This window comes from Silurus meridionalis, chromosome 18 (genome assembly GCF_014805685.1).
Source record: "Silurus meridionalis isolate SWU-2019-XX chromosome 18, ASM1480568v1, whole genome shotgun sequence".
In the NCBI taxonomy this organism is placed as follows: Eukaryota; Metazoa; Chordata; class Actinopteri; order Siluriformes; family Siluridae; genus Silurus; species Silurus meridionalis.
Window position 1 is genome coordinate 18,702,754 of NC_060901.1, and position 68,796 is coordinate 18,771,549.

At 41.2% G+C, this 68,796-nt stretch overlaps 9 protein-coding genes and 1 long non-coding RNA gene across 16 annotated transcripts in view; 6 read left to right on the forward strand and 4 right to left on the reverse strand.

Moving 5' to 3' along the window:
- Positions 1-297: 297 nt before the first annotated feature.
- On the forward strand, positions 298-2,874 carry pou3f2a (POU class 3 homeobox 2a). The gene has a single exon (XM_046873528.1). It carries the CDS (start codon positions 399-401, stop codon positions 1,524-1,526), a length of 1,128 nt encoding a protein of 375 aa, XP_046729484.1. The 5' UTR covers positions 298-398; the 3' UTR covers positions 1,527-2,874.
- A 2,823-nt stretch (positions 2,875-5,697) lies between these two features.
- faxca (failed axon connections homolog, metaxin like GST domain containing a) lies at positions 5,698-15,733 on the reverse strand. The gene is made up of 6 exons (XM_046874200.1): positions 14,963-15,733; positions 12,652-12,787; positions 12,323-12,519; positions 10,970-11,187; positions 10,229-10,345; positions 5,698-9,423 (listed from the first exon to the last, which is right to left on the reverse strand). The coding sequence occupies exons 1-6, from the start codon at positions 15,229-15,231 to the stop codon at positions 9,128-9,130; spliced, it is 1,233 nt and encodes a 410-aa protein (XP_046730156.1). The 5' UTR covers positions 15,232-15,733; the 3' UTR covers positions 5,698-9,127.
- LOC124401764 lies at positions 14,270-23,618 on the forward strand. Of its 2 annotated transcripts, none has more exons than XR_006928608.1 (5): positions 14,270-14,580; positions 21,162-21,978; positions 22,506-22,661; positions 22,746-22,838; positions 23,012-23,618. It is a non-coding gene; the product is annotated as an uncharacterized LOC124401764 (long non-coding RNA). The 2 variants fall into 2 exon arrangements; XR_006928607.1 differs by lacking the exon at positions 14,270-14,580 and adding an exon at positions 15,902-17,807.
- Positions 23,619-24,899: 1,281 nt separating this feature from the next.
- Positions 24,900-33,055, reverse strand: ccnc (cyclin C). 2 transcript variants are annotated; one of them, XM_046874367.1, is made up of 12 exons: positions 32,898-33,055; positions 31,473-31,579; positions 30,765-30,849; positions 30,560-30,629; positions 29,984-30,035; positions 29,837-29,892; positions 29,190-29,225; positions 29,006-29,097; positions 27,848-27,915; positions 27,322-27,401; positions 25,758-25,876; positions 24,900-25,666 (listed from the first exon to the last, which is right to left on the reverse strand). In XM_046874367.1, the coding sequence occupies exons 1-12, from the start codon at positions 32,927-32,929 to the stop codon at positions 25,615-25,617; spliced, it is 849 nt and encodes a 282-aa protein (XP_046730323.1). In that variant the 5' UTR covers positions 32,930-33,055; the 3' UTR covers positions 24,900-25,614. The 2 variants fall into 2 exon arrangements, with proteins under 2 accessions (XP_046730323.1, XP_046730322.1); XM_046874366.1 differs by having other exon boundaries at positions 24,900-25,617; positions 32,898-33,054.
- A 3,108-nt stretch (positions 33,056-36,163) lies between these two features.
- ngs (notochord granular surface) lies at positions 36,164-41,740 on the forward strand. Of its 3 annotated transcripts, none has more exons than XM_046873874.1 (11): positions 36,164-36,541; positions 38,124-38,283; positions 38,370-38,519; positions 38,598-38,717; positions 38,932-39,027; positions 39,700-39,834; positions 39,929-40,039; positions 40,139-40,249; positions 40,317-40,441; positions 41,067-41,297; positions 41,380-41,740. In XM_046873874.1, exons 1-11 carry the CDS (start codon positions 36,348-36,350, stop codon positions 41,468-41,470), a joined length of 1,524 nt encoding a protein of 507 aa, XP_046729830.1. In that variant the 5' UTR covers positions 36,164-36,347; the 3' UTR covers positions 41,471-41,740. The 3 variants fall into 3 exon arrangements, with proteins under 3 accessions (XP_046729830.1, XP_046729831.1, XP_046729832.1); XM_046873875.1 differs by having other exon boundaries at positions 41,385-41,740; XM_046873876.1 differs by lacking the exon at positions 36,164-36,541 and adding an exon at positions 37,809-37,922.
- A 451-nt stretch (positions 41,741-42,191) lies between these two features.
- pgm3 (phosphoglucomutase 3) lies at positions 42,192-48,296 on the reverse strand. Of its 2 annotated transcripts, none has more exons than XM_046872470.1 (13): positions 48,149-48,296; positions 47,002-47,210; positions 46,562-46,746; positions 46,342-46,409; positions 46,029-46,162; positions 45,514-45,709; positions 44,831-44,988; positions 44,319-44,402; positions 44,128-44,226; positions 43,922-44,041; positions 43,671-43,793; positions 42,590-42,763; positions 42,192-42,461 (listed from the first exon to the last, which is right to left on the reverse strand). In XM_046872470.1, exons 1-13 carry the CDS (start codon positions 48,225-48,227, stop codon positions 42,372-42,374), a joined length of 1,719 nt encoding a protein of 572 aa, XP_046728426.1. In that variant the 5' UTR covers positions 48,228-48,296; the 3' UTR covers positions 42,192-42,371. The 2 variants fall into 2 exon arrangements, with proteins under 2 accessions (XP_046728426.1, XP_046728429.1); XM_046872473.1 differs by having other exon boundaries at positions 48,153-48,288.
- Positions 48,297-50,284: 1,988 nt separating this feature from the next.
- Positions 50,285-56,944, forward strand: si:ch73-352p4.8 (cystine/glutamate transporter). Its single transcript, XM_046872937.1, has 12 exons — positions 50,285-50,600; positions 50,944-51,070; positions 51,209-51,324; positions 52,225-52,350; positions 52,434-52,533; positions 53,057-53,101; positions 53,180-53,303; positions 53,692-53,795; positions 53,940-54,036; positions 54,828-54,977; positions 55,384-55,561; positions 55,908-56,944. Exons 1-12 carry the CDS (start codon positions 50,363-50,365, stop codon positions 55,970-55,972), a joined length of 1,470 nt encoding a protein of 489 aa, XP_046728893.1. The 5' UTR covers positions 50,285-50,362; the 3' UTR covers positions 55,973-56,944.
- foxm1 (forkhead box M1) lies at positions 56,915-62,844 on the reverse strand. The gene is given in 10 exon segments (XM_046872936.1): positions 56,915-58,294; positions 58,367-58,551; positions 59,123-59,174; positions 60,851-60,907; positions 61,011-61,139; positions 61,218-61,409; positions 61,486-61,637; positions 61,722-61,967; positions 61,970-62,107; positions 62,714-62,844. Coding segments are annotated over 9 exon segments (1,797 nt in total). The 5' UTR covers positions 62,085-62,107; positions 62,714-62,844; the 3' UTR covers positions 56,915-57,625.
- Positions 62,845-63,106: 262 nt separating this feature from the next.
- On the forward strand, positions 63,107-65,079 carry rhno1 (RAD9-HUS1-RAD1 interacting nuclear orphan 1). Its single transcript, XM_046872941.1, has 2 exons — positions 63,107-63,288; positions 64,048-65,079. The coding sequence occupies exons 1-2, from the start codon at positions 63,112-63,114 to the stop codon at positions 64,696-64,698; spliced, it is 828 nt and encodes a 275-aa protein (XP_046728897.1). The 5' UTR covers positions 63,107-63,111; the 3' UTR covers positions 64,699-65,079.
- Positions 65,080-65,772: 693 nt separating this feature from the next.
- pex26 (peroxisomal biogenesis factor 26) overlaps positions 65,773-68,796 on the forward strand; it is a 3,467-nt gene continuing 443 nt past the window's right edge. Inside the window, exons 1-4 of one of the 2 annotated variants that reach the window (XM_046872939.1) lie at positions 65,776-66,104; positions 66,813-66,959; positions 67,439-67,755; positions 68,572-68,718. In XM_046872939.1, coding sequence (XP_046728895.1) covers positions 65,911-66,104; positions 66,813-66,959; positions 67,439-67,755; positions 68,572-68,718 — 805 coding nt within the window. In that variant the 5' untranslated portion in view covers positions 65,776-65,910. Of the gene's footprint in view, positions 66,105-66,812; positions 66,960-67,438; positions 67,756-68,571; positions 68,719-68,796 lie in introns of both variants that reach the window. The other variant, XM_046872940.1, reaches the window with a different exon arrangement.

The window sequence follows — 68,796 nt, forward strand, 5'->3', positions numbered from 1 at the left end:
GTGTGTGTGTGTGTGTGTGTGTGTGTGTGTGTGTGTGTGTGTGTGTGTGAGTGTGTGTGTCGGCGCGCGGAGTTTTCTGTACTCCAGGAGCGCATGCACGCAGAGCGGTTCTTCGCCTCTCCCGTGACCAATGAACGCGTCGCTGTCAGGGGCAACCGCGTCTGTCAATTCTTCCTGTCCAATCACGAGCGGAGCGGTGCAGAAACGCACGGCGCGCGCCTTCGCTCGGCGCTGGGGAGCCGCCTGTGGCACAAAAAAAGTAAGTGTGAAACGCGTCGACGCATGCAAAAGCCCCCCTCATCTCTCCCTCTGTGCCTCTCTTACTCTCTTTACTCTCTTACTTCCTTCCTCCCTCTTTCTCTATCTCTCTTTTTTCTTTCGGTGCCCTGCTGGAGGCGATGGCGACCGCGGCGTCCAACCACTACCGCCTCCTGACGTCGAGCGCGTCCGAGGCGGGAAGCATGCAGCAGGCACCAGCGTACAGGGACGCACCGAGCCTGCTGCACAGCGACTACACCACGCTCCAGAGCGCCGCCAATCCGCTCGGCCACGCGCACCAGTGGCTCGCGGCGCTCTCGCACGGCGACGGCTCGCCGTGGTCTGAGCAGGACATTAAGCCCGCGCTGCACGGCGACGCCGACGAGCTCCAGCACTCACCGAGCCTGCAGCCGCAACCGCAGCAGCCGCCGCAACAACAACAACAGCAGCAGCAGCAACAGCAGCAACAACAGTCGCGAGCGACTCATTTGGTGCACGAGGGCGCGCATCACCAGGATCACCACTGGAGGTCGAGCACGACAGCGCACATGGCCAGTATGACGAGCTCCAACGGCCCGAGCATGATCTATTCGCAGCCGGGCTACGAGCAGGGCATGCACCACCACTCCGGTTCCCTAAGCGAGGCGCACGAGGACGAGCCGAGCCCGCGCATCAGCGAGCACGGCCAGGCGCCGAGCCTCCGCCCGGGCCAGCACGAGCACTCGGACGACGACGTGCCCACCTCCGACGACCTGGAGCAATTCGCCAAACAGTTTAAGCAGCGGCGCATTAAGCTCGGCTTCACGCAGGCCGACGTGGGCTTGGCTCTCGGCACGCTCTACGGCAACGTCTTCTCGCAGACGACGATTTGTCGTTTCGAGGCTCTGCAGCTCAGCTTCAAGAACATGTGCAAGCTCAAACCGCTGCTGAACAAGTGGCTCGAGGAGGCCGACTCGACTTCGGGAAGTCCCACGAGCTTGGACAAAATCGCCGCGCAGGGCAGGAAGCGGAAAAAGCGCACCTCAATCGAGGTTGGCGTCAAGGGCGCACTGGAGAGTCATTTCCTCAAGTGTCCGAAACCCGGCGCGGCGGAGATTAACGCCCTGGCGGACAGTCTGCAGCTGGACAAGGAGGTCGTGCGGGTTTGGTTCTGCAACAGGCGGCAGAAGGAGAAGCGCATGACGCCCCAGTGTGCGCCGTTAGCCGACAACAAGGACGCGTACGGGGACACGCCGCCGCACCACGGCGACCGGACACCGGGTCCGTGATTGTGACCGCAGGGGGGTGAAAAAAAGGGGAGAATTTTTGAATTGTCCGTGATTTTGTTTCTTTCCACCACCCGCACAGGCTCTGTCCTTTTTTTGTCTGCGCTACAACGGTGGACCGAAGCCGCAACACAGCCTACGTGACACCGCATAGGTGTTGCGTGTTTTCGCCCTGAAACAATGCGGACAAGGGCGGGCGACGGGACGCGTGTGGCGCATAAAGACGATCGCGCGCTTCACGGAAAATAAACCCAGAAAGGGGCAAAAAAAATAATAATGCTTTATTGTAAGGGGAAAAAAAAGGGGTCTGGAGCCCAAGGATCTGTGGAGACACGTCGCATCTGGTTGGAGCAAAATAGCAGGAGAAAGGGCGTTCTACACGCCATCTTCCCGTCAGGGCTACACACACACACACACACACACACGACGTGTCATCACGCACCGATGCGGTGTCTGCTGCCGTTTATTATTATTATTATTATTATTATTATTATTATTATTATTATTATTATTAATATGTTCGATGTAAAACAGTCTACCTCTTTTGTGTAGTGTAGCCTAACGCTGGTGTTTGGTTCTTGATCATAACAAAAGGCTGATAAGTGCTTGTCTCTCACACACACACACACACACACACACACACACACACACACACACACACACACACACACTGCAAAGCAGTCCAGCTTCATGCAGGTCACGAATTCGCACTGCTGGTGTGAGCAAACAAAAATCCTTGTCAGTGTGAGGGATGATTACACACACACACACACACACACACACACACACACACACACGCACACGCGCGCGCAGACCAGAATCAAGTCTACACAAGGCTCTGTGCATTTCATCCAAATTTGGGATAACATCACTAACACATTCTCTGTCATATGGGAATGTTATGTTTGTTATGGGGTTACAAATGCTAATAATAATAATAATAATAATAATAATAATAATAATAATAATAATAATATGCAGATCTTCGTATTTCAAACTAATGTTGTTTAAACTGTGATCTCAAAAGCAAGAAAGGTCTATAGGTGTAATCATGTGAAGTTTTATTATTGTTATTATTTTTTTGTGAAGGCAATGAAGGCAACTGGAACACTGTGAACACAGGCCAGGGGACAGGAAGTCTCTACTGATCAAAACTAGACCAAAATATAACAAAAATAATTTATTGACAAATAAATTAAGGAATACATAAGAATCAATATATTGATTTCCCATCTATAGATCATATGATAATAATAATAATAATGATTATAATGATTAATTATAATCATTATTATCATTTTTATTATTATCATTATTATTATTATTATTATTATTATTATTATAATTATTATTATTAATATTATTATTATTACAATAATAATACACTGACCACGTCTTACTGTGATGGACTACAAATGATGTATGAGCTTCGTCACTCTAATGTATATTTATACTTGTGATTTTTGTATTTATCTCTTGTTTAATTTTTGATTTTTTAATTTTTTTTTTATGCAACCAAATTGTTTCTTTTGACCTTTAAACTGTTAAAAAAAAAAGAAAATATCCGACACCAGCCCTGAGCTCAGTGGAAATGCATCCTGATCACAAAAGAAACCCCAATGAGCTGAATCCATGGAGAATAAGGCTTTTATAGGGGTTATTATTATTATTATTATTATTATTATTATTATGATTATTATTAGTATTAGTATTATTGTTATCATTATTATTATAGGGATTGTTTGTTCTCGTCCGCTTTTTCTTTTTCTTTTTCTTGGCGCAGCCAAAGCACAAGTGATCATGTACCATGTAGCTGTAGATCCTGTGAGACGAGCAATGATTCTGGATTTAATTTTATTTTATTATGTTTTTGTTTTTTTTGGTTGTTTTTTTTTTTACGTTTGAATTTTTGTGAAAATACTTGACTGACAACTTGCACAATTTTTAATATCTTCTTTTGTCATTAAAGGATAAAAAGTTGCTTTTACACAACCTGCTGCTCCTATTATTATTATTATTTTATTATTATTATTATTATTATTATTATTATTATTATTATTATTATTATTATTATTATTATTATTATTTGCCCCATATGCAGATGTGTTTATCAGCGTGGCTTTTAAAATGTTGAAAACTACAGACAGGCTCCTTTTAAATATTTATTTTCTTTCTTTCTTTCTTTCCTTCTTTCTTTCTTTCTTTCTTTCTTTCTTTCTTTCTTTCTTTCTTTCTTTCTTTCTTTCTTTCTTTCTGTCTTTATTTATTTATTTATTTATTTATTTATTTATTTATTTATTATCAGTTTGTTTATTATTATTATTATTATTATTATTATTATTATTATTATTATTATTATAATTATTATAAGATTATTATAAAAATCATTTTTGGTTTGTTTGTTTTATTTCTGCAGATGGCTCATCATCATGACGTACAAATTTTTATTTTATTTTTTTCATTCGTGTTTTGCATCACAACACGAGAGCCACGTGTAAACAACTCTGTTTTCCTCCAGGACTGAATCTGATTTACAGGAGCCCGAGCAGGTCTCTCTCTCTCTCTCTCTCTCTCTCTCTCTCTCTCTCTCTCTCTCTCTCCGATTTCATTTTTGTCACCAAAAGTTCACCAATTGTTGTTGTATTGATTTTATAATAATGTCTCTGTTGTATGTTTTATACACGTCATTTTGATTTATTTGTTATATCCAGACTGACAGTCATATTATAATCTATCCAAATTTTACAGTAAATTTTTAAACATAAAAATGTAAAAATGCGTTAATTAAAAAAATGTTCACACCAAAACAGCCACACACACACACACACACACACACACACACACACACACACACACACACACTGACTTATTTTAAAACTTGAACCAAAAATGTTCTGAGACAGGAATTCATTCAAACAAAAAAACCTTATAATTAATTAATCAGTAGGTTTATTTGTCGATAACAGCCATATCAGGCTTATGTCGTGCCGGACATGTCACGTGACCGCATACTGGTCGTAAGAAAAGCAGAAGGGAGCCTGGTTCATACCACTAAATAAAATGAATAAAAAAGAAATTAAAAAGAAATACAAATAAATACAATACAATAAAAGAAATTAAACAAAATTAAATAAATACAATAGAACGAATAAAATAAAATACATTTTATTGAATAAAATATCGAAAAAAAAATCGTAATTCCATATAATCACCTCTTAATTTGTAGATCTCAAACAAACAAACAAACAACAAAAAAATGAAAAAGATCCAAAAGCTGTTGTGTATCTGTATAATCTGTAATTAATAATGTAATTTTTGTATTTTTATTATTAAAACTGAAATACAAAATATAAAAACGATATTATTATATTATAGTGAAATGGTCAAACACACACTCAAAAAAAAAAAACCCCAGAAAAAAATTCATGGATGTTTTTTGAGCTGTTATTTGTTTATTTGTTGGTCCTGAATAATCAATCAAACATCTAGCAGGAGAAACCGAGGCTGAATAAATCACGTTACACTGGCGCCACCTCGTGGACAAAACACAAAGTACACGCAATCATGTTAAATTTCATATACCCAATGTGGCCAAAAGTATTAGGACACCTGACTTGTTTTTATATATTATATAAAATGTATGCGGTTCTTCTTCAAACTCCTCCCTCAGACATGGAGGCACAGAATTTTAAAGGTTGTCTTTGGGATGAGTGAACATTTCCCTTTAATTGAAGTAGGAGACCCAAACCTGGGATGGAATCGAAGATCTTGAGCCATAGTGAGGTCGTATTTTTCATGCTGACTCATCACCTCACCCTAAATTATTACCTGACTTCCCTTAAAATCTAGTGGAACATCTTCATAGAAGAACAGAGTTTATTAAAGCAGCAAAATAAGACGAAATGTGGAAGGAGATGTTTCAAACGGCACATCCCAGTTTTATAGTCGGGTGTCCCAATACTTTTGACCATATGTATAATATATCAGTAAAAATGGCTTGAATGACATACAAGAAGCTCTGGGTTTATTTTTGTGTACTTGACATGAAGAACAGGATCAAAGCTTGTGCGTGTGTGTGTGTGTGTGTGTGTGTGTGTGTGTGTGTGTGTGTGTGTGTGTGTGTGTGTGTGTGTGTGTGTGTGTGTGTGTAAAGAACTGCTACGGCACAGCAGCATGAAATTAGCACAGCTAGATTTTATTGTTTCTTTGAGTACTGGTTTTCACACAGTCATTCATCTCGAGGTTACTATACACTCATAGAGGAACCAAAATCATCTTATTGTACACCGTTTCTTCGTCGTATACACAATCCCATAATAATCCCATAATAATCCCATAATAATCCCACAATAATCCCATAATAATCCTGTAATAATCCCATACCTAATACATATGTACACTGGATCACTGGAAGTCTAGACAAGCATCAAACAAAAAAACATTGCATTTCTGAAATCTAGAGAACACACACACACACACACACACACACACACACACACACACACATCTGGGGATGTGATTACTTTTGCTTGCTTTCCATATTAAAAAATAGAGGTGTTGAAAAGGACCAAAAAATTTTTGTCTAAAGTATTCGGAGATGCATTCGACTTTTTCCATATTTCGTATCTGTTTCTTCTCCAAACTGTTTCCACAAAATTTGGCAACTTTTTCCTAGAAGAACTAACAGACCCAAAGATCTTCCAAACTTTGCACAAGTTCCATGAAGATACGCTTCGTATTGGAAGATCTTGAGTGACCCACTGTAGAGCTCTAAATCCATATTGAACAGTTTGGGGGAAATTTCTTCTGCACCCCAAGACCTCCTCGGCTCAACCTAAATCACTTAAGTTACACCCTTTTACCCGAATGAGCTACAGTGCTTCTCAAAATCTATCTAGTAAAACATCTTGGCGGAAGAGTGGAGTGTATTATAAGGGCACATGGAGTATAAATGTGGAATGGGATGTTCATGAGAATCATATGCTCAAGTGTCCACAAACTTTTGAGCCTGATGAACTTTTTTTTCCCACTATGGAAGAACCTTCTGTGTGATGGAAAGGTTCATACAACCGTGCACGTTGACAAAGAACCGTGTAAGAACTTTCGTTTTCAAGAGTCAGGAATTGCACATCTCGTTCAGATACAAAATATGAGGAGGTGAGGAGGCCTGGGCTTCTCGAGATTTTCCACTCTAACCCACCCATGTGAAGCATCACAGAGTTGTCATTATCATGCTGGAACAGGTTTGGTGTTTTCAGGTCATGCTGGCAAATCCAGAGACGTCCTACAAGATCGTGTGCCTCCAACGTCGTGGAGAAGAAACACAAATAGAAGGTGTCCGAATACTTTTGACCACACTGTGTGTTCTGATCGATTAAAAATTATTTCTCGAGCACACAGTGCAGTGCAGTGCAGTGCAGTGCACACACACACACACACACACACACACACACACACACACACACACACACACACACACACTACAATATTTGGCCTATATCGAGGATTATATCAGTCCTCGAAACCCTCGCGTGTGAACCGCCCTCCGCCATGTACCATGTGTACACCTCGTTTCAAATCGATTAAAAAATTAACAAATAAACAAACAAACAAACATTTGAATAAACAATATATAAATCAATAAAAAAATATACAGGAGAAATTAATGACATCGGGTTGCGATCAGGCACTGAATTAAAGATGGACGGGTATATTTTGAAGGCTGTGTGCTGAAGCGCACACACACACACACACACACACACACACACACACACACACACACACACACAATTGCACAGACCTGTTATTCAAAACCCAAAGACTTGTAAGTGCTATAATTCTGTGCGGTGTGTGTGTGTGTGTGTGTGTGTGTGTGTGTCCATCTGGTGCATGAATGAGTCATAGTCGTGCATGATCGCACATACTTTCAAGTAAGTCGTCCCATGGGGGGGCTTACACACGCACACACACGCGCACACGCGCACACACACACAAACACACACAAGTTTAACAATTAGAATCAGTTCATGGTGAATATGGAGAAATAACATTGTATTTTTGTCTGGGGTTTAGTCTCTGTTTATAGTTCAGTTTAAACTTGAGATTATTACTTTTTTCCAGGATCTACACTAGTCTCCGGAGTTTAGACTTGTCTCCGGCATTTAATCCAGTCTCTGGGGTGTAGTCTAGTCTGTGCGTATAGTGCAGTCTCAGGGTTTGAACAATGATTCAGGGTTTAGTCCAGTCTTTGGGTTTAACCAATCCTCTAGGTTTAGTCCAGTCTCTGGGGTTTAGACTAGTCTTCAAGGTTTAGACTAATCTTTGGGTTTTAGTTTAAAATCCAGGTTTAGCCTAGTCACTTAATCTAATCTTCTGGTTTAATTTGGTCTTTACATTTAACTTTGTTCTGGGTTTTGTCTAATCTCAGTGCTTTAATCCAATCTCTGATTTTTGATCTTATATTTGGGTTTAGTCTCAGTTTTAAAGTTTGGTCTGGTCTCTAAGTGTTTAGTTGAGTCTTGGGGTTTTATCTAATTCTAGGGGTTTAGTTTAGTCTCTAGTGTGTGCGCGCGGTCCAGTTTAATATATAACGTTTTTGAAAGACAGACGGACGGCCTTTAACACGTGTGTGCTGTTTGAAAAACACGTGCATCATTAAAAAAAAACAAAAAAAACCACCCAAACCTTCCTTGAGTTCTGTGCATTAAAATCACACGCAGGAACCTGAATCAATTTCTTCTGAAACTTGCAGCATCAGCAACCCCCTACGCCAGACAACACGTCTCCCTCCAGGCTTCACGTCTCCTCTGTCGGGTTTAGTGTCCGATTTGTCCGACCGCAACATACCAGTGTGAAATGAGGTGTTTTCTGAAAGCACATACCGAGCAGTGTCCACAAACTTTTGGGCATATTGTGCACTATTTTAGACACTTGCTTTCCTTTTTTTTTGTTTTTGTTTTTTTTTTTTTTTTTAAAGGGACGAATGTGTTTCTCTGCCAGTTTTTGCTACCAGGGGATTCGAAGACCTTCCAAAACCTACCGTATATCCAAATCCATACAACACGTATTTTTGTGTTTTTATTGTTGAACGAAGAACAATGATGATGATGAAGAGGAGGAGGAGGTGGAGGAGGAAGGGCGATCGGCGGGAACGAATCGGCGGTGGCTTTATTCGCTCCTTTAGATTCTCTGTGTGTTTTTTTTTCCTCGATCCCTTTATACCATTAGTTCTTACCCTGCAAGTAGGGCTGGGCAAGAAAGTGTGACATCTGAGGACATTTACGATACACGATACGTATCGCGATGTTAACCAATGCGGCTCGGAAACTGTGGATGCGATATTTCATTCAACGGAAATGAAAAAGGTTACAAAAATAGATTTGGTTTTTTTTTCACGTCCGTACGGCTAGGTGTCGTGTGACGCCGGTCCTTGTGATATTGGAAAAAAAAAAAATTTTTCAAATAGATACTCTAATGCATGAATCATACCCAGCCCTACTTGCAGGTGTTTTTTTGTATGTTCATGGCTGCACTTTGTCAAAAAGGTAAACCCTTAATGGAGGATAGACGCGCCTGAGAAGTGGAATCGTGACGCACGAAGAAGGTTAGCACTTGAGCTGCTCCGTCTCCGAGTACTCGCCGTCCATGTCGGAGTCGAAGAGCGAGTGTCCGGTGCGGTCGCTGTCCAGCGAGTGAGCGGTGCTGGAGCGGCTCGGGCTGCTGGGCTCGTCTTCGGGGAAGCCGTCGGTGTGTGAGAACAGGCCCAGGTCCAGTAGCGGAGACAGGGAGTGAGTCTCGTCGCTCGTGCTGTCGTAGTAGAAGTCGTCGGCGTCCACGAACCACTCGGGCCAGAACTTCCTCCGGATGCGCTCACAGTACATGGCCAGGTTGATGAACTCGCCTGCATGGAAACGATAAAGAAAGTGACTGTCGAGCACGACACACCGTCTAGACATGGTCTGTAATGGAGTCAGGTGGTGCATATTTCACACAAATAGCATTCGAGATGTAACTGTAACCATGGCAACATCCAGGCTTCATACAGAGTGACATAGCGGTTGGAAAAACATTTCCTATACTTTATATAGGATATACTGAGTATAAGACTTTAGTCAGATATAAAAAATATATATATAAACTCTACTGAAAAATCATTTTCAATCTGAACATTTATGGTGCTCAAATCAAGCACCAAAATCCGCAATGATGCACACATCCGGCAATTAAATCCGTCCGTGTGGAAACAGATCAAAAGTTCTGTTTGGTTCCTTTCACGTCATTTAAAACATCACAATTACTTTAAAACAGTATTTTTAAGAGCTGCTGTCATCTTAAAATGTAAACAGATTTGTGTAAGTAAATTTCTCAGTGCAAAGAAAGAGAAGTGATTGGGAACCTGGTATTTCTGTCCTTTTATTCATGTGTCTAATAGACATGAACTAGTTCTTTGAAAAACATCTATGACCTTTGAAACATGTCTAGGTTTCCTGCTCTATGTTGAGTTTGGTGTCACTAATAATAAACATACATTAGCGTAAAGCAAATCCATATTTGTCCGTGGTCAAGTTAATTAGAGAATTTGAAATATTATTTTAAGGTACATTTAGAACAAATAAAATCGATTAATTGCGATTAAATATTTGTATCGATTGACAGCCCTAATGATATAAAGATCAGGACTAGTGCTGGAGAGCTCCCTCGCTCACCTTTAATGAGCTGCTCGGGTCGCGTGCCTGGTAAAGTCCACATGGCCTGGGCGAGGTGACCGAACACTGCAGCGTCCACTGTGGAGACTTTGGGGCCCATGATGTACTTCTTATCTCCTGAAACGGATCACAAATGTACGTGTTACAAATTGCATCACGTCTCAATGATAATACCTCAACCCCCTTGTGGAACATCCTGAATTGGCCAAACAAACAAAAGTATTCAAATACTGGACTTTTTCCACCTGCATGAAGATAAGAGTTGGAGTGGAAGATCATGAGTGGCCTGCTCTACACCCTATTCCAGCTTTGGGATGAATTTTTCATGCTGACTGCACCTCAAAAGACACACACACATTTACTCTCTGTGCTATTTATTTTATTGGGCCTCTGGGAAAGTGGGGATCGTCCTGTTTGTGATGTTACGAGTTGTAATTGGCTTATTGTAGCCTGTTTTTCCTCATCATCATCATATTATAATTTTTTTTATTATTGTCATTATATTAATATATATATATATATTAATATTTTAGTAGCATCTGAAGATCAGGAGTGTTGCTGCATCATCTTTAGTGCTTCCTAACTAGTGCGTCTCGTCTTAACACACCCTCATCTGTCTGGCAAAAGTGTGGCCCACAGAATCGCACAACAATGGCAAGATGGTACGGCAAACACAACACAACACCCCCTTTCTGTGAAAGTTTGTTTGTTTGTTTTTTCCTTGACCCTCCACACACTGACCGAGCAGAGTGGCCAGGGTGCGCATGTCCTTCTCCATCAGAGCGTAGAGTTCCTCTCTGGAGAATCGTCCGATGCCGTGTCCGTACATCTCTCTCTTCACCATGCCGCCGTTGATGTGACTCAGGATCCACTTCAGCGCGTCACTCAGCGGCCCGGTCACTGCCAGCATCTTCTTGGTCTCCTCGAGGTTATCCACCCACTGACAGTAGGCGATCGTCCTACAAGAAACACACACGAGTATAAACATGTAGTGAGGCTGAATTCTTTTTTTTTTTCCCTTCTTCTTTTATGCATATGCGGTCCTTCCCTGAACTGTTCCCACAAACCTGAAAGCACACAATTGCATAGGCATTTGTGTCCAGCATTAAAGTGCCTCTGTACACAAAGCCAGCTCCATGAAGATATACTTTACATGGATTTAGATGGAAGATCTCCTGCTACAGAGCTCTGATCTCTGAACTCAAGCATTGAATGCACCACAGACCTCCTCACCCTACATAAGTATTATTACAAATCTCTACAAAATGCACTGGAACATCTTCCCAGAAAAGCTGAGGTGCAAATGGGACTTTTGGCCATACAAACATCACAATATTTTAATATAAGCCACTTCTATGGGTTTAGTGTTTTCTGAATCCTCGACTACATTAAAGCACAAGGAAGCAGATGTAACAGGAGACACAGGCTTCCTGTGAAAAAAAAAAAAAAAAGAACACAATAGCCCGGAGCTCAGCTGATTTAATTACACAAGGCTGGTTTCCTGCTTCTGCTTACTAATAGCTATTATTACAAATACAGTAAAAAAGAAAAGGGAAACCAGACATTATGAGATGAGATGTTACAGTTCATTAAATAAAAGTGTGTGTGTGTGAGGTGACATGGGAAAACTGTAGATATTACAAGAAGGTCAGACACGATGACTGAGACACAAACAGGCAGAAAGTCATAAAGAGAAACAGACAAATGGACTCGGAGAGAGAGCGAGAAAGAGAAAGACAGACCGACAAACAGGAGGTCAGATAAACAGACACACAGACAGAAAGAGAGATAGAGAAAGAGCGAGAGAGCGAGAGAGAGAGAGAGAGAGAGAAAGAGAGAGAGAGAGAGAGAGAGAGAGAGAGAGAGAGAGAGAGAGAGAGAGAAGTCAGACAGGTGGATAGGTAGACAGACAGACTGACTGAGAGACAGACGATTGGTCAGACAGACAGACAAACAGACAGAGGGCTGGTCAGACAGATTAGAAACAGAAATAATTTCATTGCAGGGAGAAAAAAACAACCAAATTGTACATAAAGTGCCTAAAGGTATTTCTTACATCTATATAAAAAGACGACTGGAAGATGATTTGCTTACCAGTAGAAATGTTCCTCCACCATTTTGGTGATGGCACGTGACATGGCTCGCTCCTCTGGACTCAAGTCGGTGTTCAGGTTCACGCCCAGCTTCTCCTCCAGGAAGTCGATGATGAACTCCGAGCCACTCACCTGCTCCTGGTTGTACTCGATCCACGGCATCTTCCCCTGTGCAGAAAGCTTTCCGTCGAAATAGTTCTGAGGAGGGGGGAGAGAAAAAAGCGAGAGCATTAGGTGTTAATTATTAATAGTATTATTATTATTGTTATTATTATTATTATTATTATTATTATTATTATTAGTGTCTCCAAAGTGAACACTTGTAAGCACCTGGTAAGGCAGGTCAACCATTCGCAGGTAGGTCTCCGTCTTTAGGCAGAAGGGGGACAAGCTGGGAACACCATTCTTGGGCCTGGAAAATTGGTGGAGAATAATTGTGTCTTTGGAATCCATTTCCTGGTCTTTTCTGTGTGAAAAGGAAACATATTGGTGATGGTGGTGGATTTGAAAATTAATCAGAAAATGCTTGAACAACACTTTCACCATGGATTGTTTTTTAAAAAAGGGTGGGCGGTGGGGGGATAAAGGAAAAGATTTATCCCCCTAAGATAAAGAAAAACTCATACACAGCCAGCACATACAGAGACCTCTTATACAATGTGTGCCTTCTACATTGTGGGAACAGTTTGTGGAGGGTAAATTGAAAAGTCAGGTGTCCTAATACTTTTGTTGCTAAAGTGAACCAGTGTATAATTTTGATGTCATTAAAAGTGTTTCGCTAAACAACGATTGTGGCTGATGGGTGAAGGCATGGGTGTGGACATTCGTTAGGTGAGGAGGTCAGGGCTTTGTGCAGGACACTAGACGACTTCTGGAGTATTCATGGAGCTAATCAGAAGCTCATCAGAAGACTGTCTAAAACTTGTAGTTCTTGCAATCCTACAGTGGCAGAGATGTTCAAGATACAACTGTTTCCCTCCTTCTGTGGTTCTCAAAAGAAACCAGATATGAAAGTGATGGTCAGGGGGGGGCACATACTTTTGCTTTTATAGTGTATCGATATAAATATATGAATTATATATGAACAGACTTTTCATCTTTCGTCCTTCTTCTTCTTCTTTCGGCTTCTCCCACTAGGGGTCACCACAGCGAATCATCCGTCTCCATACCCCCCTGTCCTCTACATCTGCCTCTTTCACCCCAGCTACCTGCATGTCTTCCCTCACCACATCTATAAACCTCCTCCTTGGTCTTCCTCTTTTCATCCTTCCTGGTGGCTCCATCATCAGCATTCTCCTACTGATATGCTTATGTCCCTCCTCCGCACATTTCCAAACCCTCTCAATCTCGCCTCCCTCACCTTTTCTTCAAAACATCCTACATGCGCTTTTCCCGCTAATAAACTCGTTTCTTATCCTGTCCATCGTCGTCACTTCCAACGAAAACCTTAACATCTTCAGCTCTGCTACCTCTAGCTCCACCTCCTGTCTTTTACTCAATGCCACTGTTTCTAAACCATACAACATCACAGGTCACACCACAGTCCTATAAACTTTCCCTTTCACTCTCACAGATACTCTTCTTTCACATATCACTTCTGCTATCACTCTTCTCCACCCACTCCACCCTGCCTGCACTCTTTTCTTCACTTCTCTAACACACTTCATCATTTTGCACTGTTGACCCCAGGTACTTCTACTGACTTTTATTCCCCTTCTCTCCAGCATGTACCTCCACCTCTCCAGGCTCTTCTCAACCGGCTCCCTACTCTCACCACAAATAACAATATCATCCGCAAACATAATAGTCCACGGAGACTCCTGTCTGGCCTCGTCCTTCAACCCTTAAATCACCACTGAAAACAGGAAAGTACTCAGAGCCGATCTTTGATGCAGTCCAACCTCTGACACACCTGACTTTCTCGTACAGTACCACAACTCCCCCCTGTCGTACGCTTTCTTCCAATCCACAAACACACAATGCAACTCCTTCTGACCTTTTCTATACGTCTCCATCAACATTCTCAAAGCAACTAATGCGTCTGTGGTGCTCTTCCTCGTCATAAGTCCTTCCTCCTCTATATTTCAAACACCGCGACATAGTCGCTGTCCATCCCGCCCTCGTGCTGAAATGCGAACGTACCGGAAAAACATGATCGTCATGAATAAACTTTATGTGATCTGTGTGACAAAAAAAAGAGGAGAAGATCTCTTTCCGGATCTACCCAAGATTCTTTCCTGCACAGCCATCAGAGAAAAGGTCAGTGAAAGGTCACGCTGACAACAACAACGGGAGACATTTTCCTCTAAGGGACGCCATTGGAAAGATGTTGTCCTCGGAGCAAACCATTATATGAGCAGGAATGGGGGGATAGACAATATAAAAGCTGTGCATTCACCATGCATTACTATTTTATCACACTTTTCTCTCTTCCGGTATCAGGTATCGTGTCCTAGCATCATGATTATGCACGTCATCATTTGCTCAAAACAAGAGCTGATCCGCTCTACCCCTGGTCCATCTGTCCACCGTGTTCTCTCAAACCTCACTATTACGTAATAATGTATGTTAACATGCGTTCCCCGAAAACAATCCAAACACACCGGAGCGTGCCGCATGCAAGCAGCACCGCGCATCTTACCTGACGACAAGCAGCTCGTGCAGCAGATAGGCGGCGGCGGCGAGCAGCGCGCCCCCGGTGATGTACAACGTCTTCCGCCACCACGAGTCCGAGCCCAGGGCCGCCATGATGCCGCCGTAGTCCTGCAGCGGGTACGCGACCACGTAGCCATAAAACGAGAGCTGCTCGTCGTGGCTATTGCAGAGGCCGAGGGGAAGGAGGCTCTTGTTGCGGCCGAGGTCGAGCGCGCACGAGCGGCTCCACGCCAGGCCCACGCGCCAGTACACCATCCCCGCGCTCCTCGTTCCGCGCTCCGGCGCCGGTCCGCGTCGCCTCTCGGGGCGTCATGGGCGCTGCTCGGGGGCCTCGGTCATGGCTTTCTTGCGGAACGGATTAGAGAGGGACATCACTTCCCTTCAATCCGGGTCCGTCCCCTGCCCCAGGACCAGCACCAGCACCGCGTCCCTGTCCTTCTCCTGCTCACCGCTGCTGATGCTGATGTTGCTGGAAGGGCGTGACGTCACCACGCAGAGGAGGCTGCGCCCTTCCGTGTGGAGCGTCAAGGATCGGGTTTGCTGAGTCAAGTCTTCGGAAAGATCCTTTTCACCCGATCACAACAAAAGCCGATTCGTTCTCCACAAACACATGGAAATCTTTAAAACTGTGTTTTTCCCTGCAGAGCTAAATCATGCAGAGTTTTGCTCCTGACTGAGGGGAAAAGATTTGTTTTTGTACAGCGTTGTTTACAATGGAAACTGTCTCAGTTTTAAACAGATAAATGGTAATAATACGCAGTATATAAAATAATAAACGAATATTGCCTCAAAGTCCTTGCTGCATAATGTTCTCAATGGAGAAGGACTCCATCCAGAGGTAGGTCAGGATGTATCAGGATGATCCGAAGAGAAGAAAAAAACACTGGAACCTCAAGGGCATGTTTACGAGAGAGAGAGAGAGAGAGAGAGAGAGAGAGAGAGAGAGAGAGAGAAGAAAAGAGTAGAGAAGTAGAGAAGAGAAGAGTAGAGAAGAGAAGAGAAGAGAAGAGGGGTGACAAAGAGACAAATTTGAGGTTGTTAAGCATTCTCACATTGGTTTTTTTGTCATCAGGGTGCAAGTTGGGATGCCAGTGAGAAAAGATCTAAGACCTAAGGAGGACCTACAGACAAAGATGCTTGACTAAATAAATGTCTAAACTTGAACACTGAGACTGTCTGAGCCCCAAACACTAATTGGAAGGCTGTTGTATACAACTGTGGGTCTTTGTAAGAGAAAGCCCTTTCCTGTAGTCTACCAACAAATAGCCTGCACCTTTTGTAGCCCTGGGGGACCATAATTTATCAAAAGTTCGCTCAAATACTGCGACACGAAAGCAGTGGTTTCTACATCAATATATTGTAAACAATGCAAGATTTAATAGGGAGGAGTGTAGACTGATTAAAACAGCAGTGGTCATATTTCCTCATTATGGTAAAAACCCTTGCTACTGAAGTTATTTATGAAATTACTAAAACATCCAGAAAGGAAAGTGTTACAGGAGTCTTTCTCGATGGAAGAAAAGCATGAAGTTATTTTTCTGCAAGGTTACACACACTGTAAAAAAATTATTTTGGTGGGCGGTAAATATTACCCTTGCCAATAGTGTACCATTTACCTAATATGTAAGCCAGCATGTTTAATTATATAATAATGAGTAATATTAACCCACACTACCCAATTATTTATAGTAATAACTGCAAACTAAAAAAACTTTGTAATATATACCCAAAAACGTTGGCCTGTCTGTTAGAGCAAGAGCTATTTGGGGCACATGTTTGTTGGGCGAGCTGGATTGTGGAAATTGACTACATTGTCAAGCTTCAGTGCTGCCGCTAAGATAACTTTTTAGCCTGCATATTTATCATGTAACAAAAGAAAACGGGCACTTAGTTAGTTTTATTTGTCATAAGATTGTGGTCATTGTTCTATGTTAGACGAGGAGTTCACGTATAGCTTCGGACATCGGTCATAGCGAGCTAGCTAAAAACACTTTTTCTCTTGTGCTAATGTTAAAAATGTGCTTTTTCTGCATTATTGAAGCGCTAATGGTACTGCAAGAACGCGATTTCGAAACTTTTACCCGTGCTATTATATTCTAATCTAAGTTTTATTATATATAAGTTACCGAAAGGTACATAGTAACATAGCTAACTCATATAGCTAGCTGTGTGTGACTCCATTAGCCAATGTTTCGGCTAACTGAAAGTTTACCAGAAAGCACGTTTAAATGTTTAAATGTAAGTGTTGTGGGTAAGACAAAAAGTTTGGTGTTAAGCTTTAGCTACAGCATTTAAAATATAATTTTAAAGTTGTGCTTAGGAAATGATGTTAGTCACGAAATTGTTATTTTAATGTTAAAAAATAGACATATGGATGTGAATGTCAGTTATTTAATGTCATAGCAGTTTGATTTTAAACTCAGCAATTGAAAACAGGAAAGGACTCAGAGCCGATCTTTGATGCAGTCCAACCTCTGACACACCTGACTTTCTCGTACAGTACCACAACTCCCCCCTGTCGTACGCTTTCTTCCAATCCACAAACACACAATGCAACTCCTTCTGACCTTTTCTATACGTCTCCATCAACATTCTCAAAGCAACTAATGCGTCTGTGGTGCTCTTCCTCGTCATAAGTCCTTCCTCCTCTATATTTCAAACACCGCGACATAGTCGCTGTCCATCCCGCCCTCGTGCTGAAATGCGAACGTACCGATAAAAACATGATCGTCATGAATAAACTTTATGTGATCTGTGTGACAAAAAAAAGAGGAGAAGATCTCTTTCCGGATCTACCCAAGATTCTTTCCTGCACAGCCATCAGAGAAAAGGTCAGTGAAAGGTCAGTTATTTAATGTCATAGCAGTTTGATTTTAAACTCAGCAATTGTGCATAAATTAAGCCTACAATTGCTGAATACACTATAGTGTTTAAATCTAAAACATTGTTTTGTTTTGTTTTTTAATTATGTCCATAGCACCTTGTTGAAAAGCACTAATTTAATATTAGTACAAACTACCTATCTAAATGTAGGTAGTTTGTACTAATATAAATTGGTGCTTTTCAACAAGGGACTATGGACACATTTGCACACATTTTTCTGTTGTGACATGAATATGACTGACTTTAAGATGTGCAGCCATTAATTATGATTAGTTCAATGCCATGTATGTGTCAATAATTAAGGATTGTTAAAATGTTATGTTGAAATGTTAAATGGAATGTTGCAAATGTAAATGTTTATACCAGTCTGCATGTGTCTGTCTATAGGAATTGGAGTTTACTGTAAAAGTTATATAATTTGTCTGTATGAGTTTAATTTGCCTGCCTTTGACTGTTTAAGTAAACTCAGCTAAACTCAACAGTGAAAACTCTAAAGTGAGGAATATTTTATTACAAATGAATTGGCTGTGCAAAATATGTAATTTCACAACATTAAAACGATTGGACCTATTAAAACACTATTGATTAAAACATTGGGATTTTGGTCGAACCCAGTCCATACCCTGTCTCCATTTTGACTGTCCTTGCACATTTAGGACATGGGGTGCATTACGGACACATTTGTCCAGGTATCACCCACAGACAACTAACCCAAAACAGCTTCTTTCCTTCACATGTCTATTGTGTAGTTCATGCTGTTTCCACACTGAAAGACAATATTTTGAACACATTGGTGGCCATCTCAGAAAATTTGAAACTGTGCCTTGTGTTTTTCAAGACTGTGATTACAAGACCAATATATATACAACATACCACAGTCATAAGAGTAGGAAACACACTCCCCATTCAGTGGAAGATTTTAAGACCTCTGTTTTTCATGAATACCAAAGCCAAGCACAGGAAGAAAGTGAATTTGTTGAGAATGAAGACTACTGTACCTCTGTTCTTGAGGAGGATGATTACTTGGACAGAACTATCATCAAGAGACTAGGGTTGCTCTTTCTTAAATTAGAATGCATTTTAAAGTCTCCAATACATGTATTAACGAACTGGTAGAGGAACTCCATTTCCTTACGTCATCTGCATCTGGACCGGTTATAAAAGAAATTATACTGAGCACCTTCAGAAAGCATGGATGTACTTATTAAGGTTCATTGATTTCAGAACTGGTGAAAAATCTTTGCCAGCTAAACCCTTTTTGTTCTGCTTTAGGGGTGGATGGGTCTTTAAGCACACAGTACAGAAGAGAGCAATTTATTAAGGAGCATTTCGAACTGATTGAGCCAACTGAGTACATGCTTGATGATAGCAGGAAAAAACATTCCAGTATGTACCAATTCTCCCATTGCTCTCACAACTTTTAAAAAACAGACACATTCAAGACACAGTATTACAGAATAGGCAGCCATTTGATGTTTCTTTAGGATACAGGTCATTGTATGATGGATCATTTTTCAGAGAAAACAGTTTTTTATGTGGAGATGAACCTAGACTCTCACTCAATCTTTACATAGATGAGTTTGAAATATGTAACCCTCTTGGGACATCTCGCAAGAAACATAAAGTGACAGCTGTGTACTGGGTGTTTGCAGACATTCCTGCCACCTTGCAATCTACACTAACCTCCATTTACTTGGCCATTCTTTGTAGGGCAGATGATGTAATGCAATATGGATACTCAAAAATCTTGGAGCCACTGCTTAGAGATTTAAAATCCTTGGAAGGTGATGGTATTTTTGTGGCAGGTCTCGGCAAAGTGGTCAAAGGTACTATATTTGCTGTAGTAGCTGATAATCTTGCAGCTCATTCTGTTGGTGGGTTTGTTGAAAGCTTTTTTGTTTTTCACACATTTGTCGTTTTTGCATTGGAGAGCATTCCGACATCCAGGAGCATGAAGTAGCAGAAGGAGTGTTTCCTTTAAGGACGAAGTCCAATTATAGTTTGCACATCAAGGCAGCGTTGTCTGACAGTGATGAAGCTCATTATTGTGGAGTAAAAAGACAGTGTCCAATCTCTGATAGACTGAGTTACTTTCATGCCACATCAGGTTATCCCCCTGATGTTTTGCATGATTTGCTTGAAGGGATTGTTCCTTTTGAATTGGCACTTTGTCTGAATGTGTTTATTAAAAACAAATACTTTTCTATTCAGGAGCTCAACTGGTCAATCCGCCAATTTCCTTACAAGTGGAATGATAAAACCAACTGTCCACAAAGTATTCCCTTGACCTTTGTATCACGTAAGAGTGTAGGAGGCAATGCACACGAAAACTGGTGCTTACTGCGGATACTACCTTTTCTGATCGGTTGCAAAGTTCCAGAGAATGATGCAGCATGGCAGGTTTTGATGACCTTGAAAGACATTGTTGAGCTTGTCATGGCTCCTGTGCACACAGAAATGTCGATAGGATACATGGAAAGCAAGATCACTGAGCACTGTTATAGGTTTTTGGATGTGTTGCCAAAGGAGAAATTAAAACCTAAACATCACTTCCTTGAACATTATCCATGGCTTACAACTGCTTTTGGACCACTTGTGGGTTTCTGGACCATGCGTTTCGAAGCGGAACACAGATTTTTTAAAAGGATTGTGAGACACACCGGGTCTTTCAGAAACATTCTGTTGACAATGGCACGAAAACACCAATCAGGGGTTGCATATCACATAAATAATGCTGTTATCCAAAGGCAAACACTGTTGGTATCCAGAATGACACAAGTGGCAGTTGATGTTCTAAAAGAGAGCATTAAGGAGTTGCTTGCCAAGAAGTGTCCCAATGCAGTGGTCATGAACATGACAAAGAGGGTCACCATTTTAGGGATTTCATATTGTGTTGGGTTGTTGTTGCCTTTTGGATCAACAGGAGGGTTGCCAGACTTTGGAGAGCAGTCCTGTGTTTGTTCTGAAGTTGCTCAGTGGGTGGTACAATGAGCACCTGAGGGGCTTTAGAGTAGAGCCTACAGGAAATATTGAAATACTTCAACATTCAGAACTCGAACATGCTTACCCCTTGGCTGCATATAATACAGCAGATGGTCAAATGGTATCCCTGAAACACTTCATTGGCACTTCAGAGTAAGTACTGCAAATCATGATTCCTCTAATATTGTGTTTCACCATGGCAATGTAGGTTATTATAAGAGCTTTTAAATAGGTTGTTACTCTGCTGATGTTTTGGAGTAACCAAGTAACCTCTAAAATTTTAACCAAATGCAGTCTCTTCATTTTCTCTCTCTTTACAGCTAATGAAAACACATCCACACCAATCAACACTCTGAACCACAATGTCAGTCCAGTTGCGAGTCATTATAGAAGAACACAATGTGCAAAAGTTGACACTTCCATTGGGGATTCCTGATACTGTGGAAGATCTTGTTTCAATAATTGTTAAAACATTCCAATTACATGGGGAATATGGATTACTTTATGAAGACAAAGATTTTGGGAACCAGTTTTTCAGTGTCATCTCAACTACTGAACTGCAAGACATGGCCACTGTAAAAATTGTTAAAAAAAAAAAAAAAAAAAAAAGAACCTACAGTTGTCCTTGACTTACACCCACTAGAAGAATCAGGACAGTCATCTGTACTGAGTTCAGTTGAAAGTGAAATTGACACCACTGCAGATGACAGTGAAGCATGCGCTGCAGCTACAGATGACTGTCGATCCTCCAGCTCACAAGACAGTTTCTTCCTCCCTGTATCATGCCGCACTGATCCATGGCCAGTGCCTTTTAAAATTCCACAGTTTTCACGTGACATTGAGCTCATCCTTGAAGAGGCAAACAAGGCATATCATGCCTCTGGAAAGTACTTCCAAGATGCAAGTATTAAATCGGCAATATTGCAAGACCTTGCTAAAGCCATATTCTCTTACACAGCTTACCCCTCAAGCCATCAAATAGCCTCGGTGGCTGAAACACTTGTCGAGAAGTTTCCATGTCTTAAGGAGCCTGGGTCTTATGCAGGGATGTATGGGTGGCAGCAGCGCATCAAATACAAGATGCACAATTTTCGCGCCAAGCTGAAGACATGAAAATATTCCTGGTCTGAAATAGAGGTAAATACTTTAAAGAGAAAGTCACCTGCTGACACAGCCCCAGCCAAAAATCTGAAGAGGCCCAAAAAAGCAGAGGTCAATTATCTCCCTCCACATCCTTTGGGAGAAAATCAAGACACTTTAGAGAAGGAGAGGCTTGAGTTAGTAAATGAAATAACAAAGAAGAACAATGGAAAGATTATAAGAGAAAAAATGTCCAAAACTTTTTCAATTTGAAGAGAGGAGGTGGTGACTCTTTGCCCAGCTATCAGTGTCTTCAAAGAGAGGTGGCCAGGTTTATTCACTGAGACTCAAGTTAGAATAATTATATTTGTTATTGTTTTACACTAATGTATTTATAAATGCCAATAGTTTCCAACCTTTATTCCTACATACACCTATTATACCCCTAAATGTGTAAATAAAGCAAATTAGAAATATTACTAATATATTTTATATATAAATCTTTAGAATTTGAAAAATGAATTTGGAAAGTGACTCGTCATTGGAAGAGTTGTCATTATTTTGTCCGTTTACTTATTTACTAGATTAAAGAGGAGTTCCGTCGGATAACAACTATTTCCCTGGAACAAACATTCATGTTTAAGCTTGACAGTTACACACCCCGTCTTCTGCAGCTGATGCGTCCCAAAAGAGGTGCTGTTGGTACCAGGATGCGCCCTCTCCTTAACACTGTAAATAAGGTATGTTTTTTGTTCAAATAGTCTCAAAAGTGCAAACACTAATTTGTAGAGAAATGCTGGTCATTAAAATGCATCTCTTTACAGTCTCAGAGTATTGAGAATAAAAGGGATGCAGTGCTCTCCTGCCTAATTGACTACCTAGGGGAGCCGCAAGAAGAGCTCTTCCAAGACTTCCAGGTAAGTTACAAAATTACCAATATACACAAGGTGTTTACAGACAGCCTCATAAACGAACAATTTTCTCATTTACAGCATGTGGTTAGATTGATAAATGTTATTGGGTTAAAGAATTTAAATTTTTTCTTAACTTATTGCTTGCATTAAAGTTTATTGTTGTTTATTTCTGCCAGTTAAACATGAAAAATGACCAGGAGGGCCAAACAGAACAAACTATAAAGGTGCTTTTGATCCATAATCCCATGGCTGAGGATGATCCAGTAGACGTATCTATTGTGATAGAGGGCATCCAAGTGATCAGTGGGTGTGGATACAAAACCAAGGCATGCATGTTGTTGATAGGATTAATCTATTCCCTCAACCTTGAATATCCCAAGAAGCTCAAGAATACTTTTGAAGTATTTCAAAAACTTCTTTTGGAGCTAGATGGAGGCAAGTGTCTCAAGAAGGTTCACAGCCTCAAAATTAAACTCATGGAATAGACTGCTTCTTGCCTTTTTTTTTTGTTGGTGTTGTTAATGTCAAAATGTTTTGAAATGTATCTCATTGTATACATAAAAAATACATCTATTCAAATATTAATGTCTCAGGATACAATAATTGGTAAATTTCAAATAGATGTTTGTTATTTGAAAAAAATAGGCATCCTAAGTTTATTTAATTAACAAGTAGACACACTATTTGTGAAATGTTAGCCTAATTTTTTTATTTGTATTTTTATAATGCTGTTTGAAGGAAAAAAAAAAAAAAAAACCTCAATTTCTTGTGATCAAGATATTCTTGTTGAATATGCAAAAAATAATTAGTTTGATTTTTGGTTGTTTATTAAAAAATTCATGATCTACTATGTCTGATAACTTTTTAATGTTATTAGTAAGTTTACCCTCCTGATTCAATAATGGTTAGTCATATTGGTTAATTATTAACAGCAATTATTAAATAAATTTAAAAAATACTATGGTGTTAATAAAACTCACTTTTAATAAGTAATTCATTGTCTAATATTATGAATAGCTTTTACCTAATTTTAATTGCTATGTTATAGCTAATTTATTTAGGTACTCTTTACTAACAGTATAGGGTGAAATTGACCCAAACAGATTGAATGCAAATTGTTACCTCACATTTTTTGGGTAGATTCTATAGGTAATTTTTTACAGTGCACTAAAACAGAAATGCTTCGGAATCTGAAATTTTACTTCTAGCTGCATGTGGATTTTGTAAATGTGCCTACCGTCTCATTACAGTTGAGCAGAAGGACGTTATCAAGCATCCACTGTCTAATGTCCTTTACACACTCAACATTGTTCTCTCTCTCATCTGGATTTGCTGAAATATACAACTGTGCATCATCACAGCAAAGGAAGCGAATAATTTCATGAAATTTAATGGAAAAAAAGAAAACTGTCTGAAATTCTGTCGGTTTCTAAGAATCATAAGCCCAGATTCATTGGATAAAAAAGGAACCCATTTATTTGTGTCAAGATTCACTTTCGTTGTTTCAGTGCTCCATGGGCACTGCATCATGTCTGACCCCAGCTTCCTAACATCGCTGGTATGAGTGAAGAAAACACTGTAAAGTGTTGCTGTAAAGTCCATATGACAAATATAAAGCACATTTCTTTTCTTTAACATTTGTAAGTATGTTTCTGGAGTCTGAACCTCCTGGTAGAGGCAACCCAGAATTGGTACTCAATTATGCAGATGCTTAAGAGAATCAATTGCGCTAATACTCCTTTCAAGAACTTGAGAATTTTCACCATAAAGCAGCCCTGAACATCAAATACCCTAGTAGTTCACAGCAATGCAATGGAGGAAACATTTTCGTTTTACAAAGGAACCAAAAGAAAAAAAAAAACAGTTCACTGAATCTTACAGTAATAAACAACAAAACAAAATTTTTCGTGCGCAGGACCGGTGTCCTGCCGGAAGCGGTTTGGTCCTCCAACCTTAATGAAGTCAAATTGGTTTTCTCCCACTTTGTGTAAACAGGTTGCAGAAAGCCATATACGGAATATGAAACGGTTCGAATACTTTTGCTCACAGCGTGGAAATAAAGAATTGGGTTTAAAGGTTTTTATTTATATATACATTTACAAAGCATATGTACACTGGCAGGTTTGTGAGAAAAGGACGGCGAAAACAACTTGTACACTGGTGTTGACGGGGTGCACACGTGTACAAGCGTGACGAACCACAGACGTGTGAGCAGGAGGACACAACGAGAGGTCCAAGAGGATCGGTCTTAGACTAGAGCCGTTTCCCTGAGGAATGCAAACTGATGTGGTTGACAAAAGGCACGTACACACACACACACAATCACACACACACACACACACACACACACACACACACACATTCCTGCAGTTACAAGCTCGCTCACATGCACTCCATCACACAAACACACACAAAAATGCAAAACATGATCAAGTTTCCTTTTTTCCCATCCAAAAATGGTCAGAACCCCAAATGCAATGCAACTAAATACTTTTCAGACACACAGCGTGTGTGTGTGTGTGTCTGTGTGTGGCGACAATCCAGCACTTCGCTTCACACAGTGTGGGATCACACCTGCTTTCCCAGAAGCTGCTTAATTCCTCAGTCGTTAAAACAAACGGATTTGAGCAGAGCCTTTCGGTGTGTAGTGTGTGTGTCTGTGGGTATATAAGGTCTTGGTTCTTTATTGCGTGTCCGCCACGTGTCTTTTTTCCACCAAGGGGAGCTCTAGGACTGGCTGTAGGAGCTGCTCTGACTCCCGTTGGCGCTCTGCTCGTTCTCACTGCGAGAGAAGAGAAAGTGCGATAGTGAGGTCCGTTTGGTCTCCGTTCCTGATGGACATCAAGGGAATTTCACAGCATGAACGAACAACGTGCGCTACACAGACAAAAGTACGTAGTACCAACATCGGGTGTTTCGTACCTGTTGGGCGGCGGCTTGGGCTTCGGCACCTTGTTCAGCACGGTGGGCATTTCTTTGCGGTCGTCGAAGTTCTTCCACTGATCGTACAGCTTCAGGATCACACGGATGATCTCCAGGATCTGCCCAAAAAAACGCAAGATCAGGGAAAAAGCCAGGTTTAAATCAACACCATGACTGCAGTCCATTAAAATGCATTTAGAACGATCACAAAATTCAAGATATGGGGCCAGAAATTGTGTACATTTATATCCCTTCATATAATCAAGATCACACGAAAAGTGCCGTTTTCCCCCAAAAATCAGCTTTTGCTCGATTTCGCCAACAAAAATCACTCCAAATAAGCCACAGCACTGTTTTGCGTCTCAGCGATAGCAAAGCATTGTGATTGAATCGAATCATTTAAACGAGCGATTTATTCAATCGCGATGACTCGCTGATGAACAGTGACTTACTGGCAGATTTAATTTCACATTCAAAGTCTCTTTGCTCTGCATTGCAAAGCTGAATTTTGTGGATATTGATTTCATTTGCTTGGGAACATTCAAAATATTATTCTAATTGACTGATTAAATAAGAATTTGATTCAAAGACGAGGCATATTTTTATTATTATTTTTTTTTTTTTTATAAAAAATGGATGTATAAGTATAAAAATCTATTGAAACTTACGGTAAAAAAAATTTTTTTCACTGCTGTGAATTGACACTGAACTACAGATTATGGAGAATATCAAAAATCTCAGTAGGAAGCTGTCCATGGTCCTTAAGGTACCACCAAATTAACAATAGCAAAATATCATCATCATCAATAAAATATATATTTTTTGTCAATATTGATATGATATGTGATATGATCAAGGCAACACCAAGCCTGTCCTTATATACACTGTATGGACAAAAGTTTGTGGACACATACCATAAGATTTGTATACACTCTTTAAAATGTAAACGTGTCCCCATTCTACTAGATTTGGGATTTTCCACTAGTATTTAAACCACCAGTATGTTACTAGCGTTCTAATTCATCCCAAACTTAGGGGATCAATAAACCAATAGGGTTTATAGCTCTACAGCAGGCTACTTAAGATCTTCCACTACAACCCAATTGTTCATGGAGCTGGGCTTTGTGCATAGACGCATTTGTCATGCTAAAACAAATTTGGGTCCAAGCAAAAGTAAAATTTCATGCGATCAGCAAAAATCCATATTGATGTTTTTTCCGGGATGCGTTATACAGCACGAAAGCGCCTCTAGAGGTGAATCACTGACACTGTGACCTGTTTATTTGAATTGTCTACTAATATTATATTAATATTTTCCTCAATGTTTATTAATTTACAATTTTTTTTTTCACTTAGCACATTTTCTTTATTTAGTACTGCTTTTTTTATATGCATAATAAAGTGCAGTACTAATTTACATGTAGGGTTTTTTTTTTGTTTTGTTTTTTTAACAATATCCATTTAAAAATTAATTAAATTATTCGGTTGATTAATTGGTTCCAATACTTTTGGCCATACGGTGTTGAATGAAAACTCAAAAAAAAAAAAAAAAAAACACTCCTACCTTATCCATATCCACTGAGAGCTCAGCAAACCACTGCCGGGCGTCCTTCTGCTGCACCACGCACGCCACATGCAAACACGCTAAAGCAGAAAAGAAACATTTTGATGCTCCCGTGTGTGTGTTTTTTTTATCTACACACCACCAAACTGCTCTAAAAATACCTCATCAGACACACGGTGTGCACGCTGAGAACACGATCGCTGAGCAGCCAAAAGAATGAAACTGCCAAGAGGTGGTGAATAATTAGTTTTTGAAATCGACGTGTTGAAAGCGGGGAAAAATGGGCAAGCATGACAAAAATTGAGCCGTCTAGATGCGCAGGTTAGAGCGTCTCTAAAACAGATCTTGCGTGTGTGTTTGTTTTATGACTCCTGTAGTTAATATGTAAACACCCTGTAGATGGCGCTGCATTCCTTTCAGAGAACGGAGCTGTTTTTTTTTTTTTTTTTATATACGTAATGACTGAAATTATATATGGAGAATGGTGAGTTAAAAAAGTGTGCTTGATGCGCAAAAGAGAAATTACCCAGAGCGATCATGAAGGGAGGGTAGAGAAGGCAAAGGTCTGTCCTGTACGTGTCGTTTACGATCCTCCTGCAAAAGAAAAGGAAAAGACAGATGTCCACTTTAATACTTTATATACACCGAATATCATCATCATCATCTTTCGGCTTCTCCCATTAGGAGTCGCCACAGCGGATCATCCGTCTCCTACCCCGCTGTCCTCTACATCTGCCTCTTTCAAATTAGCCCCTTGCATGTCTTCCCTCACCACATCCATAAACCTGCTCTTTGGTCTTACTTTTTTCCTCCTTCCTGGTGGCTCCATCCTCAGCATTCTCCTACTGATATACCCCATGTCCCTCCTCTGCACATGTCCAAACTATCTCAATCTCGCCTCCCTCACCTTGTCTCCAAAACGTCCTACATGCGCTGTCCCTCTAATAAACTAATTTCCAATCCTGTCCATCGTCGTCACTCCCAACAAAAACCTCAACATCTTCAGCTCTGCTACCTCCAGCTCCACCTCCTGTCTTTTACTCAATGCCACTGTCTCTAATCCATACAACACCGCAGGTCTCACCACAGTCCTATAAACTTTCCCTTTCACTCTCACAGATACTCTTCTATCACAAATCACTCCTGCTATCATTCTTCTCCACCCACTCCACCCTGTCTGCACTCTTTTCTTCACTTCTCTAACACACTCTCCATTACTTTGCACTGTTGACCCCAGGTGCCTGCACTCTAAACTCCTCCACCTTCTCCACCTCTTCTCTCTGCAACCGCACCCCTCCACTGCCCTCCCTCATATTCACACACATGTACTCTGTCTTACTCCTACTGACTTTCATTCCCCACCTCTCCAGCACGTACCTCCACCACTCCAGGCTTCTCAACCTGCTCCCTACTCTCACCACATATCACAATATCATAGTCCGAGGAGACGCCTGTCTGACCTCGTCTGTCAATACAACAAATTTTTTTTATATATATATATATATATATATATATATATATATATATATATATATATATATATATACACACACATACACATACATACATACATACATATACATACATACACACACACATACACACACGCACACTGTACACTTTATATATGTATCCTGAAAAAAGGCACTTTAAAATCAACTTAAGCTCATGCCAAAGATCTTACCATGCCAGTGGGAGGAGCATGTCCTCCTGCCCCATGTCCTGCACATACTGCAGTAACGGTCTGTACGGGTGATACACGATCAAACAGCAATCCTGAAAACACAGCCATGGACTTGGATTAACGTCATCAACGCATCACTGACCGATTCTATAAGCACAGCTGACACAGAGAGAGAAACACTAACCATCAGCTCCAGAAGGTAGAACTCACATTCCAGGATCTAAAAGTTAAAAGAAGAGAGAAAGTGAGAGTGTGTTACTAAAAAAAAATAAATAAATAAATAAACAAATATATTTTTTCTCTAATCTGATTCTCACTCAGTGGGCGCGTTTAGTTTCACACAATCATCCAGGTGCTGATAACGAGCCTGAAATTTAGACTTCTCCAAGTAAAAGGAATTTGTGTGATCCCCATTGTCCGTGGGGCGTTTCCGGGGGTTTGGGGGGCAGAGTCAGCGGGTGACAAAATTAAAGAGTGGCAGGATTAGGAGGGTGTGAGCTCGCTGCTCATCGCAAAACACTTTGCATGAGTGTGTGAGAGGAGGGAGGAGCTTGATTTCCAGGCGGACACCACTTCACCAGGGCAATGAGATTTTCACACAGGGGCAAAGAAAGGGGTGTGTGTGTGTGAGAGAACTCATTACAAAATAAATGATGATGCACGGTGTATGAATAAAGTATGACCCATCAGCGAACACACTCCCTCGTGCACACACACACACACACACACACACACACACACACACACACACACACACGATCAGGACGTCCGATCACACGATCCGAACGGGAATCGGGAGATCCCTCGCCCGAGACCCCCTGGGTTACTTACGTGGTTCATTCGGTAAGGAAACTCCTTCGGAAAGGCGTACGAGAAGCGCGTTTTCACTGCGGAGATAATCGGAAAACGGTTTTTGGCACCAAAAATGCAGCATGAAATGTAAACGAGCGCAAAACGTTTTCTGGTTTCTTCACTTACGCACGGATGTCGCTGCCGAAATGAGGCGGGTGTTCGAAACGACGCCGAACTCCTGCAACAGAGGATTAAATGAAAAGTTTAAAAAATTTATTTATTTAAAAAAGGGAAATAAAACTCTGAAATCAATCTTGAACAAAGCATTAGCTCCCAAAAGTATTGGGACACACGACATATCCGACATTCAAAAGGTTCCTACAAGCTTGTATTCGCAAAATTGTATAAAGCGTCTAGACAATTGTTCCAGCATGACTGTGCACAAAACCAGCTCCAGGAAGATACAAGGGTTGGAGTGGAAGTTCTTGCTGCTCTAGATCTATAAACAGTGTTAATCACATTTCGGGATGAATTTTCCATGCTGGCTGAACCCCTGGGCCTCCTCGGCTTACATCAGCACCAGACAGACTAAATGTGTCTGAAAGAACGGTCACAGTGGAACATCTTCCCAGAAGAATAGAGGTTTATTATAAGTAAACATGGAGACTAAATGTGAAATAAGAAGTTCTAATGTCTTATACTCGGGTGTCCGCAAACTTTTGGCCATATAGTGTATGTATTAGTGCGTATTTATTTGGTTACCTCGACTTTAGAAGCGAGAAACACGCAGGTAGGAGCCATTAAGACCGGATCAATACTTTTCAAAGAGTACCTGCAATCAATCAAATCAATTCATCAATCAAAAGTACTATTTATGTATTAATGCAACAAATGCTGCTTGAAATCGTATTTTTTTACTCAGAATTGCATCACTCACACACACACACACGCCCACACTACAACTCACCTGGCATAAAAGCGTTTAAAGTACACCGTTGCCGTGGCGATGACCTGCTGGCGGAGTTTCAGGTGCTCTCCCAAAGCCTGGATCACTGAAACGTAATGTCACGCTCGATTACGAGATCGTCTCGACCATACGCGACGCATCGATCAATCGTCGCACTTATACACTAACGACCAAAAGGATCAGTGAACCAGGAGATTTGGACCTGTGATGGTGATCCATGGGCACAAATCCTGCTGGATTGACCATATGGGTTGGAGTGGAAGACCATGGAGAAGCCTGCTATGGAGCTCTAAACCTTATTGAGATTACCTTAATTTCTCTACATCATCTCACCTCGCCCTGATTTTTAACCAACAGCTGAACAAACGTCCACAAAAATCCAGTGGAACGTTTTCCCACAAGACTGGAGGTTATTATAAAATCGAATGGGAACTACACGTAGAACAAGATGTTTGAAAAAAATCGGATGGTGGGGTGTCCACAAACTTTTGGCCGTTTCCTTTAAACTAGGCACTCCTCCTCCAGCTCAGGATCTACCGGAATTGGGGACTAAGAGGGACGTGTGTAATAAAGTGAGAAAGCGGTCCACAGCTTCGAGTGGGTTCCCCGAAGCCCACTAGAAGCTGTGGAATGTGGAAAAAAAACAGATTTAATAAAATTTAGGATGAACATTTTCAGAACGGGGAAGAAAAAAACTAATTCTTTTACCGTTCGCAAAAAAGATCTGCAGCTTCCAGTACTCCTCCTCGGTGAGAAACTTTAGGTCTTTCTGACGTTCTTTCAGGAGATCCTGCTTATCCAGCACCCACTGCAGGCTAGAAACAGAGCGAGAGAGCATTACTAAACCTGGGGTATACGTAATAAAAAAATAAATAAACAACAATAAAAACTCTAGCGCCCTCATTACTCCCTGATTCGGTGCTGCATTTCAAACAAACCCATTAATCTGATATTTTATTTGCACATCCCCTAACTCCTTTCGTCCCGATTTACTCCTATAATAACCTGAAAAGTCTCCAAAATCAACTGAAGGGAAAACCTAAAGTTTGCCTCATACTTTTTTTGGGGAGGAACCACATACGGCAAAGTCAGGTGTCCTAATAAATTTGGTCCTAGAGAGCGTATTGGTACTGTAGATGTCTTCCTGAACTTTCCGTGGCGTGTTTCGATCTGTAGCTGAACAAGCACAAACCATGATCTGGTGGAAGATCTTTCACAGAAGAGGGCGGGACGGGAATCTTCGGCCTACGCTCGGGTGTCCACAAACTTTTGACCCCACAGGGTCTGGTGCGCGATTTGCGCTAACATTTTGAGCCCAATCTTAACCACGCCTGTATCAATGAAGCCACACCCGTATCCTTACAACCACGCCCATATCCATAAAACCACGCCCACCAGATTAACAGTATACAATGGATTAAATAAACAGGCTACGTAATACTTTTCTTTAGGGTTTTAATTTATTTATTTTTCCAAAATCAGGGTTCACTCCATTTTTATTAAGTTTTATATATTGTACAGATTCACATAAACAAGCAAAAAGTGTACTTTTTAATTACATTTTAAATAAGAATTGACCTGAACTGTACTTTTTTGTGATTTACAACCAGATTTTTTTTTTTGTACTATGAACAAAACTCTGACAAGAAATATGACTCTTCATTGTAAATTCATTGATAAAGACTCATTTTTACGATGTTTTTTGGGGGGTTTTCAACCTGAGAAACAATAAGAAAGTATTTATTTTCTTTGCGATTGAATTATTCTGCTTGCAAAATATTACATTCACAAATGTATCCACCAAAACTATGAATAGATGCTCACATTTTGTTGTTGTTTTGTGTCATTTTCTTATTCATTTCTTTCTGTATATCTGTGTGTACACGCATAGTAGCTTTGTGGGGGAGAACTGATACCTTTTAACCTTTACTATTTAATTCTTCCAATTTATTCATTTATTATTAATTTCTTTAAATCTCATTATTTACCTTTCTTACTATAACTCGTGATGTTCCCTGAACTATTAAAATAAATGTGTCCTTTTTACCGATTTTCACGGATTAGCCCTAACAACAACAAGCTAGTCCAGGAAACCGAAGATGAAATTAGTAAGATGAAATAAAAAATACTTACTAGTGTGAACTCTGCCAGAAGTTCCCTGCCATTGCGGTTAAAACTGTGGTAGAGATTTATCTTTAAATTATTTATATGACTAAAAAATATGCAACTTCAATGCTAAGTACCTCATAAAACCCTCTGATTATTCCCTGTACGACCGTAATAGTTGTCCGGTGGAACAGCGTGAGACCTATCAATGGTTCCGCAACGATTTGTATGCTAAATACTACGTATTTAAAATTAAATATAACGAAGTATAAATAAAAACAATCATCCAAATAGTACGGAGTTTAGCAATTTGGTGCTTATTTAAGCCTATATTGTACGCTATCTAAAGCTCTATTCTTCTCATTAGTCATTGGCACCAATTGAATAGTAGTCACTTCTTAAAATTGATGTATTGAGGAAAAATTGAATTGTAAAGAAAGAAAGGGTTTTTTATTTCGTCACCTATCACAGCTTAACGAAGGAAACCACTCATGATACACCGCAACTGAAGCTAAGGGCCTTGCTTAAGGGCCCAACAGTAGCAGTATTGCATGCAAGGCTCAAACCCCAGTAACCCAGAACCTTAACCGTTGATTCGTCACTGCCATTGTTACCATGGAGCTACTTTGAAAAGTGGCAAATGGTGATATCTTGAAGTCTGGGTTAAAACGTCTTCAAAACAGCAGATCTTGAGATGTTTATACTACAGTTTTTGTCAGTCGCTTTGGAGCGTTTCTCGGAAATGAAATTCCCAACATGACTCGTTCGACCTCCACATCAAGTTCAAATCAATAAAAGCAATTTTCCATAACTTCTTAACTCGTAATATTGCGAATGCTTCGGTACATTTATGTGATTGATTTTGTACAATTGTCTGCTGTTTCTTAAATTTTTTCCTACAGTTTTTCTCTGTTGCTATGGAGCATTTTTCCGAATCCTCCTTGATATTTACATATTTGCAAGAAAACCTGTACTTTTCTTAAAATCATTCGTTCATCTCTCCAAACTTTATATCATTGTTCATAAACGAGATTGTCAAAAAGTTTAGCCGTGTTGCATGCTTTCAGTATTTCCTGATGTAAGCTATAGTTTGGATCCCAATAATTGAAAATGCAAGTCAAGTCAAGTTTATTTCTATTGCGCTTTAAACAACAGACATTGTCTCAAAGCAGCTTTACAGAAATCAACAGTGAAGGTGAATGGTGTGTATTTATCCCTGATGAGCAGCCTGTGGCAAAGAAAAACTCCCTTAGATGTCATGAGGAAGAAACCTTGAGAGGAACCAGACTCAAAAGGGGAACCCATCCTCATTTGGGTGACATCAAGAGTGTGATCATAAATCTTTCAACAATACAGAACACTGGAGAGTGAAAACTAACATGAGCACTGGAGTATAAGATTATAAGTAATGTTCTTTCTACAGTCTTCTACAGTCTTTATGGTTATAAAACTAGGAGCTACTAAGCTCAACATTTGTGATCATCACAGATCCAACACCAGCTTCTCCATGCATAAACACAAGGCTGAAGGCATCTATAAATTTCAACAACACAAATGTACACATTACTGAACTGTATATTGTTTGCAAGAGACCGAACAGGATTCACACTTTTACTCTACTGTACTAGTGTTCGTTCGTTTGCCTGTTGTTGTTTTTTTTTCAGAAATTGTAATTCTGTGTTTTGCTTCGTCTGCATACGTTCGCCAACGAGGTTTCATGAGTTGATCTGATGCCGTTCGTTAGATTGCCTTCATTAGCGAAGATTCGTCTGCACAATTCATCAATTCAAGACACATTTACAGATAAAAATTCAATAAAATTGTAAAGAAGGGAAGCTTGACGGATTACAGTTTTTTTTTTCCTCTGTTGCTTTGGAGCTTTTCTCGAATCATCCCTGATATTTACAAACCAGTGCATTTTTCAAAACAGTGTGTACAAACAGCACAAAACATTGGATTTCTAATCCTGGCAAAAACCTGAACTTTTCTAAAAAAATCCTCAGGTTATCTCTAAAATAGTAAGTATTTGTGTCAACGCCCCATTATTCACAAACAATATCAACAAAATGTTTAGGCATGTCGTCAGTGTGATGGCGCACAGTTTCAGAATTTCTTGATATAAACTATGGTTTGGATCACAGCGACTGAATATGCTTGAATTTCTTCTGTTTGGCATCCAGAATTTCAGCACAAATGTATTTATATGATTGTCTATTTGATTTATATTGATTGCAAGAGACCCGACAGGATTCACACTTTTACTGTACTGTATTAGTGTTTGTTCATTTCTTGGTTGTTGTTCGTCCATTTTTAGAATTTGTAATTCTGTGTTTTACTCTGTTGCCAATTGAAGGTTCACGAGATTCACCTTTGACCTGTTTTAGAGAACTGGTTGATCATCGGTTGATCTGATGCCATTTACTCGCCTTCATCAGTGACATTCAAGATTCAACTGCACATTTAATCAATTCAACATGTTAACACAAAAAAAATAAATAGAAATTTTAAATGACAGATTCTGCCAACTGCATTAACCATTTTGCAATTCAATGACATGCAATGAACTGATGTTTTTGGGGGTTAAATATATTCTGATCAACATGAACATAAACAACTGATAATGTAGGAAACAGCAGACACTCGTACGCGACCGATTAAATGAATGTAGTAAAGCATTTGCAGTTTGATCAAAGCAACAAAGAAATGTTCTTCTGATGTGCACAAGTGACTAAATGACCTGGAAGTTGAACAAGGAGTTTTGAGAATTTAATTTCTGATTTGAGAAAAGGCTCCAAAGCAACTGAGAAAACCTGTATTACAACTGGTTGTAATGATATCAAGATGTTTTGGGGGTTAAGACTATTCAGGTGAGAACCAGTAGGCAAGAAATTGCTTTTATGACGCGAACAAATGACGACATGATGTGGAGGACGAACAAGTCGTTTTGAGAATTTCATTTTTGGTCTGAGAAACGCTCCAAAGCAACAGGAAAAAATTGTAAGAGGTGGATTGGTTTAGGTAGGACACCACTGAAGGTCTAGGAATGAATGATCACTAATCCCCACAGTCACATCCCCAAAGTCTAGTGGAAGCTCTTTCCAGAAGAGTGGAGTTTATTATAATAGTAAACACAGCAGGTGGAAGGTGTATCATTATTTATTATTAGATTATGAAGAACACATATAGGTGTGATGATGAGGGGTGCACATACTTTTTGCTTTGAGGGAACGTTTTATGAACAGCACAATTCTCATACTGATGGCAGTTATTCCGTCTATTTGGAGGAGGGAAAATCTTCTTCACAGAGGAGCGCCAGATGGCTGAGTGGTTCGCCTCAGTGTTAAACTGAGACTCGACATTCCTCAGGGCGACTCGGGAGGGTGGATATAAAGAAGCACCGTGACTGAGGATCAACACAAACCCATTCCAGCTCGTTCTCTCCAGCGCAGCAGAGTGAAAGGAAACTCCAGCCTCACCATGAGTCGCAGCCCGGAGCGCATCTCCTCGTACAGGAGGCACTTTGAAGGAGCTCTTGCCTCCTCCTCATCCACCTGCCACATCCGGGTAGCCAGTCCGAGTCCACGCAGACGCGAAACCCGTCACCGGTCCGCCAGCTACACCCGCAGCACCCGCAGGACCCGTTCCGGCTCCCGCATCGCTCGTCTCACCGGGTAACACCACGGCCCTTTTTATCTTATTAACAAGTCTCATGGTTCAGGAAACCCACAGGAACCTGACATCTCCTCAAAACTTCTAATCTGATAATCATACACATTTAGAATATCCCAAAGAATGTTCATCAATCTCTACTCTACTCTACTCTACTCTACTCTACTCTACTCTACTCTACACTATTACTCTACTTTACTCTACTCTACTCTACTTTACTCTACTCTACTCTACTCACACCATTACTCTACTCTACTCTACTTTACTCTACTTTACTCTACTCTACACTATTACTCTACTCTACTCTACTCTACTTTACTCTACTTTACTCTACTCTACTCTACTCTACACTATTACTCTACTCTACTCTACTCTACTTTACTCTACTCTACTCTCACTGTATTCTACTCTACACTATAACTCTACTCTTCTCTACTCTACTTTACTCTACTTTACTCCACTCACTCTACTCTACTCACTCTACTCCACTCCACTCTACTCCACTCTACTCTACTCCACTTTACTCCACTCTACCTCACCGTATCTCACCTCACACCATTACTCCACTCTACTCTACTCTACCTCACTGTATCTCTACTATACACCATTACTCCACTCTACTCTACTCTACACCATTACTCTACTCTACTCACACCATTACTTTACCTGCTGTACTCTACCTCTATTCTTCTCACTCTATTCTATCTCTACATTACTCTCACTGTATTCTACTGTACACTATTATTCCTACTCTTCTGTACTCTACTCTATTCTACTCTACACTATTACTCTACTCTGCTGTACTCTACTCTATTCTACTCTACTGTATTCTATTCTACATTACTCTCACTTTATTCTATTCTACTGTTCTCTATGATACTATACTCTAATCTACTCTCACTGTATTCTACTGTACACTATTACTCTACTCTGCTGTACTCTACTCTATTCTTCTCTACACTATTACTCTACTCTACTTTACTCTACTCCCATTCTACTCTACATTACTCTGACTGTATTCTATTCTACTGTTCTTTTCGATACTATACCCTAATCTACTCTACTCTCACTGTGTTTTACTATAATTTACTCTACTCTACTTTGTTATACTCTTCTCAAATTGTATTCTACTCTATTCTATTCTATTCTAATCTACATTACTCTTAATTTCACTCTACTCTACTCTAATCTATATTACTCTTACTGTACTGTACTTTACTTTACTCTATATTACTTTTAATGTTCTCTACTCTACATTACTCTACATTACTCTACTCTACTCTACTCTACTCTACTCTACTCGATATTATTCTCTCTCTCTATTGTACAATGCTATACTTTCACTTCACTCTAGTAGATTTATTACTCTCTCTCGACTCTAGGGTATTATCTATTACTCTACATTATTCTTCACTCTACTCTCCATGGCTCTCACTTTGCATTATAGTCTATAATATTGTATAATCTTTACTACTTTTACTTCACATTAGTTTCACTCTACATTATTCTACTCTGCTCTACTCTCACCTGTCGGTCTACCATTCACTGTATGTTACTTATTTTCTTTTGCTATAACTCTTACAGCAGCGTGAGCATGAGCGCTCTGTGTGTTGGTATGGGTCTCGGAGGAGCCCTGGACCTGGAAGCTGCTTCTGCTGCCAACCAAGACTACCTAAACACGCGCACAAGCGAGAGAAAGGAGATGATCACCCTCAACGACCGCCTGGCTGTCTACATCGAGAAGGTATGTCTGTGTCCTCTGTGTTTACTCGCCGTTCCCTGGTGCACTCTGCTGTACACCTGTAATTAAGTTGAGCGATGTATGTGTAGGTGCGCTCGCTGGAGCAGCAGAACAAGCTGCTCGAGACCGAGATCGAAGCGCTGAAGGGCCGATACGTGAAGCCATCAGGCTTGCGCATGATGTATGAGGAGCAGCTGAGGGAACTCAGGAGGGTATCCGATCAGATGAGGGTCCAGAGGGTAAGCAAATGAGACAAAATAAATCAAGTTGTTTATTTAAACACTTCAGTCACAATAACACATAACTTTTCCCTGAAGGACATTGCTTTAGCTGCCAAGGACGCCATGGTTGCGCAGCTGGAGATGGTCAAGACCAAGTATGAGGAGGCGCTGGAAGCCAGGAAGAAGGCCGAACACGACATTCAAGCATTTAAGCCTGTGAGTTCACTCTAATATCTCATTTCTGAGAGACATAGAGTTTTATCACGGGCTTCTCAGTACGACATGAAAATGACTCATAGACAACATTTTTCTCAGCCTCTTTTGAGCTTAACCATGACCTTGTTTACATCGATAACAGCCAGGTGTCAATTAAATGACAAAACCCTTCACATGATGCTGAGAGAAAATGTTTTGCTGTTTGGTTTGCCAGGATGTTGATGCTGCTACGGCCGCTCGCATCGCTCTGGAAAAACAGCTGGAGAACCTGGAGGTAGAGATGGAGTTCCTTCAGAGGATTCACAAACAGGTAAGGCTGTCTTAATTCCCTGCTGTTTTCTCACTTTACTCTCACGCTCCTCTCACTCTTCTCTCACTCTTCTCTCACTCTACTCTACATTACTCTTATTTTGCTCTCACTCTATTGCGTTATGTTCTACTATACAGGATTCTCACCCTACTCTCACTCTACTCTCACTCTATATTCACTCTATTCTCATTTCATTCTCACTCTATTGCATTAGGTTCTACTCTACAGGACTCTCACTCTGCTCTCACCCTATTCTCACCACACTCTCACTCTACTCTCATTTTGCTCTCACTCTTCTCTCACTCTATTGCGTTATGTTCTACTTCACAGGATTCTCACTCTAATCTCACTATTCTCTCACCCTATTCTCATTTGCAATGTTTAACTATACAAAACTTTCATTCTACATTCATTCTACTCTCACTCCAATGCATTATGTTCTACACTACAGAACTCTACAGGACACTAACTTTACTCTAACTCAACTCTACTCTCACTATTCTTATTCTATTCTCACTTTACTCTCACTTCACTGCATTATGTTCTACTCTACAGGAATCTCACTCTACTCTCACTCTCTTCTCGTTTATTTCTCAGTATAAAACAAATCCTTTTTTTTACGGCTGCATTTTCATTCACGTGACATAAAACCTTGTTTGAAACTTTGTTTAGGAAATCGAAGAACTCATGGCTCAGATTTACGAAACCGTGGCTAAAGTGGACATGGCCTTCGCTCTGCCTGACCTCGCGTCCGCCCTCAAACAGATCCAGACCCAGTACGACAGCATCGCAGCAAGGAACCTGCAGGTAGAATCCGAACGACAGCTGCAGTTCCTGCATTGCGTAATAAAACATGGCGGCGACTTATTATGTCTTCTGTCTTATTATGTCTTTTTTTTAGGATATGGATGCCTGGTATAAAACGAAATTCCAGGACTTGAACACGGCGTCGACGCGACACGTGGAATCGGTCCGTGGAATCAGGGAAGAAGTCGTGAACTACAAGAAGGACGTTAGTGCAGTACTACTTTTGCTCGTTTCTATCTCACGTGGACGTCATGTATATATGAGTGTATGTATGTACTGTATATAAACGTGTGTGTCTCGATAGATTCAAAATAAGCAGCGAGAACTGGACGCTCTTAACACCAGGTACGAGACACTGTTGGCTCAGATTCGGGACAACCAAGAGAAATACAGGAAGGAGGAAGAGGAGTTACAGGTAAGCCAATCTTCTGATGCACAGGCTCAATCACATTGATAGAGGCTCATCGCGGTGTGTTTTGCAGATCCGCATCGAGGCCCTGAAGCAGGAAATGAAGTTGGTTAAAGAGAAGATCACTCTGCTGCTGAAGGAATATCAGGACCTCCTCAACGTGAAGATGGCTCTCGAGATCGAGATCACCACGTACAGGTACATTTTAATGAGCACCTGACTTGTTCCATCTATAGTTCTTCTGGAAGCTGTATAGGTGAAGATGTCTTTTAAGATCTTGAGTCTTGCTATAGATCAGTAAAGCATACTGGACATCTAGGGGATGATTTGGAATGCTGAGTGCACCCCAGACCTCCTCACTTTACCTACAACTATACCTGGGAGCTGGAAACTTTCAGGGACATAAGGAATAGAAGGACACGTGGAATGATGGCATGATGTGTGCGAAAAGAGTCACGGGACTTTTTAGAGTTGCTATAGCAACCCTTAGTAGGACCGCCTACTTGCAACTTAATAGATTCAAGATTCGCGGCTATGTAGCTTTTTTTACGCCATTTGGCATACGCCCTTATCCAGAGCGACTTTTATCTCAATTATATCAATGATCTCATTCATTTAACTAAACAGTTGATGGCTGCTGAAGGGTCCAGCAATGGCAGCTTAGTGGTGCTGGGATTTCTCGCAACCTTCTGATCGGAAGTCCAACATCTTAACTACTGAGCTATACCTTTGAGAAATATGTTCTAGATATTTGTGGAAGTCTAAAATGCAAAACTTTCCTCATTGCACTTATAAATAATATTAAAGCATTTTTCTTTTTCAGGAAATTGATCGAGGGGGAGGACACCCGCTTATCCACGATGGTCCAAGGCATGTCTCTGATGAGCCTCAGCCTCTCCGGGAGTCTCAGCACCGCAGGAGTGAGGGTGAGTGGAGCCTTAGCTGAAGGAGTCGGAAGAGCCGGAGCGTCGTCCTCCAGCCAGGGCACCACCAGCGAGGAGTTCTCTCACGAGCAGGCTGTGGAAATGACTGAGAGGAAGACCGTCCTCATCAGGTACAAGTATCCATTTATACACCACCTTGAACCCTGTATTCATCTCCTGAATTCTTCTTGATGCTCTTTCAACTTTGTTCAGAACAGTTAAGACAGACGATGACGTCATTCAGAGAGACACGCAAGAGCGCACCATCACCATCTCCGGAGCCGCCGATGAGGCCGATGAGTAGCCGACGACGACGTCGAGCTCAGAAATCCGATCACGTGACAAGTCATTTAAAAGCCAATAATTTCTAACCATTATTACCATTTTAGAATTGTTTATTAGAGAACATGAACGGACCCGTATTACAGATGTGAAGCTCCGAAATCCGATCTCGTGTCGTCCGACGCAGCTCATGCGCTTCGACTAAACCGCTAACGCACGTGTTCTAGCTTTTAACCCTCTGGTGTCATCTCTGGTTCAATCACATGCGTGAAATAAACATGACTGCAAAGCATCTTTTCTTTATTGTCCGCCTGCTTTTATTTTATACAAATCACCAGTTAGACGTGATAAGGTCAAAAGTATTGGGACACCCAACTTTTGCCATGTGACATTCTTTTTTCCAAAGTGTTCCCACAAAATTGATGTTATTGGATGATTTTCACATCATTAGGAGACCCAAACCGGTTCAAGCATAACAATGTGCATCCTTCAAAGCAGCCTAATTAAGCAATCAGTTGGAGCGGAAGATCTCGAGCAGGTCTCCTATAGAGCTATAAACCTCATTGGGGATAAAACTGTCTTGAGAAAATCTAGTTGAACATCTTCCCAGAAGTTTGGAAGCTTATTATTAAAGCAAATTAGGACTCTGTGTGGAATTTGTTGTTTGAAAAGCACACACACCCCGATCTTACGGTCAGGTGTCCACAAACCTTTGGACTTGAGTAAATCAGAGATCAAGCAGAAAGTTTTACAAGATTTTTATTTTTTTTAATTGTAGTTTTTGTTCTTTTATAAATTTTTTTTAATACCAAAAATATGTTCACAGTTCATATTAAACCATACAATAAGTGCAAACAGGATGTGCAGCAGTGAATCGAATTGAATCGAATCAAATCAAATGATCAACGGGTTCACACTCGGTGTCAATTCAAAGGCTTCGGTTCGTCTCCGACTCCTCCGGCGAGCCGATATACAGCCAGACTGACTTGATGTGCCAGGGCGTCTACGCTCTCCTGCATGACACACACACACACACACACACACACACACACATAACTGATCGTGTGAGATAGGATAGTGTGTGTGTGTGTGTGTGTGTGTGTGTGTGTGTGTGTGTGTGTGTGTGTGTATGTATGTATACCTGCGTGTCAGCTTCAGCATACACCCGGACCACGTCCTCGGTGCCGGAGGGTCTCACGAAAGCCCGGGCTTGTCTGTATTTCTTGACCAGAGCATCTATGGAGTCTTGTAACCCGGCCGGCGTTACGGCACGTCGCTCTGCATCCGTCGTCTCGATCACCCGCCTATCTGCTACCTGAAGGTACAAACGAATACATCAGATCGAATTAAACAACGAAGACAAAAAAAACTTTAAGCATCTCTTCACACAAGGTGCTGTGCTTAAGTGCTCCCCCCCCACCATCACATTTTCCCCATGTGATCATTCTAAATAAAAAAATAAACAAATACAATTACAGTTCTGGAAAAAAATTACCTGCAATATGATTTTGTGTCAAATGATGCAAAACGATCTTCAGACGGCTCTATATACTGTATATGGTGCTGTGCAATAATATTTACCCCCCCCCCTCAGTTCCTCATGTAATAATTAATTATAAATAAAAAAATAAAAAAATAAATCATCACATTTCTTGAAAATGTTTATCAAAAGATGCAAACCGATTTTCCAGGTTTTGTATATGCGTATATGTATACAGATAGCTAGATAGCTAGACAGACAGACAGACAGATAGATAGAGTGTTATGCATAAGTATTCACCCTCTATCCCTATCAAGGTTGAAATATCTGCTGTATAGATTTTCGATCAAAAAGGTGAAATCCAGTATTCAATCGTTTTGCATAAGTATTTACACCCTTAACATTTCCTCATGTGAATAAATAAATAAATAAAGGAAATACACATTTACTATAAAAATACAGTGGTGTGCACATGTATTTACCCCCTTGATCTATTTATAACCCCTCCCCTTTTTTGTCATACTTTTGCAACAGATTTTGCATACAATTTATACTTAAGACACATTAAGTAATCGTGCGTCATTAAATGCAATTTTAAATATGTTTCTCGACTGTATCCAAATGAATATTTAAAATGGGAAAGTATTTACAAAAATTAAATAATAAATACATAAATAAAAAGGCATTTTATAAACTTAAGATTGGAGAAGAAACGCTCTACAAAGAGGCTCAAACAAACGACCTTGACTTTGAGCTGGCGGTTGGGCAGGTCGGTGTAAATGGAAGCCCAATCCTGAACACTCATCCCTCTGACGGCCAGCATGGCTTCAATTAGGAGCATATCAGAAATGGCGTCACCTGTAGCCTTCAGCAGGAACACCACATAAAGCAGAGATTTTAGTCTCAGATTTTGTCACAAAAACAATCCAGGTTCATTCATAGTAGTTACAAGAACTTGAAGTAATAAAACAGCTGGTGCTGGTGTTCACGGACCTGATTGATGAGGTTCACGGTGCTCTCCAGGAGCTTTCCCGCACGCTTCTTCTCATCGCTCGCGTTCGACTCTTCGGCCAGCTCCCGGATCTGCTCTTCTGCTTTTTTACTGAAAAGAACCTTCACCGTAGCAGAAAGCAAAAACTAATCAGATTCTACTTCAATCTGCCTTCAAACGGCCGTGATGTTGTGCGTGTTATATTTACCGTGCCGTGGCCGTTGGCTTCGAAGTAAACGCCGACGTCGAATTTCTGAGCCTCGTGATGCAAATGTTTGACTCCCGTCTTCGTACAGCAGACGGTAACCTAATCGCGTAGAGGAGAAAACACCCGTCATACGTCAGCGAGCGGGTTGTATCAACTAATAATGTGTGAGAGAAAGAGGTCTTCAAAACCACCTTCATGACGTCTTCGAGGTATCGTGTAGAGCTTCCGTTGGCGTATGCCGTTTGAACCACGGCGACCTGCAGGTTTAGCCCCGCCTACGGAAACACGTGTGTAAAATCAAGGTGAAGCATCATGAACTGTTTAGGTACTGATGCAGGTAACATTAGAAGGCCTGGGGATGTGTCTCAATTCATCAAATTGTTGAAATCGAGATTGCAACACCACGGAGGCCGAGGCGCGTCCTGAGGGACGCATAGAATGCAGATTAACATGGCAGAGGCAGAGCTGCATCTTCCTGAGGACGTCCCATACAACCGGTTGCCTTGGACCTCATATGAGTGGGTGTCAGAATACTTTTGGCCACATGCTGTATGGGTCGAGCTCATGATTTTTTTTTTGTTGTTGCTTCCCTACCGTAGTTCATTTTTAGAAATATATTAATATTTATTAATTGTTATTATAGTGTCAGAACGAATCCCAACCCAAGGATTCGTACTGAACGTGGGACCGCATGCGTTCGTACCTCCGTCAAAAGCTCCTTGAGGTAGGTGCTAATCAGGGTAGCTATTTTATCGCCGTCCAAAAGATGGAAGCGTGCGTTAGAGTCGCTGTAGTAGTAAACGATTCGGTCCGCGTCGCCGTCGAAGGAGCAGCAGCGCTGACCCGGACTCATCTGCATACCTGGAGAGTTAAACAAAGGAAGAGAGATGAATCTACTTATCTTTTCATTTATTTATTTTTTTTATTTTAATGCAGGTGTTTGTTTGTTTTTTATATACGTCACCATGCATCAGAATACATCGTTAAAACCGATATACAGAAAATAAATAGAACTAGAAATTACACGGTAGGACCAAAAGTTTGTGGACACCTGGTCGTAAGATTTGCATGTGCTTTTCTCGCTGTTATAATAACCTACACTCTTTCGGGAAGATGTTCCAATCCCAGCCACACTAAGCTACCTCCCTGTAGCCAGACCCATAACCCCATAGCTGCTTAGATGTATGAAGAGATCATGCCAAATGTAAATTATTCGGAAGGTTCACATCCGGGTATCGTCGAGTGAGGGTTTCTTGACCCTCCGTGCTGCATCATGGCTGACCCCGCCTTCCTAACATGAAGATACGCGAAGAAGGTATTTCACTGTGACAAAGTCTGTAGAAAGAAACACATACGGCTGGAAAAGGCCGGCCGGTTTGTGCGTACCTCGCGGAGCTTTCTGCTGCACTTTCACGTAATCGGCTCCGCACTCATAGTTGAGTCTCCCGCTGCTGCCGTCATTAAAGATCTCCACCTGCAGCTCGGGCTTCAGAAACGCCTCCATTTCTTTCATCTTCAGGGCCCCGATCCCGTTGGCGCCGTCCACCAGCAGCATCTTCTGGTCGAGGGTGCGCTTCGGGGCCTGGGGTGAGACACGATCCGGATCGACTGGGTTGAATTTAAGCACGACAGTGAACCCAAAAGTATTGGGACACCAGACTTTTCCAGCTACATGTGTTCCTCTAAAATAAAAATAAAAACCATTTTACCAGAAACTTGATTGTATAGGATGTCTTAGAACATGGGTTGGAGTGGAAGATCTTATGGAGCTCCACACCTTGTGGAATGGGATGCTCAAAAAACTAAGCACATCCCATGCTTAAGCTCGAGTGTCCCAATACTTTTGCGCAGGTAGTGTATTCGTTCCTTGTAACCGATCGAAAAACTGATTCTCGTCTTACGTTCTTCGTGAGCTCCGCGAACGCCTTGGAGAGTTTCTCGTAATATCCTTGGGTCGTAGCGTCTCCGTAGCAACCGCCGGTGTTGCGACACAGGACCATATAATGCAGCTGAGGTGTGGTCACAAGGCCAAAGTCTTTAATAAACACACCCACCCACACACCCACCCACACACCCACCCACACACCCACACACACACACACACACACACACACACACACACACACACACACAGAACAAACACAGAGCGATTCAAATTTGAATATAATACAAATAAAACCCAATTCTCTTAATGAGCACTATCTGTGAGCGCACCGTGACTATGGCCTTCTAAACAGGAAATGCCATCCAGCACGGCCCGGGACAGGTTCTCACTGCTTGGCCTGAGCAGAAAAACGTACAACCGGTCAGTTTGTACACGTCTACACTTTATTTGCTTATTATTATAATAATAATAATATATTATTATTATAATGTATATTATTTTTATTATTATAATAATAATAATAATAATAATAATACGTCTGATGGATACCTGGTGTCTCGGCCGATTATGACACTCGCTGCCTGAGCCATGTCGACACCTTCGCTCTCGACGATGCCCTTCAGTACAGCGCACAAATCATCCTGGTCCGCGTTGGCCAGCTGAGTGGCGTAGCCTTCCCAAGCCGGAGTCACCATCTCCCCCATCGGGTCGATCAGCTTCACCCCGTTGTCCTCCTGAGATTGCACAAAATGAAAGAAAACGATTTTGAAGATTTACAAAAGTTTGTGGACACCTCAGCTCTTTGACAGAACCTCCACCCAAGATCTTCCACTCCAACCCCATATCTTCAAGGGGCTGGCACGGTGTCGTCGTCACGTTCGAGCGAAGGCTGAATTCAGTGCCATCCAAAGACATCACAAACAATAGTCTGCTATTTGAATAGTTGGGTGTCCCAATACTTTTGGCCACACTGTTAACGCACCACCCACCTCTGGATTGTGTGACGCCGTGACCATGACGCCGATGGTGGACTTGGTTTGCTTGGACCTCAGCGTGGCTAGCAGGCCCATGCGGAACATCACGTGGTCCAGACGATCGGCGGCGGTTCGGAACCCGGCCGTTCCGTACTGTAACGTCAGCCCCTTCGGTTTCGGGTGGAGCGCGGATTTCTGGGAAACGTCCCCAAACTGGGCCATGGCTAAAATACAGAAATCAGGAAAGAGTGAGACGTTTGCAAGTTCTACACTTTTTAATTTTTTTCATAAAGCAGAATATAGGGTAGTACCAAAAATATATGGACACCCCGCCATCATACCCCTCCATATCCGGATTGAATCCCACTTATAATAAACCTATACTACATCCTGGTGGCAGAAGATATTCAAATACAGGAGCATTATCTAGATCGGAAAGGGCCTGCGAGGGTCTTCCGGTTCATTCCAAAGGTGTCGAAGAGGGTTGAGGAGGTCATAGATCTGTGCACAAGTTCTTCATGGAGGTCATGTGGTGTCCAGGAGAATGGTAGAACACAATTTGGGAATCTGAGTGCTTAGGGAAATTGTAATACTACAGCGTATGGAGACTAAATACAGGATGGTCCTAAAGAGTACAACCAATCACAAGCTGGTATACCTGCCAACCTGCCTCAATTACACAACTACACACTATCGGGCCAGAAGTATTCAGACACCCGACTTTCCCCATACGTAATTTGTGGTTCTTTACTGTTCCCACTGAAAGGCACACAATAGTATAGAACGTCTTGGGAATTTTTTCCATTTATTAAACTTAAAACCTGTTCAGTGCTCCTGTGCACAATTCCAGCTCCATGAAAAATATGGGTCGGAGTAGAAGATCTTGGAAGATCTCTAAATTCTAATTGAACACCTCTGGGATGAATTGGAACTGGTCTGATGGAACATCTTCCCAGAAGAGTGGCGCTTATTATAATAGCAATTGTGGAATGGGATGTTCACAAAGCACAAAACAATGACAGTCAGGTGTCCATAAACTTTTAGCCATGCACCCGTTAATTTAGTAACATATTTATAATCCTATTTATATACAAACATATTCATTTATAATTCCTAATTTTACAAATTAAAAAAATTAAATCATTTCAGTTGTTATACTCACTTACTCGGGTGTTGTCAAACCAAATCTGAAGTGATTGAAGTTCCTGCTTCCGGGTTGATGATGTGGCCGGTTGGCGCATGCGCAGTCATAAATAAGACCGTCCCTCTTACTAAGTGCACTATGTAGGGTGTAAAATCAGAGCTCATTTATTATCGCTTTTGGGATCCGGCCGAATCGAGGGGCGCGTTCATGGAGATCAGAGTCTGAGCGAAGCGAACTGCGCATGCGCTGATCTGTCTGTCTGTCTATCTATCTATCTATCTATCTATCTTTATGTATGTATGTTTGTATGTATTTAAGAAGTATGTGTGTAAAAGAAAAAAGTCAGTAGTTTGTTGTTTGTGTTCACATTTATAGATTGTTGAAAATTCACCTTCAGCTGTTTAAACAGACGTCTCGCTGTACAGCATCCTACCGAAGGAGACCTATTTGTGCATTTAAACTGTGTGTGTGTGTGTGTGTGTGTGTGTGTGTGTGTGTGTGTGTGTGTGTGTGTGTGTGTGTGTTTTCTAAAAGAACACAAGAGTCGCAGCTGCACTGGCAAGGCACAAAAATGTGGGTCTTTATGCTGGATTCCTGTCTCACGCTGTGCTCACACACACACACACACACACACACACACAAGCATGCACGCACACACTCTCTCTCATCAGAACTGTGGCTTCTACTACATCTTAAATACAGCAACAAAGAAAAAAAATGCAATTAAAATAATTTAAAAAACATTGACAGTAACAGAATGTTTTTAATGGTTATAATGGGAATTTTATTGATTTGATTGGAAACTGTAATGGTGTAATATAACCCTGTAGGTGTGTACTGGTATTATGTTGCCTTCTATTGATATTAATACTATTAAGGACCAATAGAACACATTTAGGGACCATTGGGGCATTAATAAAGCATCCAGATCCCAGGAGGCCACTCAAGATCAGGTGTCCTAATACTTTTAGTCCCAGTTTTCTCAGTCTTCTCACAGGTTTTTGTTTCATTTGTTGTTCATTTCGACACTCTACAGTCCTGCTGTCTCTTAGTTACGACTGGAAGAACAAAAGTTCAGCGAGAATTAACAGCAGGGCCGAGACAAAGATCGGAAAGATTGAAAGAGGGCAGAAAAACGAATAACACAAAACACATAACACTTTTTATACTTAGGATACAAAAGGGATGAAAAAAAGTTGTTAAATCACTTGCTCATGAATAAATCTTCATGCCCCCTTTGTGCTCTCTCTCCATCTCTATTTTTTTTCTCTGAGGAGATAACAAATCAGAATTTTTTAAGATAACCCAGAATTTGGAGATTCTGTGATTTCAGATTTTGAGATAAGAAGTCAAAATTCCGATATAACCAGTACGGATTTTTACGTAATAATAAGTCAGGAAAGTTGAAATGATAAAGAATTCTGAGATAATGAGTAAAAATATTGAGATAATAAGCAGAAATTTGAGATAAAAGGTTACAATTTTGAGATAAGTCTGATTTCTTTTTAGATAAGTCTGAGATAATGAGTAAGAATGTTTTCGATAAAATCCGAATTTAGATTAAGTAAAAAATTTGAGATCATATGTCAAAAATGTTGAGATAAGAAGTCAGAATTATTAAAACAATAAATCAGCATTTTGAGATAATAAGTAAAAATTCTAAGATGTCAGATATAGAATTGTTTAATATAAAACAATAATTTTGTGATAATAATTTAGAACTCTGAGATAATAAATAAAAAAAATCTGAGATGATATATCGGATTTTTATAACAAAAGGTAAGCAAATTTTAAGATGTCTGAATTTTTTGTCAAAATACAATTTTTGAGATAAGAAGTCAGATCATTCTCAACATTTTTGAGACAAGTCAGAAATCTGAGATAATTAGTAAGAAATCTTGAGATAATAAGTCCAAAGTTTTGGGATAATTAGTCAAAATTCTGAGATAAATTCGAATTATTGAGATACGTTGAGATGCGTAAAAAAAACGAGATATGAGTAAGAATTATTGAGATAATAAACCAGAATATCTGAGATAATAAGTCAGAATTTGGTGACAGTGCATCAAACAGCACAAACAAAAGGTTGTTAAAGAAATCTTTGTGCCCACCCCCCCATGGCCTTGCTCCGACCCCCTAACCACATGTTTACCTCCACTGTGAGGGTTGTGCTGTTGCTCTGCTCGGCAGCAGGAGGTTCCTCTCTCTCTTCGTCCCTCTTTCTCTAAAGAGATGTCAGTATTGAAGGGATCTGAAGCAGACATGGTGAACCAGAAAACAGAGGATGAAGGGACGGACAATCGGGTCCACCTGAGGCGCAGCATTAGCCTGGTGCCTGCGGTGTCTTTTATCGTGGGCAGCATGGTGGGCAGCGGGATCTTCATCGCCCCTAAAGGAGTGCACATCAACACAGGCAGCGTGGGGCTCTCGCTGCTCGTCTGGGCGCTCTGTGGACTCCTGTCTACGTTTGGTATGTTTGATAAAGTAAAAACAAATAACCGATCAAATGTATAGGGAAGGTTTGGGATTTTCTTTTCTCTTCGCTTGAAAATATTAGATACCTGACCATAAGATAAGATGTGCATAGTGCATGCATGTATAGTGAGATGGATGGTGTAAGATCCAAGATATTTATTTGAGATAAAAGAGCAGGTCTAGAAATATCAAACTAAAGAACTGAAATAAACATAATGGGAAATTAGGACACAGGTGCTAGTAATCACAACATGACACAAGTTTACAGGTTGAGCCTCTTGTCAGGATGCCAGGATGTAAAAAATCATATAATGGTCTTGTCGTGTTTTTGAATTCAGGTGCTTTGTGCTACGCTGAGCTGGGAACCAGTTTCAGAAAGTCTGGTGCACATTACACGTATTTGCTTGAGACCCTGGGGCCACTTCCTGCTTTCCTGAGGCTTTGGTCTGAGTTCATTTTCATCAGGTATCTAAATCACAAGATCAATAATAAATTAAATGAATTGCTCTGATTTGGGATGTTGTGAAACAGGAAGTCGCTGTGAAAAGACAACAATTTCAACCTAATGTTTGGACTTCGGGGTTGCTGCTTATCTTTTCGCAGACCCGCGGTGACGGCGTATATCGCCCTGGCTTTCGGACACTATGTCGTCGAACCGTTTTTCACGCCGTGCCCAGCTCCTCTGCCGCTAATCAAATTGACCAGCTTTCTCGGAGTCAGTGAGTGAAATTTCTGTGCATCGAATTGTTCCCATGACGACGTCCTGCTAAACAGAATAATGAAGAGTGTCTCGCTTTATCAATGTATGTTTCATTCTAAAATGATGCTGATAGGTACTATTGGGACACCTGACGCTTGAACTAGGAGACCCCAAACCTCCAGCCTGACGATGCCTCTGTGCTCAAATAGCAAATAACAGCAAATAAGGACTCAAATGCTCAGTCAAATTCTTCTTATGTATATCCCAGACATGTCAAAGTGCAAGGTCAGCCATGATACAGTGCTCCTGGAGCTGAGAGGGTTAAGGGCCTTGTTTAAGGGTCCAACATTGGTAGTACTGCGGCCTGAATTCCTGTCCTTCCAATTTGTAATCAAAAGTTCTAACCTTTGAGCCACTACAGACCCAAAACACAGCTATGTTGGTCAGCATTGTTCAGGGATTGAATACCTGGTTTTAGGTGTCCACAAGCATAGATACATATATATTGGTGCATCTGCAGAAAAGTTAACAATGTGATGCAAATTTATTTCTATAGAATTATTAGTAAATGCGCGATACTTTTTGAAAGTGACCAATTATTTATGACCAATATTTGCTATGTAGATCGAGTTCTCCTAAACCCAAAACTACGGAGGACAAGGCACGTCCTGAGAGTCACATTGAATACAGATTAACATGGCAGAGGTAGAGCTGCAACTTCCTGAAAACCGAACAGGAAAATATCCTCTGGTTTTATTTCATATTTCAAAGGGGCCATGTGTTAGCAGTCAGAAGGCACTTGATAAAGTAAACCGATGATTTGCTGTTTTGAAGAAAAACAAAAGCGAACTTTCTGTACCATATTGTACACCATCGTATTTTTTCCAGTGCGTCGTATCACTTTTCTGCTGTTTTTTAGCATTTCTGGTCGCTGTGAACTGCTGGAGCGTATCGCTAGCCTCTCGTATGCAGGTTGTCCTCCTGATCGTTAAACTCTTTGCTCTGGTTCTGATCATCGTCCCAGGAGTTATGGCTCTGGCCCAAGGTAGCGCAGATTCCATCGCAGCAATTTCATCCCAACGTGGAACGTAAGATCCTGCTGTAACGCTTGCGTTTATCTCCGTTCAGGGCGAACCGAAAACTTCGAGAACGCTTTCAAGATGGAGTCGCTCTCGCTAGCAAAGCTGCCATTAGCCTTCTACTCGGGGCTTTACGCCTATTCCGGATGGTAAGTAACAACTTCTGATTTTTATTTAATTTTTTGGAAATAAATCAAAATTTGCAGCTCATTATACAGTTCATAAGAGGTTATTTACATGTAAATACATATCTGGAATTATATGAGCCACATTGTGTGGACCAAAAGTATTCGGACACATAGTATGTGGTTCTTCCACGAATTGTTACCCCAAAACCAAACACGTCTTCGGATGCACTAGAATGAAATGTTCCTTTTTTCACTTCAAGTAAAACCATGCTGGTAGATATACTTTATGAGCAAAAGTATCGGGACAACAACAGCCAGGGTTGGAGTGGAAGATCTAAAGTGGCCTGCTATAACCCGTACTGAACACCTTTGGGTGTTGGGAAAGCTGGATGGTGAGGAGGGAGGGGGTATAATATGTGCAAATTGTTCTACTGCAATACAAAAAAAAAATATTTTGGTTTAAAACCAAGAAGCAGAAGCTCAGAGGTCCTGGTTTTTATATCTTTATCCATGCTCGTAAACTTGTTGCTTCGCTTTTTTTCAGGTTTGCGTTGAACTTCGTGACCGAAGAAGTTATCGATCCAAAAAGGTACACAATGCTGGTGGATTATCAGATTTTTCAGTTCACACACTTTCATAATTATGTTTCTATGTGTGTATTTTCCAGGAACATTCCGCTGGCCATCAGTTTGTCCATGGTCACGGTTACTACTTTATACGTGCTCGTGAACGTCGCGTATTACACCGTGATTACCGAAGACGAGCTGCTGAGATCGGACGCCGTCGCGGTGGTCGGTATTCGTAGAATTTATTTGCATCGTACTATGGCGTTTTTGCAGCCATATGACATTCTTTCTCAAAAAGTCCCCACAAAGATGCTACACAATTGTATTTACATCTTTGGATGCATTAACATGAAAATTCTCCCTTCATTTAAACTACAAAAAACGTTTTTTCCTGACCCTGTGCTCAAACCCAGTGTGGAAGATCTTGCTTTAGAGCTATTAAAATGAATTTTCTATATTGAATTCACCACAAGTCTCTATAAACTCTTTCACCAGAATAAACACACATCTCTACAAAATGTAGAGGAACATCTTCTCTGAAGTTTTAAGGATACTAGAACTGATCATGTGGAATGAGATGTTTCCACAAACTTCAAATCAATCTTTTTTTCAGACATTCACCAGCAAAGTCCTGCCCAGGATGGTGTCAGTGGTGCCCCTACTGGTGGCCATGTCCTGTCTAGGGGCCATGAACGGAGGGATCTTTTCAGTACCGAGGTACAAAATCAGTTTAAAGCAAATGTAACTTTGTCTGGTTAATAGGTTTTTTCAGTGTGTGTGTGTGTGTGTGTGTGTGTGTGTGTGTGTGTGTGTGTGTGTGTGTGTGTGTGTGTGTGTGTGTGTGTGTGTGTGTGTGTGTAGAATGTTATTTGTGGCAGCCAGAGAAAGGCAATGGCCAGCTATATTTTCCATGATACACATACGAAGAAAGACACCGATGCCTGCTGTTCTACTGCTGGTAATCCACTGTATTTCAGATTCTTCATTCCTTCTTCATCATCTGTTCATTTTTAATTTCCCACAATGCTTCTGCATGCTCAATTCTGATTGGCCAGAAAGTCTTTTCTCCATAGTATTCATTCTAATAAATTATGACCTCTGTAGTAAAAAAAACATGGTAGTGATGAATCGTTAATAAACCGTTCGTTCATTTTGAACGAGTCTTTATCGTGACTCAGAAGAATGAGTCACGATTCGTTTATTTTTTACTGGACGCACATGAGCAGAGCATCGCTGAATCTCTGTAGGTTATGTACAGGATGGGACATAGTGGAGTGATGGGAAGATAGAATAATTTTTTATTGACTTGTTTATTTGAATTTCGTTCATCAAAATGAACTCAAAAAAAAGATTTGTTCATTTTGAGGAACGAGATTCAAAGAACCGAGTCGTTAAAATGATTCAATCTTCCCATTAATACTTTATGGAGGACAGGTCATATAAACGAGTGAAATATTTGTGTGTGTGTGTGTGTGTGTGTGTGTGTGTGTGTGTGTGTGTGTGTGAGATCGTTAAAGGGTATCATGTTCTTTTTAAATATCTGATTGTAAAGAAATTTCAGGTTGTGAGTAGAAATGCGAGTTGTGTGAAGATTAGTTAGAAACAAGTTCACCCTCTGACCAATCAGATGCAAGCATTGTTTCCAGATCATTTTAATGTGCTATAAAAAAAAAAAAGTATTGACCAAATTGGACCACATCTCCATCATCTTATCTTCGGTTGTCTCACCTCGGGTTGCTATGGTTCCAGTCCCCTCTGGTGTTTATCATGCTGGCAAGAGAAGACATCTATCAGCTGATCAACTTCGCCTCGTTCTCGCGCTGGCTCTTTATCGCCATGGTTACGCTGGGGCTCCTGGTCCATCGCTACCGATTCCCGGACCATCCGAGGGCGTTCAAGGTTTGCAACTTTCGATAACGATTAATACGATGCAGGCCAAAAGTATTGGGACACCTGCCTTTCTAGCCATATGTAGACATTCTCCAAACTGTTTCCACAAAGTTGGTTAGATTTGGAGACCCAAACCTGCTTCAGTACAATGACATAAAGCACAAAGCCAGCTCCATGAGCATATGGGTTGGTGTGAAAGACCTTGAGTGGCCTGCTATAGAGCTGTAAAGCCTTTGTGGCTGAATGAGCACCACTTCCATTTTCCCAGCTCATTATAAAAGCAAATATGTGGAACAGGATGCTAAAAACGGCAATCAGGTGTCCACAAACTTTTGTCCATATAGTGTCTTTTTCATGTCAGCTATTAATGATAATTTGATGACCAATATTTATGTTTTTTTTCATACGAGTCTAGGTTCCTCTGGCGGTTCCTGCGATCTTCACTGTGGTGTGTTTCTTTATCGTGGGTCTGTCTCTGTATTCAGACCCCTGGAACACAGGCTGCAGTTTGGCCGTCACTCTTACTGGAATCCCCGTTTACTACCTGACCATAAAGCACTCGTACGTTCCGAGCCGGTGGAGAAAAGCCTTCAGTGAGTTACACCTTTTTACCTTCTCATTTGGTTCCTGGACACACTTTTTTTTTTACTCAATCATCTCCAATAAACACTTTTTAATGGGTTTTGATGGATGTCCAGGGAGTATTGGGTGTGGGGTGGGAATACACACAAACACACATTTGGGATGAACTGGAACGCTGATTGTCGTGAGCTAGTGGTCTAGTGAAACATCTTCCCAGAAGAGTGGAGGTTATTAGTACAGCAAATGTGGTCTCGATGTGGAATGTATAGTCAGGTGTCCACAAACTTTTGTCTGTGTATTTTCTTCTCCCTAACCAGATGTTCCACTCATATCAGTTTCTTCTCTTGCTCTTTTCAGATTATTGCAGCAGACAGCTTCAGATCTTGTTGGAGGTGGTGCAGCAGGAAGTTCCGACATACTGAATACACTTCATCCCAAACTTCTTCTACATAAGTTCTTCATGAAGAACTTTTAACATCCCTGAAATATTTCGATTGCACAAAAAGGGTCTTCATACGCAGTAATCTCAATGTTGATCGTATAGAACGTCATAGAATGTAGTTACAAAACCGATTGTACGTGGTGATAACAAAAGGTTTTAAGACCTGGAGGTATTTCTTTTCCAGGCACCTTCCGCAATTTGCGCCAGATCTCCGCAATCTTGTCAAAACGCAGAGCATCTTCCGGACCGTCTTCTAGCACTGCTCCCGATGTACATTACACAGGACCACATATCACTTAAAGACTTATGAAGGTCGGCGCTACCTGTGACTGTGCGGGCAGCCTTGTGCTGCCATCTGTTGGTGTATTACAGAACTAGCCTCAAAACTTTATCATACCACCCTATATGGCCATTCGATCGATTCATAATTCATGTTTCATAAACCCATGTACATTCAAATTCTACCATTTATCACAAATGTTCACTAGTTATAGATTCTAACGTAGTTTTGAACCGGATCAGTGCTAAAACAAAAAGTGGTTCTTTGGGAGAACCGAAAACGAACCACCTTGTCAACTGATTCTCAGAGTTTATACTGTCTTTTAACAAAATACACTCTATGGTCAAAAGTTTGTGGACACCTGACCGCAAGATTGGTATGCAAACAATTTTTGACCTCATTTGTTGTTATAAAAAGCTCCACGCTTGGGACGCCATTCCACGTGATTTTGGAGTGCACTTCTAGATATTTGAAGATCTTCCACTCGAACCCATATGTTCATGGAGCTGGTTTTGTGCACATGCTGGAACAAGTTTAAGTCTCCTAGTGATGGGAAATAAAACTATATACGGCTGGAAAAAAAAGGCAGGTTTCCCAATCATTTTGTCCATATAATGTAAACTAATACACAGAAAGTTGATGAAGGATTTTAATAAAATTTTATTAACAATACACACAGACTGTGATGATGATGACAATGAGGTTAAAATAATAAACAGGCAATTTGTTTTTTTTTTAAAAGCCAATGCATGCAAGAACCATAGAATTCACCGAGTGCCAATATCATATCATATAACAATATAATGTATATTCGCTCAAATCGTACATCTTAAAATAGAAATCTCAGGTCTATTTCTCGTTTAAGAAGCAGTAGTGTCTGTTAAACTCATTTACACACCTGAAATCCATATACAAATATTACAAAATTGTGCAAAATTCCTAAATACATTCCTTCCACTGGTTGTTTTGTCCCCTTGTCCCTCGCTCATGCATCCTTTTTTTACAGTGATAAATACACTCTGACTGGACGTATGTACAGTAAACAGGGACAGGAAAACACAAAAACAAAGATGCGTAAAGGGATGGAAGAAGGAGAGCAAGACATAGATAAATAGAGTGAGCAGATTAAGGAGGAATGTGTCGCTGGAAGCGGAAAAACCAACAAAGAAGACACTGACGTGGATAGAGAAAGATTGGCAGGCTGTAGAATGAAAGGCAGAGGTACAGATAAAAAATCTAAAGATTTATTATATTAGGAAAAAAAATACGAATAAGAAAAAAAAGAAGAGTAATCACTCCGAGGCAGTGTAAAAGCGGGTGAGCAGCTTGACAAAAAGAAATTGCGCCGTGCCATTATTTAAGCTCGGGAATTAACTGTGACCAGCTAAGGTTGGCCATGCCGAGGTCGTCGTCCTCCAGACATGAGAAGCTGATGTCCACTAGGATTTTGCTCAGGCTGTCGTTCATGGTGTCCAGAACGAGGCCCTCGGTGAGTGAGCGGTTCTGTGGCTCAAGCGAGCGGTTTTGTGGCTCGCGCAAGCAGGATGTGAGCAGCTCACGGGGCGAACTGAACAGCTGGAGGTCTTTGAACGGCGTCCCATTGAGGCTCAGACCGCTGAGCTCGTGCTTCTGCGGCGTGCGGATCGGGCTGAAATCTAGCACGCTGCGGCCGGCTTTGCCCAGCGGCGTGATCCTCCACGGCTCCAACGCCTTGCTGGGGGTCGAAGACGCCGGGTGGCTCGCTTTGACGGGCGTTTTAAAGGTCTCGCCCTCGGGCCGGGGCTCCGCCTCCAGCTCCACCTCTTGGAACGTGGAGCCGTCCAGGGCCAAGCCCGAGTCGAAGAAAGTGCTGTCGGGGAAGAGCAAGACGGGCTCCTCTGTGGAAGGCGGGACCAGGCGCTGTTTACGACGCGAGCTGCTTGCCTCCTTACGTTTGCTGATGTGGGAATCAGGGATGCACTCGTCCTTCATCTCTGGGACCGGGGTGGAGATCAGGACGGTGCTGGATTCGCTCTTGGAAACCTTTTAAAACAAAAGTAGCAGAGTTAACCAGGGAAGTGTTTTCTCACGGGTTTCTGAATGAGCAGGATTTACCTTCGGAGCGATACAGAGCCTCTTGCACCCCGATTTCGAAACCGGATTGGAGGCGGAGGAGCTCTGCTGAGAGGTGGACAAAGGGAGCGCCGCCGGGGAGGACAGGAAAAGCGAAGGAGTCAGAGGAAGCTGAATCGGTACGAGGTACGAGTTGGTACGTGGCAGGAGAGGCTTCATTTTCCTTTCTGGAGATAAAATATAAGAATACATCAAATATCATCGTCCCTTTTTGCTCTACCTCCGTGCTTCCAGGAAGATGTTCCACTAGATTTTGTGGAGATTTGCAGCTCCTTCAGCCACACCAGGTCAGGTACTGATGTAGGGTGAGGTGAGAAGGCCTGAGGTGTGGTCAGCTTTAAAAATTCATTCCAAAAGGTGTTCAATGGGGGTTTATAGATTTATAGCAGACCACTCAAGAGCTTCCACTCCTATATGTTCATTGAGCCGGTTTTTGTAGTTCAACTAAAGGGAAAGTTTCATGCTAGAGCTGCGTCTTCCTGCAGTCAGAAAAGGAAAAGAACGTCTGGATTTATTTCATTTTTTTGCACAAAAAGGGGCCGTGCGTTAGAAATCCGAAGGCACTTAATAAAGTAAATTGATCTTCTGTCTGTCTGGTGCAAAGAAATCAAAGCAAACCATCTGCACCATATTGAATTGCGTAGCATCGTATTTTTTCTTTCATTAAATCTCATTGTGTGTGTGTTGATTGAGTTAAAATAAAAGTCTAAACAATAACTTTCATGGATGTTCACCTACCTGTGGTACAAGTGGTCAGCCTTTTCGGATCGGGGACAACTGGCTTTTGTTGCTGTGGAGACACAGCAACAATCCTGTCAGTTTTGCAAAATCTAAACTCTGTATCTGCAGTTTCCCTGCATAAAGCTCCAAAGCTGAGCAAAAAGTTTGGGGAGACCTGAAGATACTCATGCTTTTTCAAACATCCGGTTCCACTTTTTTTTTTCGAAGAACATCCACTCTTTGAGAAAGATGTTCTAATTGATTTGAGGAGATTTTTTTAGAAGTCAACAGCACCGATGGTTGATTGCTGTAACTATCAGCAAAAAAATCCATACCATTGTTTTTTCCAGGTTGCATTCTACAGTAAGAGAGCGGCCTCTAGAGGCGAATCATTGACACCACATGCTGACGCAACTCTTATTTTCCTCTTATTTTAAATTGATTAATATAATTAATACTAGGGATGCACCGAAATGAAAATTCTTGGCCGAAACCGAAAACCGAAAAAGAGGAAAGCAAGGCCGAAAACTGAAAACCGAAACACCGAAAAAAATTATGCCAATTATTATTACCATTGCATTTATGTCTATGACTGTGTACCAACCTTACTCAAATCAAGGCATTTCAATTGCATAAATTAATATTAAAGTTTCAAAGAATAAATCAATTTCAAATTATGAAAATATTTATTTATAGCACATTGCAACAATGCACAGGATAAAATAAATTAAAATTCTAACTTAAATGTTTAATTTAAATGCACTCGTGTACATTAAATAATAATGTACAGGCCCTCTGGCCTGCTGAAAGGTTGTAAAATTAAATATGTTCTTTCATAAAAACAAAGTGCATTCAGAACAAGTGCAACTGCTTAAAGATACAATACAACAATATCACTGGGAAACTTCCTTGCCTTTTCAAAAAACGTCTGCCACAGACGGAGTGCGCATGCTCGAAGGGGTTTTATTTTTCTGTGCCGCGTTCTTCTCATATTCAGCATAGCGATCGGATGTTTGGATTTCAGGTGATAAATTAAACCCGACGTGGAGAAAGTCTTTGCAGACGAAATTTCGGCATTACATGTTTTGCAAATCGCTATCCGTGGGTCTTTCTCAGATATACTGAAATACGTCCACACCGCAGACATGTTGCTTCAGACATGCACGTGCGGGCCGCGGTTTCTGTTTGCGTCATCACAACAAACTGTTTCGGCCGTGTTTTTTCGGTGATCAAAATGCACTTTTGGGCCGTTTTCGACTGAAAATTTTCGGTGGCCGAATATTCGGTGCATCCCTAATTAATACAATTATTTAATTTTACATATTTTCCTGATTCAGTACTGCTTTTTTACTTGTTTTAATAAAGTTCAGTATTATTTACATGAAATTATTATAATATTTTTTTTAAGTATCCATTTCGAAAAAAAAATCGGCTATCTACAAGTACGATCCAACCTGTTTCGGTCGACCTCTAAATTTGTACTCATTCAGATTGTTAATTCAGTTGTGGGAACATTTTGCCGAAGAACCACATACGGCATATGGAGGGGAAACATTTTTACAGTCAGGTATCCCGATACTTTTGCAAATTTGTGTCAAAGAAACACATGGATATGAACATTCTTCCTGAACTGAACTTCATAAATCCTGGAATAAAATATACGTGGATCATTCGGAGATTCGGAAATGAGCAATGTGTCCTCTCTGTAGCGCAGTGTAGAAAAAATAACAACAAATAAATTCTTACTTGGTAACAGACTTGCATGGTTTGTGCGAAAGAGCGAGATGCCGGATCGAGTTCAGGCTGCAGAGGGGGGCAGAAGGGAGGGGTGGGGGACAAGAGGCAAAATAAAGTGTGAGATAAGGGTTCTGGAGGTAAAATGGACGAGAAGGAGGAGGAGGTTTACCTTGTACACCTGCTCTAAGGTCAGACAGCGGTTTGCTTCGGGTTTTATGGTCCAGAAGGAGGTCTTGCCGTCGGGGGTGCTCTCTCTGACGAACATGTCGTGCAGCGAGAGATTATGGCGAATAGAGTTCTAATAAAGGGGAAAAGGAAACGCTAGTGAAGTGCACGGTTTTTACTGTGATCGTGTAGAAATTTCAACGGATGTTACCTTCCAACCGGGTTTGGCGACATCCCGGAAGTAGGGGAAATGATCCTCGATCCAGGTATAGATCTCCTTCAGGGTCATCTTTTTATCTTTCTTGCTGTTGATCGCGAACTGGATCATGGCCATGTAGGAGTAGGGCGGCCTTTCTGAATGCGGACCGCTGACGCCGCTCGGTTCTCCATCTCCTCGCTGTGCCTGAAGGGAAAACACGATCTTGTTTCCACGACAATTCAGAAATTTGTACATAGCAAGAACGAGAAATCAGCGGTACCTCTTGCAGCTGGACGCAGGCCTCGATGTTCTCTTTATCGGAATCTTTCTTTTCCGGCTTGGAGACGTTTGTGACGTCCGTGTTCATTTTCCCCAACCACTGGATGTTCGTCAGGCTGGTATCCAAGAGACTGCGGTCCGAGTCGTTTTTCACTAATGATCCAGCAAATGGTAGAATCAGCAAGAAATCAAGCGAAGCGATCTATATATATACACATATACATATGAAACACGTACATCTGAGAGCTTTGCTTGCAAGCTCCTCAGGCCCGAGGTTCTTCCCCTCATCACCAAGAGCTTGGACGCCGTCCTCCGATCCATTATTTCCGCTCAGCAAGATAAACTTGTTCGGCCCCCGAGGGCCACTTTCCTTCCCTTTGGCCGTCAGAATGTCGATGACGCTCTGAAGATCTGCCGTTTTTGGTATAACCACCACTTGCGTGTCCGCCATGGTGGGATGGTCCATAATGCAGACGCCATCGGAGGCAGGCCGGGACCCCTGCGCCGGGTGGATTTGCTCCGCGGCCCGTCGGCTTCGTTCCTCTGAAACGGCAACTTCCTCCTCTTGAGGATTAATGGCCTCCTGGGACTCTCCCTCATCCTGTTCACAGCAAACCAGATCCCTGCAAACACAGATTCCACATTAAGTGACAATGGATTCAGATCCCAGATACCAAATCTACTCATTTTTGAATCGTAAACCTGAGGCCCTCAAGAATCAAATGTTATCCATCACACACCTTGGAAATCCAAACAAAAGGTCCAAGTTTTACAATTCAACCGACTCGAATAGATTTAACCGACTATTATTGTTTTTTGAATATTAACCAACGTGGTGACGTCACTCGTCTAGAACAGAATACGGTCATAATCCAATCGGTTAATGATCGGAAATCAGAAATACATGCGCTCGTGTTTTATCTCGGGATTTTATAAGCAGCAGCCTGCGATCGGAGAGCGAGTGTATCTTCAGTACAATACAATGACGTTGATAGGGATTTCCTCTGCACATAACGACCCACGGTTCGGATCGGAAATCGCAATTCTTGCAGCTGGATTTAATTGTAAAAACCTGTCCACTTGCTATTTCTATATTAACAAAAAGCATCCTAGATCGACACCATCTTCAACGTCGTCATCATCATCATCATCATCATCATGGTTTATCTTATCATAAATCCGTAGCTACTGGTCACCAATGTAATTATTATTTATGATGGCAAACCAACCTTCATATTATGATAGATCTCAGGTTATCCTGTCGATTTTTTGTTGTTTTCTTTTTTCTTTTTGCTTTAATTCTCTCCGCTTGTAAAATGATGAAAGCGTAACCTCCTGGATGTCCCACTTCCGTCTTCTTCACTGTGCAAGTTTGAATTTTGGCGCAGGCCAATCACCGTAGGTCACGTGATCTGGTTCTGTCCAATCGGCGCACGCCGAGGAAGCTTCGCGAACCAATCCGAGGAGATGCGGAAGTGCGAACGGATACAAAAGAACAAAATAAAGATTGTAATAATGAAAGAAGAAATGAATGCGCGCTATATTTGTGTATAAAAGAGTAGGTTTGAGGAGTAGACACGTTAATGGCTTGTTCACGTGGTTTCCTGCAGGGCCACGATGAGGTCTGATGCCTCGCGCCACGCGGAAACGGAATTCCCTGAATCCACGCAAGTCTCAGCTGCGGTTCGTGGAACAACCAAGAAACGGATCGAGACATGACTATGGAGCACATCTGCGAAGCGCAATCAACCCGAAGATCTCCGTGTCACATACATCACGGCAAGGAGTCCCAGGGGATTCGTGGGTAATTGGATCTGTGCCAGGTTTTATTTTAAGAGGAAATCGATCAGAGAAGCAAAGAAAAAAGTCCCTCCATGATGTCATTTGTGCATAAACAAGTGATTGATCCTTTTTGTAATGGGCCGTCATGGTCCAGCAAGGTCTTCACTGCTGGTGATGAGAATCACCGATTTATGTTTTTATCCAATCAATTTTTATTTCAGTTTCTGTCCAATCAAATTTGAGCCGCAACAGTGTGGGCACCTATAAAAACCCCATGCTGTTAGAAGGCTGTTATTTTAACCAAACAGATTGCAAGCTAGAGTCACTGGGGCCATCTAGCCGGCGTCCAATAACGTCGTCCTTTGATTGGACGGTCCGAAAGCACACTAGGACGTTTACGAGACGGAATATAAGATGGACAACTCTTCCCACTTTTGTGTTTTCATTCCTGTAGAATGTGCGCAAGAGGATTTGCCTTCACATCGAATCCTGAGAAAAAACTTAATGTGTGGGGGGAAAATGGTGTTGTTTTATGAGGTTAAAATCGCTGCTCCTGCTTGAGATGCAGAAATCATCTCAAGCAGTGTAGCTGTAGCTCCAGTGGAAAAACTACTCAAAGGGTTTTAATAGGGTTTATAGCTCTATAGGAGGAGATGTTCCAGTCCATGATGGAAATAAAAATATCATGGTGATACATTTGGTTGAATAAAGTGACTGTTTTTATAGTGTGTGTGTGTGTGTGTGTGTGTGTGTGTGTGTGTGTGTGGTTTCCTTGCCGTAGGTCTCTCCTCAGTTTACCTCCCTGGAGGACACTTCCGTCAGATGTGGTGGACGACGTAGGAAGAAGACGACAAGCAATCATCATCACCACGCGAGCACCTCGAACAAAACGGCGCTTTCCATTCAAGCCAGAAGACCAACTGTTTGCAAATACCCGGCTCTGCTGTTCGAAACGCCCAGGTGTCCAAGAAAAAGCATCACGGCACATGTGAGAGATTTTTCAGAAGTCAGACCTTCTCGAAGTCACGAGGACGGCATGGTTCCTCGATTGAACCGCGACGATGTTCCTGATACTACACCAGGAGCTGAAATACGCCCCGAACCCAATATGTCTGGAAATCTGACGACTCCTAGGTCTGATCCGGGACGTGCCTCCAGCAGCACTCTCGCTCCTCCTCATATAGAGACTCCGGAAATGTCACGCTCCCAACCTGCCGCTTCATCGTCGCTTCTCGGCCTCCTGTTTTCCACAAATCAACCAAGAACTCCTCCGAGAACGGAGAGCTTGTTGGTAAGGGACACGCCAGAGAACGACTATGGCCTGAAAGTGACCTGGAGAAGGAGGAAAAAGCTGATGAGGTTACTCACCGAGCGAGGGCAGCTCCTGCATGCTGACGTCCTGATCAACAACCGCTGGCCAGAGATTGTGTGAACGGGGGATAATGACTGTAACTAGACGATTTGGGCAAAAGTTTGTGGACACCTGATTTGTTCGCATATGACTTTTTCCAAACATATAGTCCATACTTTGTTATATAACCTCCAGTCTTCTGGAAAGATGATCTAGTAGATTTCAAGCACTCAAGACTTTCCAAACTATGCATATCTAAAGCATATATAACTATGCATATCTTCATGGAACCACCACATACAAAAACGTCCTACACTATACATGTGTGTGCCTCCAACTTGTCAAAGATCTGCACAGTATGGCTGGAGAAAATTGGGTGTCCTATTTCTTTTGGCCATCTTGCATATTAATATATATATATATATATATATATATATATATATATATATATATATATATATATATATATATATATATATATTATTTTTTTTTCTTCCTCAGAACGGCATCCTGATCTCATCAAATACATTAATGTTTCTTGAATTGGGGGAAGGAAATTGACATGTTGGACCTCCCTGTAGCCTTAAGAACGTGTTCCTCACACAGATCTTGGAGAACTTTGTACGCTACTGTAAATATTTTTATATCGTATATTAAAGACGACCAATCTGTGTGCGCACTTAGTTTTTCTTTGATATATTACTTTTTCTTCTTCTTCAAAAAGTTTCAAGATTAGTTTTGTAACTTGCCACTAGATGGCACGCAGTCACTTTGATACCACCTCGTAGCTACAGGGGTCTCGATACTTGAATAATAATTATGTATAAATATTTAATAATGGAAATGTTAATTAAAAAAAATTGTTGAGTTAAAGTTGCAGTAATATTTTTTTTAATGATGTAATTTATTATAATTTTTTTTTTTTTACTCTTGGAAGTAATAAGTGGGACTTTAGATTTTTTTGTTGAGTTATAGTAATATATATAATTTTTTTTATGATGTATTTTGTTTTTTATATATATATATATATATATATATATATATATATATATATATATATATATATATATATATATATATATATATTATATTATATTGTTTTTTTAACTATTTTGGAAGTTAAAAAAGGGGACTTGATTTGTCTGGTAGCCCACACCCCCAAGTTTAGCAAACCGGAAGCGGTAAAAGTCACGGCGGAAGTTTAAACCTGTGCACCGATAAATCGATTAGGTAGGTTCTAGAAGCCTTGTTTTTTCACTCGCGTCTACAGAGATGTATACGGATTAATTCGCCATGCAGGGCGGGTGTTTAGTTCCAGCTCCTGCCCCAGGAAGTCCTGGCCAGTCCGTATTATTGGCTCCGGGTTCAGCGCTGATGGACTCCGCCATCCACCACTTCATCATCCGGAAGGATTTCCACGCCGCGTTTGAGGCTTGTGAGAAGGGACTGGAGATCGTAGCTAAAACTGAGGAGCAGGAACCAAACTGGTGGGTACGATAAAAAAAAAAATCAGCTTTTATAATACTATATTGAATGCTCGATTCTGATTGGTCAGAAGGTTCATTCAGTAATATGGCCATGTACGCATGCGTGCAATCGCGTTAACAGTAGCAGCTCATTCCCTTGGACGTACCATTTTCCCATTGTTATTTGTACTATTTGTTTACATGTTTACTTGTTTGTTTATCTGGTTATTGATCAAAGCGTATGTTTATTTAATGTACATTACATCTGACTAAAAAGTATGTGCACCCCTGACTATCATAATCATAAACGCTTCCTGTTTAAATGAGCTCTTCTCTTCAAAGGGGGTGGTACGGGGGCGTGGCTATATGGAGTAGTAGTTCATTCAAGGAAAAGAGCATAATTGAGGAGGAGGAGGAGGAGAAGGTCTGGAGCTTCCATCTGTGTTTCTTTAGTGTTTCAGTTCGTCCAAAAGCTCTTCAGGAAGGTGTTGAGGAGATCAAAACTTTCTCTGTGAAGAAGATCTTCCATTCAGACCTCATGGAGCTCGCTGTGTACAGGAGCATGGTCTACGCTGAAACTCAAAAGTTACTATAATGAGATTATAATAGAGAGCAGAGAAGAAGCGTATTTATGTGATGGTCAGGAGTGTAGCGATGGAGTGATCAAAGTGCAAACCGGTTAAGGTGCTCGTGGACGTTCCGATTCGATGTGCTCCTTGTTTTCCGCAGTCCCAGGCAAGGAGAGCTAAAGGCGTCGCTCTGCATTGTTGGAATCCAAGCTCTGGCTGAGTTAAACCAGTGGCGTGATGTTCTGACTTGGGTTTTGCAGCATTACGGAGAGTCAGAGCAAATTCCTGCAAAGATCATGCAGATGTGGTAAAAAAAAAAAAAAAAGGTTTCATATTCACAAATTCAAGAAATTTTTCAGCCATATGTGGTTCTTCATCAAAATGTTCCCACAAACCTGGAGGCACATAAGTAATATATAAAAAGTCCCTTTATGATGGACCATGAAATTTTCTGGCTACTTGAACTAGGAGACCTGAAATCCAGCATGACGGTCTTGTGCACAAAGCCAGCTTCATTAAGAACATTTTGGGTTGATCTTGAGAGGAAGATCTTGATTGGCCTGCTGTATAGCTTCTCAATAAGTTTCAATTTATCCCATAGGTGTTTAATATGGTTTAAAGCTCTACAGCTCAAGATCTTCCATTCCAACCCGATTGATCATGGAGTTTTTGGGCATAAGGACATGGAAATCCTGTACAATTGTATATCTTTAGCTTTGTGGTTTTGGGAAGAACCACATACATGTGCTTGGGTGTCCTAATACTTTTGGAAACAAACATTCGCAGCATCCTCCTGTACACCAAGGTGGAGGAGCAGGTGGAGGTTCGGGAGGCCACGCGATCTTGGCTGCACCACTCCTCCAACAGGGGCCTGCCAGGTTACAGCAGTGTGGCTGAGCTGTACGTTCTGCACGTCCTCCTGCCTTTGGGACAATTTTCAGAGGCCAAGGAGCTTCTGAGGGATGATGTAGGGCAGCTCGCCTTCACCAAGGACCAGATGCAAACCGCTCTGAGCATCCTCGAAGACCACGAGGCGAAAACGACCGATCAATCACATCCAACCCCCAAAAACGTACCTGCAGAGGAGGAGAAAACGACAGAAGGTACGATCGGTAGCGTGTGACATTAAATACATGGTGTGGCCAAAAAAGCCAAAAAAAAAAAATTTCAACCCCTCGAGGTGGTATCAAAACGATTCGAGACTAGTTTTGTAACACGCCAACAGAGGGCAGCAGAGAGCCTCACGCACAGTCCCCAATTAAAAACCAGGTGGACAATTTTACATTTACATGAACATCATCTTTAAGTTTAATAGAACTTTAGTGTAATCTTTTTATGATTAAGTATTCTATCTTTAATATCTTTACCCATGTTTATCTGTATTTTTTATTTATTTTTTAATATTTGTGATTCAAGATTAATTAGCAGGTCCCCTGCAGTACCACCGCAGACCCCTAGGGGTCACAGGCACCCATGCTTTAAAGCATTAAAGTCCCGCTAAGCATTTTCTTTATAGCTGTTTTCTACAGGGGGAAAACGTGTGTGTCAGCGTGCATTGTTATATATATATATATATATATATATATATATATATATATATATATATATATATATATATATATATATATATATATATATATATATTTGTATTTGTAGTAACTTAAATCTCTGATTAATTAGTTTTTTATTAAATCACAGCAATTAATTTTATCCGTTTTAAGTTACTTCTGGGAAAATTGTGGCTTCAATTTACAAATTGGGGGGGGTCTCATCTTGTTAAAAGGTCTAAATGCACCTGCACTAGGTGACCAAAGCTTGTGCATCCTTATGACCGGATGTACTTATTGAACATCTCGAGATTTTTCCAGAATTTTAATTCACTTGTTTATTTGAAATGAAACGACTTTGTATTGTTTCAGGCGCCGTGGCGCGGAGGTTAAACGCCGTCCTGAGGTTGTTGTACAGGGGACTCTCTTCGGCCGGCGTCACCGCCTGGTCGCGCATCATCCGCAGAACCGCCGCGCTGTTGGTCCTGCTGTACCTGCTGCTCATACGCATGGACCCAGGTGAGGAGCCCACCCACCCCCAAACATAAAATCTTCAAGAACAAAACTTCCTGTTTGCATAGTACATCCATTTAAACG

Bases quoted from the DNA above. Each gene is read 5' to 3' on its own strand.
- pou3f2a (XM_046873528.1), top strand. From the start codon at position 399: ATGGCGACCGCGGCGTCCAACCACTACCGCCTCCTGACGTCGAGCGCG.
- si:ch73-352p4.8 (XM_046872937.1), top strand. From the start codon at position 50,363: ATGTCAGTATTGAAGGGATCTGAAGCAGACATGGTGAACCAGAAAACA. The intron at 50,601-50,943 runs GTATGTTTGATA...TTTTGAATTCAG, and splicing joins TGGACTCCTGTCTACGTTTG to GTGCTTTGTGCTACGCTGAG. The intron at 53,304-53,691 runs GTCGGTATTCGT...TCTTTTTTTCAG, and splicing joins GATCGGACGCCGTCGCGGTG to ACATTCACCAGCAAAGTCCT.
- rhno1 (XM_046872941.1), top strand. From the start codon at position 63,112: ATGCCTCGCGCCACGCGGAAACGGAATTCCCTGAATCCACGCAAGTCT. The intron at 63,289-64,047 runs GTAATTGGATCT...TCCTTGCCGTAG, and splicing joins GAGTCCCAGGGGATTCGTGG to GTCTCTCCTCAGTTTACCTC.
- ngs (XM_046873874.1), top strand. From the start codon at position 36,348: ATGAGTCGCAGCCCGGAGCGCATCTCCTCGTACAGGAGGCACTTTGAA. The intron at 40,040-40,138 runs GTTAGTGCAGTA...GTGTCTCGATAG, and splicing joins TCGTGAACTACAAGAAGGAC to ATTCAAAATAAGCAGCGAGA. The intron at 41,298-41,379 runs GTACAAGTATCC...AACTTTGTTCAG, and splicing joins AGGAAGACCGTCCTCATCAG to AACAGTTAAGACAGACGATG.
- ccnc (XM_046874366.1), bottom strand. From the start codon at position 32,929: ATGGCAGGGAACTTCTGGCAGAGTTCACACTA. The intron at 27,402-27,847 runs GTAATTTCTCTT...TTTCTGCTTTAG, and splicing joins TCCCTTCATGATCGCTCTGG to CGTGTTTGCATGTGGCGTGC. The intron at 25,877-27,321 runs GTAGGAGTGTTT...TTTTTTGGGCAG, and splicing joins TCTCAGTGGATATGGATAAG to ATCCTGGAGATCATCCGTGT.
- pgm3 (XM_046872470.1), bottom strand. From the start codon at position 48,227: ATGCGCCAACCGGCCACATCATCAACCCGGAAGCAGGAACTTCAATCA. The intron at 46,163-46,341 runs GTGCGCTCACAG...TGTTTATTAAAG, and splicing joins TTTAGAAGGCCATAGTCACG to ACTTTGGCCTTGTGACCACA. The intron at 44,403-44,830 runs GTACGAACGCAT...GTGTTTCCGTAG, and splicing joins TCAAGGAGCTTTTGACGGAG to GCGGGGCTAAACCTGCAGGT.
- faxca (XM_046874200.1), bottom strand. From the start codon at position 15,231: ATGGTGTACTGGCGCGTGGGCCTGGCGTGGAGCCGCTCGTGCGCGCTC. The intron at 11,188-12,322 runs GTAAGCAAATCA...TGTTTCTTGTAG, and splicing joins GTGGAGGAACATTTCTACTG to GACGATCGCCTACTGTCAGT. The intron at 10,346-10,969 runs GTCAGTGTGTGG...GATCCGTTTCAG, and splicing joins CACCCTGGCCACTCTGCTCG to GAGATAAGAAGTACATCATG.